The sequence below is a fragment of the Canis aureus genome, chromosome 4 (assembly GCF_053574225.1).
Source record: "Canis aureus isolate CA01 chromosome 4, VMU_Caureus_v.1.0, whole genome shotgun sequence".
Lineage (NCBI taxonomy): Eukaryota > Metazoa > Chordata > Mammalia > Carnivora > Canidae > Canis > Canis aureus.
In genome coordinates, this window is record NC_135614.1 from 39,361,186 (window position 1) to 39,433,274 (window position 72,089).

Consider the following 72,089-nt stretch of genomic DNA (forward strand, 5'->3'; position numbering starts at 1 on the left):
AATGTGTAAATAGTGGCTTCTTTGAAATAATGAAGGCTCAATGGGCCCTCCCTCTCAATGGGCCTTGGAATTTAGATGCAATCCCAAGAAAATGGGAAGGTAGGTAAAATTTTAATGAAGATAAACATTAAATCACCTCACTGGAACGGGAGCTCGAAATAGATATTTAATTCAATTATAGAAATTGCTTACATTCTTACCTAAGTAAAGCTCAAACATATATCGCAATTAGTTCACATTTGTTTTACCATGTCAACCAATATATCAGAACTAAATCTGTTGATCAGTTGCATCACAATTTGGCTAAGAATACAAGAATTTGGCAAAAATCAATGAAGCATCTTAAAAAAATCAGTCACGGGGATCCTTGGGTGGCTCAGCGGTTTGGCGCCTGCCTTTGGCCCAGGGCGCGATCCGGGAGTCCCGGAATCGAGTCCCGCATCGGGCTCCCGGCATGGAGCCTGTTTCTCCCTTTGCATGTGTCTCTGCCTCTCTCTCTCTATGTCTATCATGAATAAGTAAATAAATAAATCTTAAAAAAAAAAATCAGTTACCTCTGTGAAACTTTTTTTTTTTTTAAGATTTTATTTATTCATGAGAGGCGCAGAAAGAGAGACCGAGACCCAGGGAGAAGCAACCTCTGTGAAACTTATACAAATATTATATAATGTATTATCATTTATAAATTTTGTTTTATACATCCTTTGTATCAGTATATTTAAAATAAACCTATTTCATATATATATGTATATATATGAAACTATAAACACTTGAATCTGATCACTTCATCCCACTGTTTGGAAACCTTCAGTGGCTTCCTGTCATACATGGAATGAAATCCAGCCTTCTCACTTGGTTCTCAAGGTCCCTATGCTAAAGCCAAGACATCTCTCCAGCTTCATCTCTCACCATTCTTGTCCATTCCAGACACCAAAGCCTTGTTTCCTCAAATGTGCCAAGTTCTTTCTCACCTTAAGGCATGTGCACTGGCTATTTTGTCCTTTCTGGAAAGTTCTCCTCTCCTGCTCTTTATCTAGCAGGATCCTTCATTTGGGTCTCAGCTCATATGTTACTTCCTCAAAGGACTCTTCACTGACCAACTCTCAATTAAGAAAGTGCATAAGTCAGGATAGGTTCTGTGATGCTGCATTAACAAATGACCCCCAGATCTCAGTGGCTTACAGCAGCAGCATGTCCATCAAGGATCAGCTTGATCCACAATGGTTTCATTCTGGGACCAACTGGTGGACAGCCTCTACCTGGGACATTGTGGGCAGAGAGAAGAGAGATGGTAAACTGTGAACTGGTTTTAAGGTATCTTCCTGACAAAAATACTTATCACTTCCAGCTATATTCTATTGGCCAAAATAAGTCACATGGACACTCCTTAGTGCAACAAGGCATGGTTGCTTAATGCTCCTATATGGAGGGCATGAGTCCTATGGCCTAGCATGAAGTCAATGAGCTGGGGAAGTACAATATTTTCCTAGGGAAGGGAAAATATTTTATATGATAATATAACCTACCAAAAAGCCTGTATTATTTCCTCTTTTTTCTTTCTTTCATAACAAGTTATAGTTGTAAATTTTAAATACATCCACACTTATTTAGAAACTGTGTGTGTGTTTGTCAGAGAGAGAGAGAGAGAGAGAGAGAGAGAGAGAGAGAATGGCCTGACTCAGGGTAGATTTTTGGTAAATTATTATGGAATGAATGAACACATAAATGTGAAGAAGCTGGAAAGATCCCAGTCTGTTTAATCGATAGAATCAGGTGTGAAGCCCAGACCTGTCTCTTATTAGCAGTATACGATGTCAGGCAAATTGACAAATAATCACTGAGCTTCTTTCTATTTAAAACGACAATAAAACTTCCACCAAAACTGGCCTCAAGATGGCGCTAGAGACATCAGTTTCTTTCCTACCTTGTTGCTTTAGTAGCTATCGTTCTGATTTAGCAGAGGGGCATCAACGCAACCTTTATTATATCACAGTAAATATAAAATACTTTTTTTAATATACTGCTTTGATTCAGAAACCCCATTGATTTTGCATTGACTGTGCTTTGCAATAATTTGACCCAAGTGGATCTTAGAGATGTGTGGTTCTGCCCATGTCTCATATTCTGTAGTTAACCTGCTAACTCTGGCTTTTAAAAAAATGACATCTGGCTAAGAAAAATTGCAGTTTATAAACCTTCCAAGAATGATAGATGCAAATTTGACTAGTGTTTTCTGTGATGGCCAATCATTACAAAAAGCCTTGTGTGAATAAAGTTACATTACACCAGAAAGACACTGAGTTCAGGCATCTCCAAAGAGATTTTAGAGATATTTGAGGCCCCTTGTGTGGTTATTAAACAGTAAATTGAGTTAGATTGTTGTAAATATTTCCTGCCTTCAACTATATTTAAACTTGTTTTGCAAAAGTTTGTATTGTTTAGAGTTTTTTCCCTGAGCACAACTGTGCCAGCTGTTTTTGTTCCTTTACCTTTAATCAAGAGAGATTCCTTTGCAAGGCTGCAGATCAAATTCCTTTTCCTAGAATTAAATCCAACAGGGTGATGCCTAAAGAAATATAAGGACTAATACAATAATGCATAAGGAAGTAATAGATTTTTTAAAAAGGGTTAAGTGGTGAATAATACTTTCTACAATTTCTGGTAGCCTCAGTAGCACCATGGAGGGATCAATGAAAGATTCTGCTCATCTCTGCTAATCCCACTTTACAAGGTGTGTCTGAGGATTAAAGCTATAGAACCCATGATCTAGTAACTGGTGTCCTAGGCATAGGTTGGGATGATGACTGAGAGGCTAGCTGTGGTTACCAAGTGGGAGATATTGAGACTGGATTAGAAGAGTAGTTGTAGAAGTAGAGAAAAGGGGGCAGATGTCTCCATGAATCCCAGAAGGATAGGCAGGAGTATATGACTTTGAATGTGGGAGCAGTTTCGAGAAGACATCTGATAATGCATAGATTCTGTGCTGTGGTGCCTGGGAAAGTAGAAGTACCTTCCATCAAGAGAGGAATCACAAGAAGAACAGCAGATTTTGAAGGAGAATGATGAATTTAACAAAGAACAAACTGTATGACCTGGTAGAGATGTTGAGTAGATAGCTGGCGACATAAGAGTTTTGAAGATGTGGGTGGCTGAAGACTGGGGCTGCACAACTCATGGCCATATGGAAAGGAAACCTGCTTTTGAGGCCCCTAGGATTCTGTCTGTAAGGTTGTTGGCCATTCTCTCAATACTTCTCAAAGTTCTCCATCTCTTCCAAACTGGAGCCACTGAGGTGTATGGGGTCTTCTGCTCTAGCTTCTCTACCTCATGAACACAAGACCTGTTGGATATGTTGAGGCCCCCATAGGCCTCTGAGTAAAAACACAGCGGCCTTAAAAATGCTTTGGGTTTTGAATGCCAGGGTGGGCCCTCTTTACACGTCTTCCAATCTTCCAACTTCATCTGTCATTTTCCCCTCCTCTCCCATCCCTCCTCACTTCCTCCAAGTCTTTGCATATATTGTTCCCTCTGCCATATATACTTTCCACTCCTTCTTCAACTGGATAATTCCCACCTTTATTTTACAATGAGATTGGATGTTGTCTTCTCTGGAAAGTCTCCCTTAATCTCAAACAAGCCTCCCAAAGCTGGAATGGCTGCTTCCACTCTTTGTAGAAGCAGTCAATCAGCTAAGTTCCAGTGTCCAAAATGTGGGGCTTCAGTGCATATTAGCTCTAAGGATTCCAGGTGGAGGTGGCTGGAGCAACTCTAAGGATTGCTGCAAGCAAGTAAATACACTACATCATTCACTTAATCTATTGGATATGTTTGTTATAGGGAAGGGTGGCTTTCAATGAAATATGTCATTGGGAAGACCTACTGCTATATGGAATATATAAGCTCTTCTGTTAATTAGGGAAAACTCTGACACTTCCTGAATCTAATGTTCCTCCTTGTTGGCCAGGTATGTAAAAGTGTTGACTCTAGTTGACTTAAATCTGAATAAAACATGAAATATGGGTTTTCGTTTGTTTTTTGCTTTTTGTTTTGCTCATTAGATAGAGCTCTCTGGTCGTAAGCAAGAGAAATTCACTATGGCTAACCCAAATGAAAGGAAATTTGCTGGAAAGGTAACACTTGACATGGGTGAGAATGCAAGACAGGCCTGGAGTAGATGGGGAGCAAAGTGCTATCTCGGAGCAAGAGTTACACAGAGTCTCAGCACAGAAATAGTCCAGTCATGGTGATACCAATGGGATGAATGACTGCCAGATGTTTTCAGCCTCTCCATCCTTCTGCTTAACATTCAGATATTAGGGAGGAAGCATCCTCAGATCATCGTCCATCTGCTTAGTTGCAGAGGGGCAAGTTACCTTATCATGTCAGAAGAATGTAGTCAGTAAAGGACAGGCAAGTCCCTCCTCAAAATCTGGGATGCTCCTTACGAGAGAAGGTGAAACGGATGCAGTGCCGGCAAACCCTGACAAATGACACTTGACAAACAGTTTTTGGGAGGACAGAATGTGAAGTGAGGTAGCATTTCCTGATCCGCCTACATACCAGGATCTTGGTTCATCTCAACAACTTGGTATGGTAAATGGTAGTATTTGCATCTTCAGAGAGGTGAAAATAGGAGGCCAGAAAGATGTAGAAACTTGACTAAGGTCCCACAGCTAGATATTAGCAGAGCCAAGATTCAAAACCAGGCCTGTTTGACTCATCGCTCCCGCTATAACCCGTGCTGTCTTCTCACCCAGGTGGGGCACTTGAATGTGCCACCTCCCAGTAGGCTGGGAGAAGGGTCTCAGCTCATGAATTCTCTTGCGAAGGATTCTCTGAGGCCTTCCAATCATGTATTGTCTCATGGACCCAACAGACAAATCGGCAGCTTCTGTTTCTCCACAGAGCGTTGGTTTAGAGCCTCAAGAGCCTGCTGAGGCATTTTCTTTGCTAAGCGGCTCCCCTGGGCTTCATGTTTTCTGTAAATGGCCTACAGAAGGCTCTTTAAGGTGGCTCAAATAGATTCTATATTTACACACTATAAACAATTTTCTTGAATTAGCCTGTCTTTCATCTTAGCTTTAGTTTATGATTTTGCTAGTAAGAGCATTAATTTTTCTCAACAAAATTGAAATTCATAGCAAGTTTATATTGTGTAAAAAATATCTATAGTTTAGCACAGAAATATAAACTCTGTCAAGTCAGGGATGTTTGTTTTGTTTGCTGCTATATTCCCAGCATCTAGAAACATACTTGGCCAATAATAAGCACTCAGTAAATATTTATGGAATGCATGATGGCATTGGTAAACATTTAACTTTTCTCAGAGAGTTGACTCTGTCCACAGCCCCAGAAGGCCATGCTGGGCCAAAGTGATTCCTTACATCTCTCAAGACTGAGGGATTTAGGGAAGAGGAAAGGAAAATTTTGGAGCCATAATAATAATAAGTGGGCTAGGGCTAGATTTAGTGCTTATGGCAGCCCAGAGCTATGAGCCAGTAGCAGTTACGGGGTGCAGGAAAACCAGAAGAAAATCAGTGTTGTATAACAAGTCTCTACTTCCAATAGCAATTTACCTTGTTGCTTGCATTCCTTTGCTTTTTTTTTAGATTTGAAATCTAAAATGTCAATACTTCAGGGCACCTGGGTGGCTCAATCAGTTAAGCAACTGCCTTCTCCTTAGGTCATGATCCCAGGGGCCTGAGATCAGAGCCCCATGTTGGGCTCTCTGCTCAGCAGGGAGTCTGCCTCTCCCTCTCCCTCTGCCTGCTTATGTTCTCTGTCAAACAAATAAATAAATAAATACTTTTAAAAAATAAAACAGAAATATAAATAAAATAAAAGACTCCTGAGAGAAGAGGGTCAATGAAAAAAACAGTCAGTATTTCTATTTCCAAATAAGATGGAGTAACAGCCTGGATCAATCCACTCATTTGAAAGAACTAATAAAATGTGCAAAATATACAAAACACTGGTTTTCAAGATACCAGACATCAGGCAACAAAGGACAGTGATTATGGAGAGATGGGAAACAAATGAAGTGAGCCTTACAACCACCTTAGTTTACTGACTTGAGAGGATTTCCAAGCCATGGTATAGGGGAGAAGAACACAGGTGGAATCTGGTGGACTCATCAAGTTGAAGAGATAAAATTGCAAGTTCAGGGACACCAAGGCATCTAGAGGTTGCAAAACAGACTACTGGAGAGGAGAGACCTGCAGAGAAAAAGAAAGGGGGGGGGGAGAGAGAGAGAGAGAGAGAGAGAGAGAGAGAGAACTCTAGATACCTTCAGAGACCTTTTGAGTATTCGGCAGAGACCCAAAAGGTACATGATATGAGGAAAGGGAGTGTGCAGATTATAGGGAACAGTATCTGGAACTCCTAAAGGCCAGGAACAGTGCTTGTTGCCACCAGCCAGACTAGAAAAATCTCAAAGTTCACAAAACATTTGGTAGAGTACACAAATGAGTCTTGCCTCAGTCATGGAAAATAATTAGCCCCAGACTAAACTCTGCTCTGGTTCTACCTAACAAACCTTGAAAGCAATACCTGAAAGGATCAAACTGTTTTTAAGTATAAATGTGTTTTACAGCAAAGCTCAAGAATATTAGTGGGAGTATTAAAAGACCTAGCTAGCACCTAACAAGATAAAATTCATAGTATGTGGTGTCCAATCAAGAATTACCAAGCATGAAAAGAATTAGGAAAATACAACCTATAACGAGGAAAAACAGCAGTTGAACTGACATAGAGGTTAGAATGAGCAAAGAGGGACATGAAAACAGTTACAAGTATATTTCATAGATTCTGAAAGTTAAGTAGGAGCATAGGAGATGTAAAAAAAAAGATGCAGAATGAACTAATAGAAATGAAAACTACAAAATGTGAGATGAAAAATATACTGGAGGAGATTAACAACAGATTAGACACTGGAGGAAAAAGAAGTAATGAACTTAAAGATATAGAAACTTTAAACTTAAAGAATAGAAACTACCCAAGATGAAATACTGAGGAAACAGAGAGCATCCGTGAGGTGTATGCCAGCCTCAAGCAGTCTAATATATATGTAACTGAAGAACCCGAAAAAGAGAACAGGGGAAGACGGAAAAAAAATACTTGAGGAGACAATAGCACCCAATTTTCCAAATTAGACAAAACCTACAAGCCCACAGAATTAAGAAATTCAACAAAATCCCCAGCACACCAAAAGTTTGAAGAAAACTATATGAAGGTACATCTTGACTAAATTGATCAAAATCAGCAATAGAGAAAAAATATCTTGAAAGCACCCAGAGTTAAAAAACGATGAGTTAGATAGAGAAGGACACAGGTAAAAGTAACAGCAGATTTTTCACTGGAAACCATGCAGGTGAGAAGACACTGGGCTAACCTCTTAAAGAACTAAAAGGAAAGCTCTGTTGACCTAACCTGAACAAAAATATCTCTGAAAGGGGCACCTGGGTGGCTCAGTCGTTGCGTGTCTGCCTTTGGCTCAGGGTGTGATCCCAGGTCCTAGGATGGAGTCCCACATCAGGCTCCCTGCAGGGAGTCTACTTCTCTCTCTGTCTATGTCTCTGCCTCTCTTTGTGTCTCTCATGAATAAATAAATAAAATCTTTAAAAAATATATCTCTGAAAAGCAAAAGGAATATAAAGACTTTTCAGAGATCTAAAAGCTAGGAGGCTCAATCACCGGCAGACCTGTACCACTAGACAAGTTAAAGTTCCTCCTGTAAGCAGAAAGACGGTACCAGATGAAAGTATGAAGTCACACAAAAGAATGCGGAGCATCAGAAACGGTGCAGGGCTAAGTAATGTATTTTCTTCTTATTATTTAAATCTATGAGATAATTGGCTGTTTAAAGAAAAATTATAACAGTGTATTATGGGTTTTATACCACATGGAGAAGTAAAAAGTATGGCAATAACAGCATAAAGCTGGCGGGGGAGACATGGAAGAAAATTATTACAAGATTCTTGACTGTTCACGAAATGATATACTATAGTTTGAAGATAGGCTTTAGGAAAGACGTATAATGTAAGATGTGGATATATATCCTATACTGATACATAATATAGATCAGCGATATTCATATATAATGTATGCATCTTATATAAATATGTAGTATGTATCATATGAATTATATCGTAAAAATCTTATTATATACAGGATGCACTCTAAAGCAATGATGAAAGTAACAAAGAATTATAGAACATAAGGGGACAGCAGGAGATAAAATAAAAACTATTCAGTTAAGCTTAAAGAAGGTAGAAAAAGAGGAAGAGGAAAAAAGGAACCATGAACATATGCAATAATGAAAGCACTTAATATGTGCCGAGCTACATCGCAACCACTACACAAAGTAATATTTGTTGATTTCAAAATTGTTAATGGCGTTGAGTTTTGAATTGTGTAGTAACTATAGGAAAAGAAAATATGACACGGGATTAGGAATTTCAGAGGTGCTGTATTTATGGTGGAAAACAAGCATTCATTCTAGTTACTTAGTCAAGGTCAGCCAAGCTTCATTATTTTTTTTTTCATTGACATTACAAGCAATCATTTTTGGTATAACATCAGTTTTAGTAATCCCAAAGCCTCTCCAATATATCTTTGTTATACCTGGCAGTTCAGTTGTTTTATGTATTCCTTTATGAGATTAAGATACCTCTGTGATAACACGCCTTTTGTATTGATTTACTTTTACAAACTCTAAATAAAAATTTGTTGAAAAGCATCATTTTAACTTCCACCTTCCTGCAGTGCATAAATCACAGGAGCTTAAAAGACCTGCCAATTTGGGAAATAAAGGTGCTTTTGTGTTTGGGTTTACATTCCCAGCATGATCTAATGCTAATACCTGCTTGCATTTATATTCGTGTTCTTGATGTTTGTGGGGGAGATTTTTTTAGAACAAAACGGAAGCCTTTGTTTCACCTTGCTTCAAGAGAGGAAAAAAAAAAATGGGAAAAAGCCCAAATCTCCAGCCAAATTGTAAGTTCCTCTGAAATTCACACTCTGCAAAGTGAAAAAAGCCATGGGATTTAAGCTACATTTTACTCTTTCCTGTTCTCTCTGCAATCATGTTCAAAAATCAGTGAACTAAGTCTGCTAGAACAAGATCTCAGGTGTTTGTCTTGGAATCATGAGAAATTGTTCCACTCTCCTGGTTTCCTGGTGACAGGAAACAAAATCACTCCCTCGGGTATTCACGGGTTCTTCCCTCCTTCTCTAGCTTTCTTGTGTATTACGGGTGAGGAGGAGCTTTGATGTTCTGACACTGAAAATGGCAGACATTTACTTGTGAATGAGAAATAACTCTCAGCCACCACGGAAGTGATGTGTGTTGATTTGAACACCTAGACCTGTCAGGTGAATGAGTTGAGAGAAAATGACAAAGGTCTGCATAGGTTAGTTTGGAAAAAATTTAGGGGACTTTTCAAGCAAAGAAAGAGTCCCCCCCTCCCCCCCTCCACCCCCCCAGCAGCTGCGTAGCTTGAGAGAAGCGAGGATTCCAACAAGCTTTTGAGTAATAGTTACATTTCATGTCAAGTATTTTTTGGCCGTTGGACTGGTGCTTCATTAAATGTGATGTCACTTGGAACCTGACCAGTCACCACTGGGCTTTATATAGATGAGACTCTGGGGGACCTGGGTGTTGTGGTTGAAGTTGTCTTCCTTGTTTTATTTAAAGAGCAGTGGGCATTGTCAGGGTCATTGACTCTGGGAGGACTTCAGCATTGAGGGCACTTATCAGTTGGCCTTACCATGACCTCCAGCATCTGTTACCTCAATCTCGGTAATGTGTTCTTTTGGGGTTTCATTCCATACGGAAAATGCCAGGGAGGTCTTCCCTCCTCTAATCCAATCTCACCTGCTCTTTATCCCAGAAAAAGGACCACACTCTTTCCTGTTTTCCAGGTTTTTTTTTTTCCTTTTTAAGATTTTGTTTATTTATTCATAGAGACAGAGAGAGAGAGAGAGAGAGAGAGGCAGAAGCAGGCACCATGCAGAGAGCCTGACGTGGGACTCAATCCAGTGTCTCCAGGATCACGCCCGGGGCTGCAGGCGGCGCTAAACCGCTGCGCCACCGGGGGCTGCCCCGTGTTTTCCAGGGTTAATGCTGAAGTTCTCTTACTTGTGTCTTTCCAGGTGGAAGGCATTGGAAACATTTCAGGATGGAGTGGTTGGATGTGGGGAGTTAAATGTTCACGCTCACATGGCCTTCTTGATCAGAAGCATACCCTTAATTTGTACTTCTTAGTAAAAGGAAAAGAAAGATGAAGAAGCTTGGGGGAACGACTGCTTCAAGGCAAATGACTTGGAAGTCTCATGTTAAGCATGACTTACGGCTTTACAAGAATGTGATTCTTCGGGCACGCGTGTGTCTGTGATTTTGACTCATGACTCACGGCGTGTGACATCGAGAAAGAGGGTGGCAGCGCAGAGCCGGGGGCAGAGGCACAGGATGGTCTGTGTCAGGATCCTCCAAAACTAAGGTGCAAGCTGTACTGGTTAAGTGAATCGAATTGTTACTTAACATTCTGGGTTTTTACAGAGAAAACTGTAGCTTCCACTGTGGTGCCGGCTTCTCACGGAGCTAAGGCTATTGGTTTTCTAATGAGCCCCAGGGACATCTGCCCGGCGGGGGGCTGAGTACCGAGGCTCAGGGCCAAGCCTCTGTAAACTCATGTGATGCTTACGACAATCCTGCTTAGACCATCACCATTTTGCAGAGGAAGAAACCAAGCTGGGGAAGAGAGGGAGCCCACGCGGCCCGCAGGGGCAGGGCAAGGGCGGGAAGCCGGGCGGTCGCCGGTGGATGCTCCTCGCGCAGGAAGGCGCCGCTATGGCCATTTATGGACAGTCAGTCCGCAGTCTGACCCGCAACGCATTGTCCAGGCGCTGGGAGGAGGCCAGGGAGGTCTTTTCCAGTAGCTCCTCTTGCGTCCATTTTGCCCCGCGCCCTATTTTAGACCTGTGGGTAATTACTTATTTAGTTTGTTGGCTCCGACGCTGGGCCCGGAGCCCCCCGTGGCCAGGGATGTGTAAGTGAAAAGAGCACGCAGGCGGGAGTCGGCCAGCCAGCACCGTCGTCAGCCCTGTAACTTTGAACATCTTTCTGAACCTCATTCTCCACTTGGGTAGGGTGAAGAGGAGCAGGCCTATGGGGAGGGATTGTGGGAGGGGGCGAACAACAGAAGGTGTGTGCCCGGGACGCAGAGGCCGCTCAGGAAATGCCCGTTCCGTGTGGTCCCTTTGGGAGTAAGCGTGCACCTTGCTCCTGGCCCTCTCGCCCCAATGAGGGCTCAGGAAAATACGCCGATTCAGTGAACGCAGTGCCAGCAAGAGGAACTTTTCGTTCTTGTCGATTTTTAGCAGAATGAGGCCTGAATGAGGAATATTGAGCATCTTCTTCTCCAGGTTCCGGCAGCCAAGGTCGGGGAAGGGCGGGTCCGCGCGCGGGTCCCGCGCAAACCCAGAGATCCCAGAGCCCGGGCGGGGGAGGTCTGCACCCGCGAGGGCGCCGCCGGGCCTCGCGAAGCCGCCGCGGCCGGCAGAGGGCGCCCGGGCCCGCCGAGCTCGCGGTGCTGGTCGGGGCGCTCCCGCGCGCGGGGCGCAGGCGGCAGGTCCGCGGTGGCCGAGGCGCGCGAGGAGCCCGCCGCCCGGGCGGAGCTGGTGAGCGCACCCGCCAGGCGCGCCTGTGCGCGGAGCCCGCTCGGACAGCGAGGGCGGTGAGGACAGGCGCCGCGGCCCGCCTCGCCCTACCTGGGGACACCTGGAGACCGCGCAGGTCGGACGCAGGCCGTTCAGGGCTTGGTGTGCGTGGACGGTGGGCAGGGCGCCAGCTTGCTTCGGTCTTTGGGAAGGGCTCGGGGTCTACCCCGGGGGAAGTCGGCCGAGCTTCGCCTTCAGGCTTACCCGAGGTTTGAACACGGGGATTTGTCTGGCGGGCCGTGTCGCGCGCGGTCCGGGGGTCCGAGGGCCCGGGGACTGGCCGGGCCCCCAGGGCTTGCGAGCGCTCGCCTGGGCTTACCCGCGCCCCCAGCGCCGCCCCCCTCTCCCCGCCGCACCCCCCGGGAACCACGTGCGGCTGCCGCCCGCCACTCTGCCTGTCAAGCGGAGCCCGCCCCCAGGGCAGGGGAGGGGACGCGCGGGCGGGGTGGGCTGTGCCCCGCGGGAACCCGGCTGGCCCGCGCGCCCTCCGGTGCCAGCTCGGCTCGCTCCGCCTGGCGCTCCCACGGGCTCCCGGGAGGTCGCGGACGGCGCGGCGGGAGGCGCAGAGCCTGCCCCAGGGGCCGAGAGAAAGGCAGCGGAGACGGCCACTGTCCAGGCGAGTAGCCCCGGAGGGGGCCTCTCTCAAGGGGGCGCCGAGCGCCTGGGAACCCTTTCCCCGGGCGCCTTAGCCTTTGGACGACCTTTAGCCGTTGGAGGCAGCAGGGCAGCGCCGGCCCTCGGGGACCTGGCCTGGGACCATTTCCCAAACCCGTCCTCCGATTTTTGCGCGTCAGGAGCCAGCCCCCGGCTGCGCCCGCCAGGCAGGAGGCAGGAGGCAGGAGGCAGGAGGCAGGAGGCAGGACTCGGGCGCACCTCCGGGGCGTCGTGGAGCTGCGGCGCCCAGCGAAGCCGCTTTCCGAGCTCTGGGGCTTTGGGAGAGACAAACTCAAGGCAAGGTAGGTGGCTCGGACCGAGCGGAAGTGGGTCTGATACGGGTAAAGCTGCGATCTGCTCAAGTCCTGGCGAACAATCTTTGCGTTCTTTTTGCTTTTATATAGGACGTTTGGAGAGCTGCCGTGGAGCTGGGGCTTGGAGGAGTGAGGCATGTATTTTCAGCTGCACCTTCTAAAGGGGAGACTCTGTCACCACCAGAGAGGCAACAGCTCCCAAATATGACTACAGATGACTAGATCCACAGAGGCCTGGGAGTCTCTGGATTGATAGTTTAGAATATGCTAAAAAGCCAGGGCTTTCCACAGAGAATTGAAGGGGCAGCTGGTCAACACGACAGCGACCTGGAGCAAGGGAGTCAGAAGACAGTTGTAGCAAGCAAGACGGACCTTCCGAGGGGCTGACTTGGGTCGCTGAGGGCAGGCTCCTGCCACGCAAGCTGTTGCAGCCCTGTGATGGTGAGGTCCTCCACCCAGGGGAGCGAGTGGGGCTGTGCAAGGGGGCTGCCTGGTGAGTGAGAACTCCTGCAGGTCTGCCTGCCCCCTAATCCCTGCTTAGGAACTGGAGGGTGTCAGAGCCCCCTGTGTGCTCTCCCTCAGCAATATGAGGACTCTGAACACCTCTACTATGGATGGGGCTGGGCTGGTGGTAGAGAGAGACTTCTCATTCCGCATCCTTACAGCCTGTTTCCTGTCTCTGCTCATCCTGTCCACACTGCTGGGGAACACACTGGTCTGTGCCGCTGTCATCAGGTTCCGACACCTGCGGTCCAAGGTGACCAACTTCTTTGTCATCTCCTTGGCCGTGTCAGATCTCTTGGTGGCCGTCTTGGTCATGCCCTGGAAAGCGGTGGCGGAGATCGCTGGTTTCTGGCCCTTTGGGTCCTTCTGTAACATCTGGGTGGCCTTTGACATCATGTGCTCCACTGCGTCCATCCTCAACCTCTGTGTGATTAGCGTGGACAGGTATTGGGCCATCTCTAGTCCCTTCCGGTATGAGAGGAAGATGACCCCCAAGGCAGCCTTCATTCTGATCAGCGTGGCGTGGACCTTGTCTGTACTTATCTCCTTCATCCCAGTGCAGCTCAGCTGGCACAAGGCAAAACCCACAAGTTCCTCCGATGGGAATGCCACTTCCCTGGGTGAGACCATGGACAACTGTGATTCCAGCTTAAGCAGGACATATGCCATTTCATCCTCCCTAATAAGCTTTTATATCCCCGTGGCCATCATGATTGTCACCTACACCAGGATCTATAGGATCGCCCAGAAACAAATACGGCGCATTTCGGCCTTAGAGAGGGCAGCAGTCCATGCCAAGAATTGCCAGACCACTACAGGTAATGGAAACCCTGTGGAGTGTTCTCAACCAGAAAGCTCCTTTAAGATGTCCTTCAAGAGAGAGACTAAAGTTCTGAAGACTCTGTCTGTGATCATGGGGGTATTTGTGTGCTGCTGGCTTCCTTTCTTCATCTTGAACTGCATGGTGCCCTTCTGTGGGTCTGGGGAGACCAAGCCCTTCTGCATTGATTCCATCACCTTTGATGTGTTTGTGTGGTTTGGGTGGGCTAATTCCTCCTTGAACCCCATCATTTATGCCTTTAATGCTGATTTTCGGAAGGCATTTTCAACCCTCTTAGGATGCTACAGACTTTGCCCTACAACGAATAATGCCATAGAGACGGTTAGCATCAATAACAATGGGGCCGTGGTGTTTTCCAGCCATCACGAGCCTCGAGGCTCCATTTCCAAGGACTGCAATCTGGTTTATCTGATCCCACATGCAGTGGGCTCCTCCGAGGACCTCAAGAAGGAGGAGGCAGGTGGAATGGCCAGACCCTTGGAGAAGCTGTCCCCGGCCTTGTCTGTCATATTGGACTATGATACTGATGTCTCTCTAGAGAAGATCCAGCCCGTCACACAAAATGGACAGCATCCAACCTGAACCCTGAGATGAATCCTGCCAGACAGGCTTATCCCAAAAGCTGGAGGAGATTTTCAGTGGCTTGCTGTTAAGAAACTAAGGTGTGGTGAGACTCAGATGTCAGGCAAGCCCTCCTCTCTCTCTGCTGCTTCCCTTCAGCTACTCCCTTCAACAACTAACTATATTTTAAAATCCATTCCAGTGTGTTTTCTGTGTTGTTCATAGTGAATCAAAGAGACATATGTGAAGTGAACGTTCACAGGGATGTGTCTTAGGCTCCAAAATTATTTTTAGAAACTGATTCTTATCTTAGGACTCAAAAAATAGGGCACAGAATCAACAATAAACAACATCGCTTAAAAAATAAATCCTTTCCAGGAAGGAAATGAGAAGGGTTGAGTTTGCTGTGTACAAACAGGTGCTAACACTGGCCCAAGCAGAGTTTTCAGATTGTAAAGGTAGGTGCATGCCTTCATAAATTATTTCTAAAACATAATTGAGCCTTACAGTAGGAGTGATATTTTTTTTTTCAGACTTGAGAGATGCTTTGTTGTAATTGGTTTTATTTATTTATTTATTTATTGTATTATATGGATATTTTTAATTTATTAAATAAATCTGTATTTATCAGATGTCATAAGATAAGCTAATGAATTATCTGAGACCTTACAATCACGTTTCGTCCACTTAAAACTAGCACTTTATTGGCCAATGAAACAAACACACAAACTCTCTGAGATTCTAAATGCTCATGTATAACTTCCAGAAACACAGCAAGACTGACAGGAAATTCATCGGCATAAATAAATACAAGATGAGAATTGACAAATGCTGTGAATGGTTTTTTTTCTAGAAAATTTTTGAAAAACTTAAAAAGGCATAGCTACTATTGTGTCCAAATTTTTTTAATGACAAAGACTTTCCCAGGAGAGTGATTTGCGGTTCTGTAAATATCTTAAATAAAATCTAGCTTGAGAAGGACCCAACTTGAAATTTATGACCTTAGGTGGTAATAAAAAGTATGTGCCACTTTGTATTTATGTAAAATAATTGGCCCTCTGTGTCTTTTCTCATTTCAGTGTCAGGTAGTTTTTCTGAACCAAACAAATGGCTGTCCTGGTTAGACACATGTAGTGTATTGAAGATAGTATGTTTCCTTAACTCTTGCGTTACAGTCTCACCAGTGGACAAAGGTCAAATCCTGCATCACCATCTTACCAGATCAAATCACACCACTCAGTGGGACGACTTTTTGTAGTGCTTTAATCTGAATTTAGAACAGTTTTTTTTTTTTAAGTCTAAATGTTAATAGTATACTAACTAACGAATAGTGCCTCATTATCATCCTCCAGTTAGATACTTCTCTTGGTGGAAGAACAGGAGACCCCTTCTCTTTGGGTGTGTTAAGTGCCCCAGAGCCATCAGTATCTTTTGACAAATGCTAGCTCCTTCTCTATGCTTTGGAATCAAGTTCCTAGCTCATCATCTCAACTGTATAAAGTATCATGAGTCTCTCCTGCCAGATACTCATTCATGTGGGGCATTTCAAGAGAATTTCTTTGAAATGTTTACAGAATATTCTTGCTGATAAGCAATTTACTTAGCATTTAGATGAAATGGGTAACAAGAAGGAAATCCACTGAAAATTATCTCCTGCATCAGGTCTGTGTTATTTATGCATTGTGAATGTTTCTTCATTTTATTGCCTGTATGCTTTCTTACATATAATAAAACTATTTTGTGAACTCTAATCAACCCTGAATGAGCTGTGTCCTATTTGTTAAGTATGTTTTAGAAACTGGGCTATTTCAGACCTATGGGGGGAAGAAAACATGGGCATTTCCGAGGATACCCTACTCTTGTTTTTCTTTTTAATAGAAATCTCTCCTGTTATGTATGCCACAGGTTGCTTTTGAATATATACCCAGGAAATCTTTTTGATTTGGACTATACACTCTTTGGGGTTTTGTTTTTTTTTTTTTTTTTTTTTTGGTCTTAAAAGCATTTTTTAAAAAAAACTCTCTTCGCTTGAGGGATTATTCTACTTTTCATTTCACAGATTTGAAAGCTTTCTTAAATCTCTGCTTTTTTCTTTCAAAGGGTCCAAAGATAATAAGTAATATAAAAATCACATAAAGACTGTGGCTTGCTGTGGGTTGCATGGACCTTCAGCTTGTGGCAACCACTGTATTTATGGGTAGTGTGTGTTTTAAGAGTAAAATATAACAAGAATTTCTTTCTGGGGAAAATATACAGGTTGTGATGTTGGGCTTATCAAAATATACTGGGCATATGCATCAATCCTACTAAACCTGCTTCATTAATGTGCTAACCTTTTTTTTTTTTTTTTTTTTTTTTTAATTCATCCTGAAGAAGGAGAACTACTGAACAGCAGGGGATGTAGAAATTAAGGGTTAAGTTTATAATTTGGAACATCACACAACAGATGGTGTCTTTTTAAATTCCATATTTGCCTTCCCCAGGCTTTGGCATATAATGAACATATCTAGAATGAACACCCATAAAGCATGATGCCTCTTCTTTCTGCTTCCTGACTTTCTGGATATCTTCATTCTTTGCAGTTTAATTTTATTCTTTAATTGGGAGTCCAGCAGCACCAGCTGGGATACTCAGGGTTATCATTGTCCAACCAATGAAACATGGCACAAAAGCCTTCATTATTTCATTGGCAGAGTGAAAAATAAATGATATGCCTAGAAATGATATTAAAGAATTGTCAAATGCAGTACACTGTGGATGAGACTGTGCTTTCGGTTCCTGGCCTGCGGGATTGATAACAGTATCTTTTGAAGTGTTGATTTTTACTGATAGAATCTTTCAGAGAACTTAATTTGCAGCCACAAAAGCAAAATTACAGTATGATTTTCATTTCATTTTTAGCTATCATGATAATGCTAAATATATATGAAACACTTTAGCAAGACAGAGACAATTTAAAAGAGGTGTTCTGGGGTGCCTGGCAGGCTCTGTCAGTTAAGTGGCTGCCTTGGGCTTGGGTCATGATCCTGGGGTCCTGGGATATGGCCCCACATTGGGCTCCCTGCTCAGCGGGGAGCCTGCTTCTCCCTCTGCCCCTCCCCCAGCTTGTGCTTGCGCTCTCTCTCACTCTCTCAGATAAACAAATAAAATCTTAAAAAAAAAATAAATAAAAGAGGTGTTCTTTTCCCCTTTCTATCTAAGAAGATACCTCTCCTGGTCAAATAGATACAGGGCTTTTACTGGTGATGGAAAAACAGGAAGTCCTATGGAAGGGGGACTGAGCTCTGAGTTTCAGCAGGTAGATTTGGGGTGGGGGTGGAAAAGGCACTGCTTTCTCCTGGGATGTAAGCAGTTCCAGTCTCTGAGTCTTACTTGTCCTAATTTATTAAACGGAAGGAACAAAATGTCTGCATCAACTTCTTTACTGAAGGGATTCCTCCACAAAGCAAATCAATATGTGATCCAACTTCAGGGACTTTCCGATTTCTCCATTCTCTGGGAGCTCCAGCATGACTCCCGCCCCTGCCTGCACCAGCAGCATTTTGCCTTGATCCTTCCCTCCCTAGGAGCCAGTTCACACTGGGGGCCTGGAAGGCAGAAAACACAGGCTTTGTTTCAGAGAGACGTGGGTTCACCTTGCAGCTACCACTTTCAAGCTGTGTAAGAGTAAACAAGTATCTGTACCTCTCTGAGCCTGCTCACCCCTTTGTGACACGGAAATAAATGTGCAGGTTCTCGTTAGGGTTTTGTTTTGCTTTCTCGTTAGGGTTTAAATAAAGCTAATGTTTATAAGGGTACAGAGCAGTGACATATTGGGCTCACTGATTTCTTACAGGATCTCTATTTTGAAGGGGTTTATGACAGTATCGCATTGGTAATAATGGAGCTGCTTTTCATTTGTCGTCTTGCATGTTTACTTGAAACAAACAGAAATGACTTTTAGAAATTGTGGTTTGGTGGGGATCCCTGGGTGGCTCAGTGATTTAGCGTCTGCCTTCAGCTGAGGGCGTGATCCTGGAGTCCTGGGATCGAGTCCTGGGATCGAGTCCCACATCAGGCTTCCTGCGTGGAGCCTGCTTCTCCTTCTGCCTGTGTTTCTGCCTCTCTCTCTCTCTCTCTGTGTCTCATGAATATATATATATATATATATATATATATATATATATTAGAATTTATATATATATATTAGAATTTATATATATATATATATATATTAGAAGTTGTGGTTTGGGATTTTCCCAGACACTGTTCTCTTTTGCTGTATCTGGTATTCCAAAAGCAAGTGGCTTTTAATATCTGTGTGGTTAAGACATTTGCCTTAATTTATCACTAGATACTGACTAAATAAACCTATCCCTGATGTTTGAGCCTATGAGATCTACTTACCTTGCAAAATTTGTTTCAGGAATAATGAGCTGATGGCTGGTTGCCTCTGGGCTGCTAAAACCAGAACCTGGTGCTCTGCATGATCTGGCTACTGTCTGTTTGAAGTAACTAACCCGGTGGATCATGAGATTGTAGTATTATATAGATTAGATACATCTCTGTGGATTTCTTTGAGATTTCCTGGATAGAAACATGACATAATCAACCTGTTTATTTTTATAGAGGATTGAGGGGATGGGGAGTATTATGGCACAGAGAACCCCTCTAAGATGTTGTTACCAGGCCAATCTAGCCATGTTGCCTTCTGTCCTGTATGGTAACTTCCATGTGATGTACAGAATAAAAAAGAAATAAAAAAAAAAAAAAAAAGGAAAGCAGCATTTCGACTTCAGACTGTTACATCACTCAAGATCTGGGAGTTGTAATTTAAATAGTATTAGAAGCTCAAGAATAATCTCTGGTTTAAAAGGGTTTAACTTTTTAATCACCATGCAAGCATGGACAAACCCACTTAAATTCTCTTTCATGTTTCTAGAATAGATAGCCTACTCACTCTCAAAATTGGTAAATGTTTTTAGCCACTAAAGAGGATCTTCCCTGAAATATGTCTGCAGAAGTGAACCCACCTAGCAGAAATGCCAGCATAGTGGCAGATGGTAATGGGATCTAGGAGGACTGAATTGAGGGGCCGAGATTTTTTTATTTCATTCACAATGTTTTAAAAAGATAAATAGTTTGGATAAGCTCCTTTACATCCCTTGAAAATAGTTTTTTTTCATCTCTGCAATAAGGGGGTTAGAAGAGGTGATTTCTGAGATATTATTTTGGCTTGACGATACTAGATGTGAGATCCATGGACAACACATGAGTCTGGTATGTTTTCCCTGACACATTTCCCAAGCCTATAGAGGTTTGCTATTAGTATGCTAACAGAGTGATATTTATAAAATGCAAATATCACTTTGCTATGCCCTTGCTTAATATTCTTCAATGACTCCCCATTTCTTTCAGGCAAAAGAAGTCAAGCTCGTGCAAGGTCCTTTGCACTCAGGCCCCTTGTGGCCTCTGTCACCTTGTCCATTGGCATTACCCCACTAGCACTGTTGCTACAGACACTCTGAACTATGAAGTGTATAAAGTCCTTTCTTGTCTTTAACACCTTTGTGCATGCTGTTCCTTCTGCCTGGAACACCCTTCCCTGCTACTTCTGTTTGCCTGATTCCACCAATGTTTTAAGATTCCATGGGGGCATACTTGCAGAAGGCCTTCCTTGGCATCTCTCTACTTATTTCTTTCTAAGGGCTTACCCTACTGTCATAAATAATATCCTTATTTCCTTATCTTTCTCTCCAGATTATGAGCATTTTGAGCAAAAACTGTTTTATTTTCTTTCCCTTTCTCTAAATATTTCTAAGCACCCAGATCACTGTCTGGCTTACAGGATTTGCCCATGAAATCTTTGTTGATTGAAAGAATGAACATGTCAAAACAGAGGATGTTGGAGTCACACTTTTAGCACTTTAGTGGTCTATTTCTGGGGGGCTTGGTACAGACATGTAGGTCTGCTAGGCTGTCCCTAATGTCTTTGATCTCTCTAATCTCCATGTGGTCACTGAGGCCTGCAGTTCCCTGGGGTCTGATATGTTTGCATACAGTCATTGTGTACACACACGCACACACACACAAAGTGTGTTTTGTATATGATTTGATGCTATTTGCAATCAGCAACCTTTTTTTTTTTGAGCACTTTCTATGATCCAGGTCATATGCTGGATGCTAGAAATGAACCAGACACCCTTCCAATCTTCGAGGAGTTTGAAGTAGAAACAGATAGGCAAATAAGCCATCAAAGAATGTTGTAAAAGTAAAATGTATGGAGAGAGTAAATATTTTCTCCCAGGCAATGCCAATCATTGTGCCAGTGACCACCTGCCCATATCATGCCACTCAGTGTCCATTCACTGTCTCATTTCATCCTCTCAGCCATCCTGGGATGTGGCACCGTTATAATCACCCCCACTTTACAAATCAAAATAACAAATATCAGAGGGGGCATGCAGTGTGTCCAAGTTCACACAGCTAGTAAATGATGGGGCTGGCTTGAATCTAGGTCCCACAGGCTGTCAAATTATTTGCTTTGAGGTGGTCTCCACCCTCTGCAGAGGCCTCCTTCAGCGTATCTGGACAGTTAGCCAGGTGGTCTGGTTATAATTGTTGGGCATGCACACAAGCCCCTCCTCCACACCCTCCCTGCAGCCCTGTGCACCTGTTTGCTGCTCTCAAATAGACTCTGATGGCACCCCTTTGCTCTTCCTCTGATTGGGACACCCTTTCGCCTGGTCTTTACTTTTTTGAGCCTCCTCTCAGGTGTCAGCCTTACTGGGAATCCTTCTCTGGCCCTTCTGTCCCCAGGCTGGTGTCTGCTGGAGGGCGTGCATCCTGTTGTGTGCTGTCGTGTCTCCTGTTTCTCAGGGGAGCTCCTGGAGGCACAGACCATGTCCTTTTCCACCCTCTATTCTCAGTGCCCAGCACAGTCTGGCACATAGGAGATGTGAAAGTTAATATACTTTTTAAATGAATAAATTAATAACTTTATGAAAAAGGTTTAGGTAGCTGCTTATCATATACCTTAATTTTCACTTTAGGGGTTGAGCCTGCTGCAGTTACAAGGGCTGATCTTCTCTACTAAGTTAGATTTCTCCATCAAGGACACAATCTCAGGAAAATAATTGGAATGGTATTTAAATGACCAGCTAGGGCTCTGTCTCATATCGATGTGCTCATGGATAGTGAGTGACCAACTCTTTTTTCACACGGGAGAGGAAATGTCAACCAAATGTCACCAATGTGCTCCGAGATTATCTAGCCACATGCATGCTGTTTTGAGATTGAGTTTTTAGGTCAGATGCATTTAGCATTATAAACATATTGATTGTAATTTAGATAATGTCCAGTCCCATTTGTAAGATGCTGCTTTAACACACATTGCTGTTGACTGTTAAACTGGGGGGAAGGAGGGAGCTTCATGTTAATTCTGCCAAAACAGCTGGATTTTTTCATAGCTTGATGGTGGGGTCACCATAAAATAGTGCTTCTGTTACAGGGGAGGATTAAAGAGGATCTACTCCGAGAGGGGACCAGGGGCAATAAGGTGACAGTTTGTTTGAAAAGCTTGGTCATAATATGTTCATGGCAAAAGCAAATTTTAATGCCATTTTAAGTAAGAATCCATTACACCCATATTGAAATTAAAGCTTATTTGTTTGCTCATGCAATTTAGAATGTCGCACTTGGATGAAGCTCTGTCAAGCAGAGTAACAGAACCTCCGGGCTGGGATGGCAAACAGCCGGTTTCCTGCTCTGCTCATAGGAGTGGAAACTGATATAGGTAATTGGAAGGGAAAGTTGGTAGTAGCAACCAAACTTATACACGCAATCTGATCTAATAATTCGACCTCTAGGAAATTGGCTTACATCCATCCATACCTAGGTGCTCAGGGATGCCTGTGTAAAGGATGCAGTCTTGGGGCACCTGGGTGGTTCAGCGGATTAAGCGTCTGCCTTCAATTTAGGTCATGATCGCAGGGCCCCGGGACTGAGCCTTACCTCAAGCTCCCTGCTCTGAGGGGAGCCTGCTTCTCCCTTGCCCTCTGTTGCTCCCCCTGCTTGTGCTCTCTCTCTCTGTCAAATAAATAAGTGAAATCTTAAAAAATAATAATAATAAATAAAGAATGCAGTCTTGCTTGCAAAAGCCCACTAAAGACAACTTAAGTGTCCAGTAATAGGGGAATACATAACTGAGAGGTAGGAAGTGGTCATTAAAAAGAAAGATCCATATGCACTATTACAGAAAGCTTTTCATGAAGTGAAGAAAACAGTTACAAAATTATATGGACAATATGATTCCTTTTATTTAAAATAATATAGGCATGATATATTTCTTATGTGAATTCATAGCAAAAGATGTGAGAAAATACCCACCTTTTTAAAAATAGTATAGGAAGAAGGGTGAATTTTGGGGAGATCCAAGCAGGGGCGGCTTTCACTTTTTACTTTGTATATTTCTTGGTTTTTATAGGAAGTTTGTGTTTATGTATATCATGCATGTAATTAAACATGTTTTTTTTTAAGATTTTATTTTTAAGATTTTATTTATTTATTCATGAAAGACACAGAGAGAGAGAGGCAGAGACATAGGCAGAGGGAAAAGCAGGCTCCACGCAGGGAGCCTGATGTGGGACTCGATCCCAGGTCTCCGGGATCATGCCCTGGGCTGAAGGCGGCGCTAAACCGCTGAGGCACCCAGGCTGCCCTTAAACATATTTTTTAAAGAAATAGGTTGATCTGATGTGTGTCCAGTAGAATTCTAGTCATGGTTCCTGGGGGAGGAGGGGAGGCTTGAGCATGTCCTTGAAGGAACGAACAGTAATTGAACACCTCATGTGCTCACATGTGAGCATTTCTCGATTGATCATCAGGGCCTGATCTGGCTGAGGCTGGGTGTGTTTATGGACTGGCTCATGGAAGCTTAGGGGCCAGTGCAGAGTGGGAGATCTTGGCCAGCCATCTTTCCCTTTCCCCAGGGCATGACCCTCCTCTACTACATGAGGGTCCAGTTTTTCCAAAATACTGTTTTTGGGACGCCTGGGTGTCTTAGTGGTTGAGCGTCTGCCTTTGGCTCAGGTCATGATCCCGGGGCCCTGGGATTGAGTCCCGCATCAGGTTCCTCCCCGGGAGCCTGCTTCTCCCTCTGCCTGTGTCTCTGCCTCTCTCTCTGTGTCCCTCAGGAATAAATAAATAAAATCTTTAAAAATATATATATCATATTTTGCTGAGCTTCCACAGAGCCAGTATTTGGATTACTTTTGTTGATCAAATGCATCTCATTTAGAAAATAATAGGCTGTATGGTCTTTTGATAGGTTAAAGCATTTTCTCTGTTCAGCTTTTGGGAAATAAAGACTCCTAGTGGGGTCCTTAAGGAACCCTAACTTGGGGGTCATGAGTGAGAGCCCATCTGAATCCTGGGAGCAGACAAAAAGCTACCCTTGTTAGGGCCCTGGATTGTTTTAAATCTCTGTAGACCCTACAATACTCTTAGTTGAGTTGTCCCATTGCACATCACATCAGACATATAAAAATGTTCTCCTACCCCTCCTAATTATAATTTTATTGCTGCAGAAAACACGGATTTTTAAATGTTGTTCTGAAATTATTTGTAATTTCCATCTTTTGAACCAATACATTTTGAATATATTTCCCCCTCTGATTTCAAACATTTCCAGGTGCTTCTGTGAAGCTCAGGGCTCTGGGGACCTCTACTCCCTTGGCCCTGAGCAAACTACAGCAAGAATTGTCTCCAAGTTCTGAGAACAAAAAAACCATGTGCTGTTAGGCATGTCAGGAGAGGCCACTGCCACTTTTCCTGATGGAGTTTCTTACTGTGTAGGTTGGTTGTCAATGCACAAATGTTTAAGGGCCTCCTTCTATGTAAAATGCAGTCTATGAGGATGATCCAAACCACTTCAGATTATTTGGAAATTGAAAAATACCCTAGCATTTGTTCTTAGGCTTAACCTTTTGGGAGACTTTCAAATTCTATTTTTCTCATCATTGACATAGATATTAAATGTTTTAGTGATATTTTTATGTTAAATGCTCCCACAGGCTCATTTTAGATGTTTCTAGAGAATAGATAATGAAGGCTTCAGGTGGTAAATTCAAAGTTTGAGGATAAAAGCATTTAGGGCAGGATTGAAGGAAAAGACAGCCTTCCTTATTTGATCTTTTTTTCTAAGAAGAGAGAGAAATCGAAGTGTGAAGGCTCAGATTTTATAACTTGTAAGAGACAAACAGCAAGTCAAATGCGCTGGAGAAGCCGAGGCCAGGTATTGATCAGGGAGAGGGGCTAATTGTCAAACGTTAAATCGAGACACTGAGTCATTTCAGACACAAGGTTTGTATGGGAGAGGGTCTTTGGGGACCAGGCCAGAGAATCTGTTCACATAAATGGCTGATTGCTTTGGGAAGACCAGGGCTACATATCACAAGACTTCTGCTCCAAATCCCCGTGGCTTCACAGTAAGGAGCAGTGAGGAGTCGGTGGTCAGCTTTATTTCTCTTGTTTTTCTGCCCTGACAGTGATCAAACTACAGGTGTGCATTTGACAGAGATTCCAAATTCAAGAGAAGGAGGTAGGGGGTGGAGGGAGGGAGGGGATGGAAGAGGAGGGGAAAGCTGGCAGGGGAGCAAGTCTGTGATTTGTCAAGAAAGAAGTATTGGTGTCTCATTTTTAAAAAAAATAAAAATTGTATTTTAGAATAGTTTTCAATTTACAGAGAAATTGCAAAGATGCAAAGATAATACAGAGAGTTGCCATATCCATACACCACACGCCTTGTTTCCCTGTTGTTAATGTCTCACATTCACATGGCTATAATTAATGAGCTAATATTCGTATATTTTTATTTCTTAAAGTCGATTGCTTATTCAGATTTCTTTTGTTTTAACCCAATGCCCATTTTCTCTTCCAGAATTCCAGGCAGGATCCCACTTTATAGTTAGTCACCACGTCTTCTTAGGCTCTTCTTGGCTGTGACAGCCTCTCACACTTGCCCTGTGTTTGGTGACCTGGCAGTTTTTAGGAGTTTCAGCTATGTATTTTATAGACTGTCTCTTACTTGGGATCTGCCTGTTTTTCTCTCCTCACTTCCAAAGTTACTAAGGTCAGCCCTTTTTCCCTCCACCTGCTTCCATGTTATTTCATATATTTACATTCCAGTTAGATTCTTTTGCCATATTCTGCATTCCATCCTGGGATCCTCTGACCTCCCATATGATTTTTTATTTTTTTAAAGATTTTATTTATTTATTCATGAGAGACACACAGAGAGAAGCAGAGACACAGGCAGAGGGAGAAGCAGGCTCCCGGTGGGGAGCCCAATACCGGACTCCATCCCAGAACCAGGATCACAACCTGAGCGAAAGTCAGATGCTCAAACTCTGAGCCACCCAGGTGCCCCTCCCATATGATTCTTTAAAAGATCTCCATACATTGGGGGTGCCTGGCTGCCTTAGAGGAGCATGCAACTCTTGATCTTGAGGTCATCATTTCTAGACCATGCTGGGTGAGAAATTACTAAAATAATGGGCAGCCCAGTGGCTCAGCGGTTTAGCGCCGCCTTCAGCCCAAGGCATGATCCTGGAGACCCGGGATTGAGTCCCACGTCGGGCTCCCTGCATGGAGCCTGCTTCTCCCTCTCCCTGTGTCTCTGCCGCTTTCTCTCTGTATCTCTCATGAATTAAAAAAAAAAAAATTCCACACATTAAGATATATTCTTTATGCTGTAAAGTTCAATAGGATTTGAAAAATGCATTATGTCTTGTATCTGGCATTAGAGTATCATACACAACAGTTTTAATGCCCTAAACGGTATCTGCTGTATTTTTCCTATTCAACCCTCCTCCTGCCAAGCTGTTGGTAACCACTAATCTGTTTACTTTCTCTCTAGTTTCGCCTTTTCCAGAATATCATATAAATGGAATTATCCAGAATATAGCCATTTCAGACTGGCTTCTTCCACTTATTGAAAGATTTTTGGTTGCTTCCAGTTTGGGGTGATTATGAAAAAAAAAAGCTGCTATAAATATTTGCATGAAAGTTTAGGTGTAGATAGAAGTTTCCAGATTGGTTGCACAAATACCTAAGGATGCAACTGTCCTAAAATTCATAGAATGAGTTAGAAATTGTTTCCTTTCCTATTTTCTGGAACAGAAGGTAGGGGATTGGCATTATTTCTTCCTTAAATACTTGGTGGAGTGTAGTAGGGAAACCATCTGGGCCTAGTGCTTTCTGTCTTTTTTGGAAAGTTACTAATATTGATTTGATTTCTTTGATGGATAAAGGGATTTTCAGGTTGCGTGAGTTTGTGTCTTTCAAGGAAGTGGTCTATTTCATCTGGGTTATCAAATTTGGGACATTGAGTTGTTCTTATCCTCTTAATGTCTATGGAATCCATTGTGATGACCTTTCTTTCATTTCTGATATTGCAATTTGTGTCTTCTTCCCTTTTTTCTTGGTTTACCCATCTTTTATCAGTTTTATTGATCCTTTCAAAGAATCACCTTTTGGTTTTTATTTATTTCCCTTACAGTTTTTATGTTTTCTTTTTTTTCTTTTTTTCTTTTTTTCAGTTTTTATGTTTTCAATTTCATTGACAAAAAACACTGATTTCTGCTCTTTGTTATCATTTCTTTCCTTTTGTTCACTCTAGGCTCCTGCTGCTTGTGGTTCTCTAGTTTTCTGAGGTGGTGGCTGAGGGTATTGATCTGAGATCTTTCCTTTTCTTTTTTTTTTTTTTTCTATTATATGCATTTAACATTATAGGTTTCCCCTGAAGAACTGTGTTTGCTGCATCCCACACATTTTGGTAATTAAATTTTCATTTTCATCTAGCTCGAAATACTTTTTAACTCTGCTTGAGATGTCTTCCTTGACCAGTGTGTTATTTGTTTGATTTACAGATATCTGGGAGCTATCTTTCTGTTCTTGATTTCTAGTGTAATAGTATCATGGTCTGAGAGCAAACTTTGGATGTTTCTATTGTTTAAAAGATTTAAAGAGGTATTCTGGTCTGTGACTGAGGAAATAGTCTATGTTTGGGAGTGTTCCATGTGAGCTTGAGAAAAATGTTGTATTATGCTCTTGTCTGATGGAGTATTCTGTATGTGTACACATAAAAACATAAACAGATTCAGAACCAGCTCTGTCTGTCCAGGTGCAGTAAGTTTATGTTATGTTGCACCTAGGAGTCAAGTTTTGAGTAGTTGGATAGGTGGGTGGTTGATGGGTAAGTGATGGCTGAGACTCAGTTTGATTGCAGAATTGAACTCTTTTTGGGTTATTTGCAAGTTTCTCAACAACTTTATGGGTGAGGGTCTACAGGTGAGCCAGTGGAGACTCCTGAAAGTAAAATCCCTTGCATGAGCTCTCTCTGCCCTTAAGTGCCACGTCCTAGTACTGACAGCAACATTTGCTGCTCCTTCTGCCAAATGCTGTCGTGCCAGTTGCTCTGGTTCTAGGATGATTGATTAATTGGAGTTTTAGGGAGGAAGAACTCGTCCTCTTTTTCAATCTAGCTGAATTAATCAGTGTAGGAGGCAGCAAGACTTATACAGGTGAAAAGAAAAGTCATCTTTAACATGAACAAAAGGAATGTAGGAGGAACCAAGCAAGAATGGATTAGTAATAGGGTATGGGCTAAAGAATGTGACATATGAAGCCAAGGGCAATTAGAAAAGAAGTTTTAGCTTCAAAGAAAATTAAGTAGTCTGAGGAAGAGGGAAAAGAGCTGAAGTTTATCGGTGCTTCTCTGTGTCAGGCACTGTGCTGGGCACCCTCATGTGCATTTCCTCCTGTAATGATCAGAACAAACCTATAAATGAAATGGCCCCATGGCCTGTAGAGTCTCTCTCTCACCTGTGGCCCACTGCATAATAATAATTTCCAGGGAAGAAGTGGTGGAAAATTTGGAAAAGAATACAGGATGGTAGGTATCCAATACTGGGGGAAAGAGGTCATTAACAGTCTTTAGGAAGACATGGAACAAGAGAATGGACATTCTGACTACCATTTATCGTGAAATAGGACATAGAGGAGCCAAAGGACTAGGAGAGGGAGGGACTTCCTCTAGACCAGACAGAGGTGGGTGTGGGGGCAAGCTAGAATTCTGGTGGTGGGATGAGTCCCTTGGCCTTGTGAGGCACCCCTGGGCCCAATGTTCTGGCCCACTCATTTCTTTGTGTAAACTCCCCTAAGAATTTAGGGGAGGATTAGTTCTAGGCAGGGCACATGGCATGAATTTAGTTGCATTTTTTCTAACACAGACTCCCTAGATCATGGATAGTGCATGGAAGTGTGCACAAATATAGTATGTATTGAGAAAATTGTGTCCCCAAGGAACTTTGCTCTGGACAGTATAGGATTGTTGCTGCAATCATAGCTAAATCATACCAGATATCATCAGATGTCACTGGAGATCATCAGATATCACTGGAGAAGTGATATCTCTCATTCTCTATTGCCCTCCTTATCATGCATGCATCTGGAGAAAGAAGTAGAGGACCAGCAGTGGGGATGCCTGTCCTAGGTAGAGATAGACCGGATGTTAGGAACCATGTATCAGATCCACACAGTAGTATGGCCCCATAAGCTACAAAAGCTAGACAGCCACGGTAACCTAAGCCAACTGTTAAGCTAAGCAGGGATTTTTGTTTTCTTCCCTTTTGACAATGGGTACCAGACCTGCCTCCTGAGACTGAATCCACCTCACTCAGGATCGCCCTGGGAGGGAAGAAAGACATTCCCTGATAGGTAGGATAGAATATTAGGAAAAATACATATCTCCAGCCAGCGAAGTTGGAGCGTCAGCTATAGATATAACTGTCAATTTGCCTTGGACGCTGATTGATAAATGTCTTATGAGTAATCCTTTGCTATTAGGGTGTGGTAGGCATAGAAAGTAAATGGTAAATGTATTCTGGATACTGAAAATAAAAGATGTACATTTGTATTAACACCTGTCAGGATCCCTTTATGTCCTTCTAGCATCTAGTACAGAATTCAGTCTGCAATTCAACCTGGTTCTATTATAGAGATTTTGGCAGCTTCACCAGGAAGAGGCAGAGAGAATGATCTCTGTAAATATTTGCTGACAGGTGGGTGACTGGGTGGATCGATGGATATATGGATGGGGGTGAGTGGATGGATTGGTGGGTGGGTGAATAGATGGATATATGGATGGGGTAGGTGGATGAATTGATGGATATAAGGATGGGGAGTGAGTGGATAGGTAGGTGGGTGGGTGAATAGATGGATATATACATGGGGTGAATGGATGGGTAGGTGGGTGGGTGAATAGATGGATATTATATGGAAGGGGGGTGAGTGGTTGGATAGGTGGGTGGTTGATGGGTAAGTGATGGCTGAGACTCAGTTTGATTGCAGAATTGAACAAGACCAAGCTCTTACATGTCTGGTTGTCAGCAGCTCTTCAGTACTGCCCCCTGTGATGGCATTTCTAAATTTCTACTTGTGGGAAATTATTCAACTGGAGCATGAATCTTGAAGGCAAACATGGCTACAAAGCCCATTAGCTAGAAAATGAATTTAGCTGGGCTAAATCCAACTTTTCCAGGGGCTTCCCGAGCCACAGTCAATTTATCACTCTGAGCCTCAGTTTCCTCATCCCTCTGAAGAAGATAAGAAGCCCTAAATCACAGGATGGATGTGAGGATTTAAGAAGGCAATAATAATAATTATGCTTGGTGCTTACAGGGAGGCTGTTAAATATATGCCAGGAATTGTCTTAAGTGCTTGACATGAGGTAGCTACTATGCCCTCATCATTTCACAGAGGAGACACTGAGACACAGAGAGGTTAACATCCTTGACCAACGTTTCCCGCTAGTAAGGCAGATCTGGGCTTTAAACCCAAAAGGCTGGTTCCAGAGTGTGCACAGTTAGCCCTTTTGCTCTTCGTCTTCTTGAATGTATAAAGGGCTGAGCACAGCCCCTGGCATGCGATGGGTCTCAAGAAAGGGGTGATTCCTTTCCTCTTGGTTCATTACTTGCCCTGAAATGGCCTGTCCCCCATGGTGAGAGCTGACAGGAGACTGGAGAGGCAGCTGGTGAATCCAGTCTTGGCTAGCCATGCAAAGCCCCTCAACTATAACTTTTCTTTTTTATGCTTTTAGCTTCATCCTTCAAAAGTGGAAGTTACCGATTTTGAGATCCTTATGAATAAAATCAATGTTTCTTACCTCAGTCCAGGCCTTATTAAGGAACAAGAAACACATTTACTTCCAAAACCATTTTAAGACTGTTCTGTGATCTACTTCACAATTTCGGTGCACATGCACTTTAGAACAAAATAATAAGAAAATTTCTTTTTAAAGCATATCAAGGATTATGTTCACTATTAGCAGCAGCAATAGTAGTAGCAGTAGGTTTTGTGTGTGTATGGGAGAGATACATGGGGTAGTAGTGTTAACTCTGGACTCTTTTTTTAAGATTTTAGTTTTTTTTAAGATTATTTATTCATGAAAGACACACACACGCACACACAGAGGCAGAGACACAGGCAGAGGGAGAAGCAGGCTCCATGCAATGAGCCCAATGTGGGACTCGATCCCAGGGTCCTGGGATCATGACCTGAGCCAAAGGCAGACACTCAACCGCTGAGCCACCCAGGTGCCCCTGGAATCTTTTCTACTCTAAGTTCAGTGCATATTTTATAACGAGAAGATTACTTAGTTATTCAGAATCAGAAATAGAAAATGCACACTAGTGCAGGCAGGAATGAAGCTCCCAGGAATGAAGCAGGCAGGATATCTCCATGGTTAGGACTATTATCTTGGGAGACTGGATACAAACCCTGCTTCCCCTCCTCATTGTGTGAGCCTCGTCTCTGTCCCTCTCCAAGCCTCAACCTCTTAACATGAAACATGGCCATGGTTGTGTGTTATGTTACTGTGAATCCGAAGTGGTGGATAAACAGGCGGGTAGCACTCATTTCTGGAACGCATGCTCATCTGGCAGACCCAATTTGCGTTTCTGCTCAGGCATTCTCTTGCTGAGCCCTGGTTTTCTTATCTTTAAAACCAGGATAGAATTACTTGCAGTAACAGGATTTTTGTTGTTGTTGTTAGGATTCAATGAGATTAATAATCTGCATAAAACTTTTGGCACTGTTCATGGTACACAAGAAGTGCTCAGTAAGTATTAGCAGTAGGGTCACCTGGCTGGCTCAGTCGGAAGAGCATGTGACTCTTGATCTCTGGGTGGTAAGTTCGAGCCCCAGGTGGGGTGTAGAGATTCCTTAAAATAAGTAAAACTTTAAAAAAAGCTTAAAACTTGGTTCTTTTTCTTTCCTCCTGTATGCACATATGTGGGCATGCACATTCCCACTCTTGGGCTTGGTTAATGACAGTGGTGGAATCCATGTAGTCTTTACACCAACGGAAAACACCAGGAAGCAAGCTCCCCTTCGGGAGGCTGCGCCCACTCCGGGCCCCTTGGTCCTCTCCAGGGGCCGGTTCTGCAGGCCTCCTAGAAAGCGAGGTTCCATCTTGCTCCGAGGGAAGTGCTTGCCTTGTACATGTGCACTCCACCAGCATAGGATGTGCTGCCAAAACCTATGCTTCTCTCTGGGCTGTGTGTCCCTGTAGACTGGTCTTGAGAAGAGTGCTGGAGCAGCGCTTTGTGCCCCTCTTTCTTCTACTCAAGGGACAGTCACTAGAACATTCCTACACATCTCACCTGGGATACTGCACCCCTTTGCTCACAGATCTGCTTGACTCCAGACTCAGAATGGTCTGGAACTGCCACATCACAGTCATACCCAGAGTTTACACACCCCTGTCTGATCATGCCACTCCCCTGCCCACAACATTTCACAGAATCACTCTCAGGGGAGGGTCTCTACAGGCTGCTTTGCACAGTTAACAGACTTCTCCTGAGTTGGCCTCAACTTGCCTCTTCAGCCCTCATCCTGTGGGCCCTGTCATGCTGTAATTATCTGTGCATATATTTCTGTATCTGGCTTCCTAAAAAAGACCAATTTAAGACCTAGATGAGGGGATCCCTGGGTGGCTCAGCCGTTTGGCGCCTGCCTTTGGCCTGGGGCATGATCCTGGAGTCCCAGGATCAAGTCCCGCTTCGGGCTCCCAGCATGGAGCCTGCTTCTCTCTCTGCCTCTCTCTCTCTCTCTCTCTCTCTCTATCATGAATAAATAAATAAAACCTTTTAAAAAAATAAGACCTAGATGAAATAAACAGTTTTCCAAGAAAGTGTAAATTTTCACATCTTATCTTAGAAGAGATAAAAGTCTAAATAGACCAAATATAAGTTTTGAAAGACTTGCCATCTCCTTTACGGAAAAAAAAAAAAAAGCCATAAAGTTTCTAGGAGCATTTTGACAAAACTATTAAAGAACAGATATTCCTTACAAGGCAGCATCTGGCAGACACCACATTCATCAAGTGACAGAAGTTACCATGATTTGTAAGGGACCAACATTTATGTGTCTCCTGGCAGAGAGTACTAAAAAGGACCTCTGTGGTATTTCTGACACGAAATGTGCAACTTAAATCTAGTCATGAGGAAACATCAGGCAAACTCCAGTTGAGTATATTACACAAAATAAATAGCCTGCACACCCTCAAAGTGTCAAGATTACTGAAGGCAAAGACTAAGGAATTGTTCCAGATGAAGAGTCTGAAGGGACTTGCATGTGTGATGCTAGATTCGGTGCTAACGAGGAAACAATATTTCTGTGAAAGGTACCATGAAGGAAACTGATAAACCTTGAATAAAGCCTGTGGATTAGAGGTTAGCACTGAATCAGTGGCAATTTCTTGGTTTGGACAATTGTATTGTGATTATCGTAAGGGTATGTCCTTATGTCTAGAAAATACACATCACCTAGGTGGCTCAGTGGTTGAGTGTCTGCTTTTGACTCAGGGTGTGATCCTGGAGTCCTGGGATCGAGTCCTGCAGGGAGCCTGCTTCTCTCTCTATCTCTCTCTGTGTCTTTCATGAGTAAATAGCTAAATAAATCTTAAAAAAAAAATTAGAAACCATATTGTAGCATCCAGTTTAAAATGAAAGACAAAAACCAAAACCAAAACCAAAAACCCCCTAAAAAAAAAAAAAACCTCTTCCAAATGAAAGAAAACATGAGCAATATGATAGGACCAAGTAGGGTTCATTTCAGGAATTCAAGGCTGATTTCACCTCAGAAACTGATTAAATTAGTGATTTAAAGAGAAAAATCATGTAATCACTAATGTGGAAGTTGTTGGGGTTCAGAGCTGACAGTCAAGAAAGAATTCTTGAGATAACTTTAGGGCAAATGATGGTTTTATTAAAGCACTGGGACAGGACCGGTGGACAGAAAGGGCTGCTCTGGGGTTGTGACAGGTGACTGGTTATATACTTTCAAGTTGGGAGGGGGTTAAGGATAGTGTAAGCCTCTAAGGAATTTGGAGCAAAGTTTCCAGGACCCTGAGGGGGTTAGCTATTGTTAGGAAAAGATCATTTATTACCTTTATTACTAAGGTCTAATAATACCTTAGTCATGATACAGATATGTATCAGTGGGTCATATGCTTGGAGGATGATTGCTAACATGGATCTTGATAGATACATGAGATAAAGGTAGAGATAAAGGAAGTTTCCAAAGGAATGTTTATATGTTAAAGTAGACTTACACGATCTTGGAGACTCAGGATAATGTTAAGCTAAGATTGCCTTTTGCCCTCAGCAAAGTGTCAATGTTGAGGTAGCTGAGCTCCCAGAGGAAGGTCACTCCAGCTGTTTCAAGGACCCCTCAATAGGCTGTAAATAGTGAGGACATTATATTCTTTTCTTTTGCCTTTATTTCCCACATCAGTCACCTCTATGACAGCTGAAAGACATTTGTCGCAATTCAATGCTTAATGATAAACTAGAAATCAATCGATTCTTCCTTCAGATGATAAAATGATTTATGTCAGCCCCAGAGCCAGCAATGCACTGAGTTGGGGAATGCTGGCAGCATTTCAACAGGAGTGGAAGGGAAGGCTACTCTCATTCACTGAGAATTGATGGCATACATTAGATGCCCTCCATGCGAGATCACTGATCTCCATTTTATTGAATTCAATTCTCTTCTTTATCATTTCCTTTCTTCTACTTCATTTGGGTTTGATTTGCTCTTCTTTTTTTTTTTTTACCTTCTTGTGATGCATTCTTAATGATTGTTTTTCAAATGTTCTTCTTTTTAAAGATCTTATCCATTAATTGACAGAGAGAGAGAGAGAGAGAGCGCGCGCGCGCGAGAGAAGGAGGGAGCACACAAGCAGGGGGAGGTGCAAGGGGAGCTGAAGAGGGAGAGGGAAAAGCACACTCCCCGCTGAGCAGGTAGCTCAAGATGGGGCTCCATCCTAGGACCCCAGGATCATGACCTGAGCCAAAGGAGACAACCAACTGGGCCACCCGAGTGCCCCTTTTCAAATTTTCTTCTATTTAAATATATGCATTTAAAGGTATATATTCCCTTGTGAGCACAGTCTTAGCTGTGGCCCACATCCAAGTAGTATTTTCATTAGTGTTTAGCTCAAGAAGATATCTTGTTTCAATATGCTATAAAGTAAAATAAAATGCCTAAGATATATTTGTATAAGTTTAGGTTTCTTGTCTTAAGGGAACAATTTCCACTGCCTCTTGCTTTGAATGAAGAAGGAAACTTGAACGTTTCTCTGTCAGTAACTGAGAATAAACAAAGCACACGCTAGGGCTGCTTGTAAAGTATTATTGGAACTCGGCCCCACGGTTTGTTTACTTGTTGCCCCTGGCTACTTCTGCACAAAGGCTGGGATGAGTAGTTGTGACAGAAACCACGTGGCCTGCAAAGTCTAAAATATTTACTGTCTGGCCCTTTAGTCAAAGGGTTCAGGACTCCTGCTCTATAGATTCTGAGCTACTTAGGGCAAAGGTCAGGTCTCCTGGAGCTCAGCCCCAGCCTAATGACTAGTAGTGAATGTTGGGGGATGAATAACTGAGTGGGTAAATAAATAAATGTAATGCAAGCTCATTTGGTAGAGAGTGGGCCCAGGCTGTGGGAAAACCAGCAGGTCACTGACTTTCCTACAAAAAGGGCAGGTCACAACTTAAGTTCAAATCCAGCCAAGCCACCTTCTGCTGTTCCTGCTCTCATTTCTGCCATGCTGTATTTTGGTAAGCTGTAACCTTTTCTTGTGTGGCTCAGATAATTAAAAGTGAATGATCTAAGTACTGCTACCCTCTGGGAATCCTGAGTGGCACTGGAAAAAAAGAAAGAAAAGAAAAGAAGAGAAAGAAAAGAAAAGAAAAGAAGAGAAAGAAAAGAAAAGAAAGAAAAGAAAAGAAAAGAAAAGAAAAGAAAAGAAAAGAAAAGAAAAGAAAAGAAAAGAAAAGAAAAGAAAAGAAAAGAAAAGAGAAAGAAATCCCTGGCTTAATGCTGATTTTCAGAAAGTGGAAGCATTTGCTCCATAATGTAAAATCTCAATGCTGTAGACACACATGGGCCCTGTCCTGCTGGTTTTAGTTACAATCTTGTGAGGAAGAACTCGTTACCGGACCTTTTTAGACCTATACAACATGGATCACAGTAGTAGCGGCTGATAGGAGTTGAGCACTTGCTATATTTTGGGTCTTGGCTAGTGGCTGATATTCATTGTCAAGACTCCTGTGAGGAAGTTCTGGTTCACCCTCGTTTTACAGCTTGGAAAACTGAGGCACCAAAGGGAAGGAGCTTGGTCAAGTTCACACCACTGCTGTGTGGGAGAACAGGATTTGACAAGATTCCCTAGCCTACAAACCCAGAGCTCTTTCTATTCAATCAGGAAATTAATAGTGATAATGATAACAGAATTGGCTTTTGTTGGAAGCTGGATTCCAAAGACCAGGTTCCTCTGGAATGAACAAAGAGAATAAGAAGTTTCCTTAAACTAGAAAATGAGATTGCCTGGTTTTAATTAGGCTCAATGGAAACAGGTTGGCTTCTTCGGTAGAACCCATGCACGAGAGGCACGCTGGGAGCACTGGTCTTCCTGCTGTGTGTCCAATCTACATGGCACTTGGCTACCTTGCTCGGCTCTGTCCTCTTACCTAGCATAGCCTGAGCATCACTCCATCTTTCCCAGGCTCCCTCCTCATTAGCTCTCTACCCCAAGCCCACTTTCGGAATGGCAAAGAGACTGGTGGATTTGCTTTAGCAGTTCACTGTTATCAAAACAAAGCTCTGCTTGCAATATCAGATTCTGAAAGTGTCCACCTTCAAAGCCATAAATTCACCACAACGCAGCCTACGAACCATGCCTGACACATAGAGGCTTTACAAATATTTGTGGACGATGAAGCTTCTAAGAATACGTTCTGAAAATTGTTCTAAAATTAAACTTCATTAAAATCCCTACCTTCCAGCTAATAACTCGTTTATAGTCATCCTGCCTTTCTTTTTTTACCTGAAATGTACACATCTGTGAGATTTTATGAGCCAGGCAGATGCCCCTAGGTAATGTTAATTAATTAATTTATTTATTTATTTATTTATTTATTTATTAAGATTTTATTTATTTATTCATGAGAGAGAGAGGCAGAGACACAGGCAGAGGGAGAAGAAGGCTTCCAGTGGGAAGCCCGATGCAGAACTCAACCCCAGGACCAGGGATCATGACCTGAGCCCAAGGCAGACACTCAACCACTCAGCCACCCAGGTGCTCCCCATGCCAACTTCTTTAGGTCACAAAACAAGCTTCTAGATTTTTCTAGCTTCTGGGACTATAGTTCTGAGATATAAAATAAGCAAGTGTGCTGGAAGGTGGATCACTTAAGGATTTTAAGGATCTCATTCCATTATTATTTACATTTTTATTGATTAATGTTCATTCACCTAAGTCTTTTCCACCTTGACAGAAGCCAACATTACTGAGGGGTGGAAGCGTGGGGGCCAGCCACCAGGGCAGAAGTAGAGGCTCGAGGTGGACTGAAGCAGGGCTCAGAGAAGGGGGAGATTGGGCTGATTCTGAGCGAGTGCAGAAGGCAGATGCCCCCACGTGTTCCCGACATGGACTCTGAGGACAGAACCAAGGGCTGGAGTTTGGAAGCTACTGCAGGTTGGTCAATGCAAGGCTTTTCGTGTCACCCCCAATACTCAGCGTGGACTAGAACAGTGGATTCCATCAAAGGAGATTGGGGACTGGAGATGGGGAAGGGACTCAACCAGCAAACCTTGGGAAATGGGGCCTTGGCTGGAACCAAGGAAGGAATTCCAACGTGTTGTGCCCAAGATCACGAAGCCGAGAAACCACCGAGGAGCCGATACCCATGCAAACGCACGAGGGTTTATTCACAAGCTCAAGCTTGGGTCCAAGCATACCCCACACAGTGGAGCAGGGACTTGGACCCCGAAGTGGGTTCCACCTTAGTTTTAAGGACTGGTCTAGGGGATCTCCAGAAGGGGTGGAGCAATTCTTCAAGTTCTGTTTACATTTTGATATGGGGCCTTCAAGGGCATTGAGCTCTGTTCTTATTCTAATAGGGGTTTCCTGCCCTTGGCTTGGGCTCTGTTTTTATTCTAATATGGGGTTTTCTAGGACGTTAAGCTGTAAGCTGTTTTCTTCCTGTAACTGAAGTAAAGTTCAGCTCTTATTCACAGGGGCCTGGGATGGCTGTACTTGTGCTAACGCTGAACTTAAAGTGGAATGGCCTTAATTTTCTCAGCCTCCACAGACGTGGAATTGTGGACTGAACCAAGGGCTAAGGACTAAGGATTGGTGCTCTGACAGAGCCTCCTGTTGGCCTGATGGGCCCATTCACCCTGGACTGGAAAGCCAATTAGATCCAGAGCTTGAATGTAATGCAAGTGGACCTCCGACCAGGAGGGACTCACCAACAGCCCTCGAAAATTCTAAGACAGTGGACTCAGAAGGACTTGCAGGGCGCCATACCCGTGTTTCTCAATGTCCCCAATGCCATCAGAACTTTGCTTTGGATCTTGATGCCGTCACCCACCCTTGTAAAAACAAAATTCCACCAAGTAAATTTGAAGATTGAAGAGCTGGTTCTTTCTCTATGGCTCTTGCATGTGCTTCTCAGATGTGTCTGCTGGGCCCTTCTGCCCTGTAGATCCTTTGACCCTTCTTTATTTGGGGTGATGACTTGCAAGTCCTCCCCACCCTCTAGGAGTTCAGTCCAGCTGCTGGAGTGCTCTGGTCCCTCCAAGCTGCCTTATTGATAGGAACTAACACAAATCAGCTGTGCCCTCTTCCCTCTGTGACCTCATTTAGTGTGAGGAAGCCCTGAGTCATCCCTGGCCCTGACCACCCTGCTGTGCGATGATCAGCTCGTTTCTCCCTCTCTAGTTTCTTCCTCGGTCAATTTCCCAGGCAGGAGTCAGACCCCAGGTCCCCGGGGGCTCCCTGATGCTTCAGTAGTTCCTTCCATAGGGCTACTGTGGTGGGAGAGGAAATGGGACTTCTTTTGCTGTTCTCTCCATAATGAGCCTGTTCACAAAATTCTCCATCCTCTATTTTTTTTTAACTCTTTTATATCATCTGAGTGAGTGAGGGGTCCACAAAATGGTTCTCAAGGATTTCCTTTGACGTCTGCTGCTTCCCCCCAGGTGGAAATGTCATGCTGTGTTGTATCATTGGTGCTCAGTTGAAAAGTCCATTGTAATACATTGTTACAAGTATAAATAAAATCGTGCTAGAGAACAGAAGTAATGTATTAGACTGATTGAGTCTTGTCTCTGTCACTTATTGTGGGGTGTTCAGCTGCTACAAACTCTGGGCTTCGATTTACTTCTCTGAAAATTGGGAGTAATATTTTTGTTTTGTTTTTTTTGGGGGGGGAATAATATTTCTAAGTTACAATGTTGTTGTAAGGACTAGAGATGATGCAGAGTTCAGCAGGTGCCCACCACATCCTAGGCACGTAAGAATTTTAGCTCAATTATCCATCCCAAGACAACAGACAGTTAAGAAGTGAGCCACTGGAGGATCCATGCCCCATCATACGGATGAGCAGTGACATCAGGAAGGACCAAAGTATTTAAGCCTGGTTTCTTTTTCCTACTTGAACAATCCACAACAAACAAAACAAACAAAAACAAACAAAACAAAACAATCCACAAACATAAAAATTAGCTTTTCTCTTTGAAGACAATTTAATTAGTAAAAATTTTAAAATATGCAAAAAGAACAAAAACCATAATCCCAATGTAAGAAATGTTATTGTTATTATTTTAAGTTTTTCTACGTATATTTTTACATAGTTGTAATCATTACTGCATATGAAATTTTATACCATGGCCCTTTTCACAGTTATTGTATTATAGATCTCTTTATTTTATTATGTAACTATATGGTAAATATACTAATAACTATAATTTTTAAGGACAGCATAATATTTTTTTGAGTGGATAAACTATGCTTTACTGTTTTCTAATTCTTTGCTATTTTGATGGTTTCTGTGTTTCTCTACCTTCATAAATCAAGTCAGTTAGGGTTCTTTGTCAGCAAGTAATAGAAACCAACTCTGAAATGCTTAGACAGGAGAGGGATTTACTTGAAGGATATAGATGAGCTCATGGACTTCTCAAGGGAATTGAAGAACCAGGTGAATTAAAAGTCCAGGGGTTGAGGAAGTTCCAGGGTTCTGGATGGCAGGAGCTACTTGACAGTCTGGTTACAGCTCGACTGTCAGAGTGACTGCTTGTCAGTTGTGGTTTCCTTAATGTCATTCTGCACAGAGAGAGAATGTGATTGGCCTGGCCTGGGTCATATGCCCAGACCTCAGAGAGGCGGAGGCTGAGTGCCTAGATGCTCAGTGGGACCAATACTGTACACAGTGGGGGTGGGGGAATGGGGGATAGGGGTGGGGGGTATAAGCCCCTCAAAGAAAGTAAAGGTGTTGATATTAGATGACCGATAAACCAAGTTACTGCTACATAAATACTCCGTCTTTGCACATAGAGCTTTTTCTAGACTTTTGAATAATTTTTTTAGATGAAATTTCTCCAAATGGAATGGCTGCATGAGAGGGTAGAACTTTTGAGGTGACTCTTCATGTACATTGTCAAATATGTATATGGGAGTACAGGGGGGAACTTCAGAAATAATGGGAGTAGTAGTTCATTGAAATGGGGATTCAGGGATTATACAAGCACATCTAAAACATTTAATTTCACCTTTGTGTCTAAATCCATTGCACTGGGGCAGCCCTGGTGGCACAGCGGTTTAGTGCCGCGTGCAGCCCAGGGCATGATCCTGGAGACCCTGGATCGAATCCCACGTCGGGCTCCCTGCGTGGAGCCTGCTTCTCCCTCTGCCTGTGTCTCTGCCTCTCTCTCTCTCTCTCTCTCTGTCTCTATGAATAAATAAATAAAATCTTTAAAAAAATAAATCTATTGCACTGCTAACTTTTTGATGCAGAGCCAAGACCTTTGTGTGTGTCCTCGGATTGGACTTTGTGTTGTCTTCCCTGAATGAGCATCATCCACCATGCACTATTTGAAATTTCTGGTTTAGGATTCTGTAAAAAGGAGCAGGAACTTAGAGATCTTTGTGAAACAATCTGAACGCAGCATCCTTTAGGATTTTTAAGATTCCTACCCTCTCTGATTCTTTTCGCCCACACCTAATTCCACATCCATAATTTTGTATGTGTGATTTGCTTTTTTTTGAGCCTTACCAAAGCCTTCAATTTAGTTTTCATTGAAACAGCAACTCTCTTACTTATCCCACTCATATTTAATTGGCTTTTATTATGTTTATTTTAATTAAGTAATTAGAAAAACTGTTCAAGTGGTCCCAACAGGCTTGAGAACAAATACAACTTACTTCTTGTAAACCGACAGCTCAACCGGTGGGAGCATTAGCACATAGAGTGCTGGTGAGTGGCCTGCGGTGGTGAGCGATGACATCCCAGTGGGCATCAGTCCCCGTGCTTTGTGGGGGGTGCTGAACTGGCTAAGTGGTGTTGTTTAGGACAAATTCTATCGTGCCAGTTTAAATGAACCCTCTCCACATCTTACATAATAACACAATATCAACACTATGAATTTGACATTGGTACAAAGCCTGTGTTTCATTCTCTGTCATTTGTGGATTTGTGTGGCCACGACTGCCTATAGACCCAGAGCCAGTCTGTCCCCGCAGGTGTCGACTTAGTGCTTCCCTTTCTTAGTCAGGCCCACTTCCTCCCCTCCTGTCTCCCCTCCCATGTCAACAGCCCATCCCTTCCACATCTTTATTTTCTCATGGGGGCAACATTATTTGAATGGAATCATACAGCATTTGGTCTTTTGAGATGGACTTTCTTCACTTGGCATAATGCCCTTGAGGTCCATCCAGGTTGTATGTGCCAAAGATCTACTTCTTTTTGTTACTGAGTGGTATTCCCCCGGGTGGACGGACCAGTTTGTTTAACTATTCACCTGCCGAAGGATGTTTTCATTGTTTGCAGTTTCGAGCGATCACAAATACAGCTGTTACGAACAATTGTGTGTAGGCTTGTATATGGGCAGATACCTTCATTTTTCTTGGATAAAGGTCCAAGATGCCTTGAAATTTCTTGAGGTGGTTGGTAAGTGTGTGCCAAACTCCTTTTCTGAGTCACTGTACATTTTACATTCTTACCAGTAGTAAGCAAGAGATCCAGTTTCTCCACATTCTAGCCAGCATTTGATATTGTCCATATCTTTGCTTTTAGCTTTTCTAGTAGGTATATAGTGATATCTCATTATGGTCTTAATTTCCATTTCCCTAGTGGCTAGTGATATGGAACATCTTTCCTCACGTTTATCTATGTCAGAGGTTTGAGGGATTTGGGACTGTTCAAGGAAAAAGATGTGACCATGAGAGGTAGTAACTCAAAACACTCGGTTGGGCTGTGTTTGGTCAGGGATTTGAGAGAAGTCCCTCACATCCAGAGTCTGTCTGGAGGCTGTGCTTGAGGGGTTGCTACTCAGGAGGGGAGTAAAGAAAGAAGCAAGAAAAAAGGAGGATCGGAGAAGAGACTCAAGTGTCCAGGTGATGTCGTTCAGCAGCCTGGCGGCCACTGTCTATATTATAGACCTCCAAAGGGCCAGAGTAGCTTCATGGCTTAGTGCCACCAGCTCCATGGGGTGAAGTTCTTCAGGGAATGCAAAGCAAGAAGGCTCTAAGTGGATAAAAAATCTTCATGTTTGGGCTTCTAGATGTATAAAAATTTGAGTCTGGCACCAGCAGGCTTTTAAGCTAATGGGTCTTGGCCTGCAGTGAAGAAAGAAGCAACCCAGGGGCAAATACATAGAGGCCACCTTGGGTTTATTTATGTAACAGTTTGTCATCTGTCTATTCTCTTCTGTGTAATGCCTCTTCATGTCTTTGGCCATTTTTTTACAAGATTGATTTTTTTTTAAAATCTTGAGTTTGGGGAATTCTTTATTTGTTCTAGATAGGAGTTCATTGTCACATAAATGGTTTGCAAATACTTTCTTCCAGTTTGCAATTTATGATCTCCTTGACTTACAGGGTTTATCACAAAACAAAAGATTTCATTTGGGTGAGGTTTAATTTGTTGATTTTATTGTTTTCAAGTAATCTCTACAACGTGGGGCTAGAACCCCAAGATCAAGAGTTGCACACTATCAACTGAGCCAGCCAGGTGCCCCATATTGATTTTTTTTTTTTCTTTTATGGGTCATGGTTTGGGACCAGGTCTCAAAGATTTTCTCCCTTGTCTTTGCTTTTCTAAAAGTGTTAGAGTTTTGGGGCACCCGGGTGGCTCAGTGGGTTGAATGTCCAACTCCTGATTTCAGCTCAGATCATGATCTCAGGGTTGTGGAATTGAGTCCCAAGTTGGGCTCTGAGTTTAGTGGGGAGTCTGCTGGAGATTCTTTCCCTCCCTCTGCCCCTGCCCTTCCTTCACGCCCACACCTTGCTTGCATGTTCTCTTTCACTTAAAGAAATGAATTAAAAAAAAATCTTTTTAAAAAGTGCTAAGAGTTTTATGTTTAACATTTCAGTCAACAGCCAATTTTGAGTTGGTTTTTGTGTAAGGGGTGAAATTTAGATTGAGATTTATTTATTTTTGTTATGGATATCCAATTGCCTTGGTACCATTTTTTAAAATGCTTTGTCTTCTCTACTCAATTGCTTCTCAAGACTCTGTCAAGGAAAAAAAAAAAAAAAGACTCTGTCAAGGGCAGCCCAGGTGGCTCAGCAGTTTAGTGCTGCTTTCAACCCAGGGCATGATCCTAGAGACCGGGGATTGAGGAGTCCCGGATAGGGTTCCAAGCATGGAGCCTGCTTTTCCCTCTGCCTGTGTCTCTGCCTCTCTGTGTGTCTTTTATGAATAAATAAACAAAATTAAAAAAAAAAAAAAAGAATCTGTCAAAATTAGTTGTATGTACTTGCACAGGGCTATATCAGGCTCTGTATTCTGTTCCATTGATGCTTCGCTTTTTCTCTTTGTTTTGTTAAATACTTTCTTTCTTTCTTTTTCTTTCTTTCTTTCTTTCTTTCTTTCTTTCTTTCTTTCTTTCTTTCTTTCTTCTTTCTTTCTTTCTCTTTCTTTCTTTCTTTCTTTCTTTCTTTCTTTCTTTCTTTCTTTCTTTCTTTCTTTCTTTTAAAGATCTTATTTATTTGAGAGAGAGAGAGGGCACAAGATGGGGGTGAGGTTGGGGAGATGGGGCTAGGGAAAGGGAGATGCAGACTTCCCACTGAGCAGGGATTCCTACTAAGGGCTCAAACCCAGGACCCTGGGACAATGACCTGAGCAGAAGGCATAGACGAATGAGCCACCCAGGTGCCCCATTAAATATTTTTAAATTTCACTTGTGATTTCTTCTTTGACCCATGGATTATTTACATGTACGTTGATTAATTTCTAAATATTTAGGGTTTTCTCAGATATCTTTTTGTTATTGATTAATCACTCAATTCCATTGTGGTCAGAGGCTATATCCATGTGACTGCAATCCTTTTAAGTATATTAACACTCATCATGCCCCAGCATTTCATCTGACAGTATTTTCCATATGCACGTGACCAGGATGTATGGTCTGCAATTGTTGGGTATTGTTTGGGGTCTCTACTGAATGCCCTCAGTTTTTAGTGATTCTCTCCACTCTGGCTGGTAGGAACTCCCATGTCTCACAGCAACGTGTGAGCAGTGGGAAATGCTCAGTTTATAGCCAGAAGCTGTTCTTTGCACAGCCTTGTAGAGTCTCACTCCATGTACACATACGTTAGTATTTCCCCAATAACTGGAAGGGGAACCCTGCACAGATTTTTGGAGGTTTTTCTCTGCTTAGCTCCCTCCTCTGTAGTTTTCTTCCTTACACATTCCAGTCACCTCTGTCTTCTAGTGTTCAACAAGACTTTCCCCTCCACTTGGGATTCTCCCCCATTCTGAGTTCCAGAAACTAACTCCAGACACAAAGCTAATGCATTTGTAAAGCTTGTCTGATTTGCTGCCCTATTCTTAGCAACTTTTCCAGTGAACCTACAGTATTTTTCTCCTTCTTGTCCAATGTCTGAAAAGAGTTTCTTATGTTTTGTCCAGCTCTTTAGGTGATTAATTATGGTACAGATACTGAACATTTTTTCAAGTGAACTTTAGACAAACATTTTATTTTATTATTTATTTATTTGGATTAATTTTAAAGTAGGGTCCACACCCAGCATGGGGCTTGAACTCATGACCCTGAGATTAAGAGCCCCGTACTCTACCTACTGAGTCAGCCAGGTGCCCCTGGACAGTTTAATGAAATGAACAAGCAAGCTCTGTAGATAAGGTATGGGAAAGAGCATTCTAGACAGAAGGAACAGTGGGTCAAAGTCTCTGAGGTTGAACCATGTGTGGCTTGGGGACCATTATCCCCACTGTGTAGTGAAGAGACTGAGGATCACAGGAGTTAGCCATTTACCTAAGACCTTGCAGGATAAGGGCAGATTCAACACTCATTTGAAAACAGCATCCTTTCAAAAAAAAAAAAAAAAAAGAAAAGAAAAAGAAAAAGAAAACAGCATCTTCACTCCTTCCCCTGGGTCTCTCCACCTGCCTTGAAGGCTGTTGCTTTTGTGAAGAGGAGATTTATGGGCTATGACTAACCAGTGGTACTTGTTATCTTAGGAGGTGTTATTAGCTGAAAATACAAATTGCTCAACACCTGTTTAGACAAATGCAAGGTTGGAAGATTTGTAATGGCTTATGGGCACCAAGGGGATTTCCAGTGAATGTTTGTTAGTTCAGGTAATGGTGTTCCGTAGGACAGTTTCCTTCGCAGTGCTTCCAGTATGGTTTCTGTGGCTCAGGGAAGTGTGCTGTCTTGTCTGCTACAGCCAAGTCACTTCTCTAACTCAATGCAGTTGGGAGCCATGAAGGAAGTATGTGTGCTGACAACAGTTACTATCACTTGAGTGCCTAGTATTCTCTAGGTGCTTTACTTATGTTATCTTGAGCCCACACAACCCTAGGCGATGGATAATACTACATTCATTATTTTATTGAGCAAAAAAGGGGAGGTCTCTGCAAGTGGTAAACCCATAGTTTTATTGTTGTCTACCCTTTGTTTTTGCTACACTTTTCTTTAGTGTTGATTTAACTTTAGGAGGAAAAGGACCTACTGTGATTTTTTTGTCACTTTATGAGATATGAGACTTTTTCTTTCCTTTTTTTTTTTTTTTTTTGGTGGTTTCTATGAGAATGTTAAAGAAGAGAAAAATAGATGGCAAAGTCAAGAAAAGACTGGAAAAAGTATACCAAATGCTGTCATGGAAAACAAGATGAGCTAAGCCCTAGTTTTGGCATCAGTGGCCAGGCTAGGCAAGACCCAGCTTGATACCTGGGAGTCAACATGTTTCTGGAACCTAAAGCAGAAAGCCAAGGCAGTATGGATTTCCACTTCTATGGGTATCAAGGATCATTTGTTCAGGAACTCAGAAATAATCCAACTTTTTTGCTTTTGACTTATGTGGGTTGAGTCTGAAGGTGGAACTTATCTCATAATATATTTCTGTCCCTGACTCTCTTTGTTCTAAGAATTTCCTAGACAAATGAAATCATTTTAACAAAAACATGTTCGGTTAGTTTCTGATTATTTAACATGACTAGGTAGGCAGTTTCACATCCTTGACTCCTACTCAAAGAAGTGCCACATACCCTTGGCCCCAGAGGTGCTCCACAGATTTGTTATGTCATTGCAGCTCTGGTCAAGACTTTTTCTTCTCTAATGTTGATCACTAGAAAAATGCAATCCTATACATTGCTAAGGATTTAAAATAAGTTCTTGGCTTTCTGGATCATACATTTTATTCCTCTCTCTTTGCAGAAGTTCCTCAATGATGCTTGGTACCTATCAATGCTTGTCAGAATTGACTATTTCTGTGGTGACCATAAGCCTCAACTAAGCTCATACATATCACCAGCTCAGTTATTCAACTTAGCTTGTCCAAAACAGGTTTCCTGACTGTTGCTGCCGATGGAGGTCTCCCCAAATCTTCCCTATCCCCATTCATCCAATGGCTCAAGCCCAACCCTAAAAGTCATTCTTGACCTTGACTTTTGTCTTTCATTTTTCCTCCACATCCCATCCATCAGCAAACCCTGCTGGCTGCACTTCCAATATAGATTCTAAATTTTATCACTTCTCTTTGAGACATCATCCTCTCTCAAAATGACCATGGTAACAGTCTCTGAACTGTTGTGTTAGCTTCTGAGGCTGCCATCACAAAGTACCACAGACAGGGTGGCTTAAACTACAGAAATTTATTTTCTCATAATTCTGGAGGCAAGAAGCCTGAAATCAAAGTGTTGGCAGGGTTCTCCTGCAATCTCTCCCTCTGGCTTGTAGATGACTATCTTCTGCCTTCGTCTTCAAATGGTCTTCCCATGGTCTTCCCCCTACTTGTGTCTGTGTCATAATCTCCTCTTCTTTTAAGGACATCAGTCTATTGGATTAGAGCCCACCCTAATGATCTCATTTTATCTTAATTACTTCTGTAAAGACTCAATACCCAAATATATTCTGAGGTATTGTGGGTTATGATTTCAATTTACAAATTTTGCAAGAACTCACTTCAGCCCATCACACTGGACTTCCTGTTTTCATTGTCTCCTAAAGTCTGGTTTCCATATTTAATCAGAGTAATCTTTAAATATGGTGAATCAGATTTTGCCATACCCCCTTTCTTAACACTTTCTAAAGGTTTATTATTGCACCTATATTTACACTCAAGATTTCTACCTTGGCCTATGAAGCCACCCTTATACCTTTCCAACCTCATCTGTTAGGACTCTTGTTTGCTCAGTCCCATCAGCCTTCTCTCTACTGCCCAGGCACGTCAAAGTCATTTCCACCACAGTGATGTTGCACCTGCTAGTCCTTTTGAGTGAAACATGGTTTCCAGCTCTTCCCCAGGCTGGTTTCTTCTCATAACTCAGGTTCACCCCCAGAATTACTTTTTCCTTCCTCGGTGCTACCTTCTCCTTCCCACCCAGCCAATGTCACCTCCAGCACCCAGGCCCTCCCTGGACCCTCATCCTGTTTGATTTCTTTCATAGCATCATCACTATCTGGATTTTTCCAACTTTCAGACTTGCTATTTGATATCTTCTGTCTCTCCACACAATAATGCAAACTCTAAAATAAATCCATAGCCTAATAAATAGTATTTGTTTAGTTGCTGAAGGAAACCTTTTTCAAAATATGAACATAACACACTTCAATGTAGCTTTTTATTTGCCAATAAACTGACATCTTGTTACCTGCATTGTTCACAACTGACATCTCTCATTCCTTCATTCAATATTATCAGATGCAGGCTAGTAGAGTGGAGAGACCATGAATTCTGCAGTAAGCAGATGGGAAATTAAATCCTTTCTCTACCACTTATTTGCTGTATGGTCTTTTGCAACATGTTTATGCTCTCTGCAACTTTGGACTCTGTAAAATAGGGATTAAAAATATATGTGCACTGGGGCACCTGTGTGGCTCAGTGGTTGAGAGCATCTGCCTTTGGCTCAGGTCGCGATCCTGGGGTCCTGGGATCAAGTAAAACCTTTGTTCTTTTTTTGTTTGTTTGTTTAAAGATTTTTATTTATTTATTCATGAGAGACACACACACACAGAGAGAGACAGAGACACAGGCAGAGGGAGAAACAGGCACCATGCAGGGAGCTCGATCATGCCCTGGGCTGAAGGTGGCACTAAACCACTGAGCCACCCGGGCTGCCCAATAAATAAAATCTTAAAAAAAATATGTGTACTTCCTTTTGAAATGCATCTTAAAATAAGATGCATTGATAGATGTACAAAGGGATGGACAGATGGAAAGATATGTGATAATACAAGTATCATAAGATTTCATTGTACAATTGAAACTGTAGTGGGCAAATGAGTGCTTATTGGAAAGTTCTGTCAATTTTTCTGCATGCATAACATTTTTAATAATAAAACATCGGGGGTGGGGAGCAAAAAACCCCTCACAATAAACCTTTGCAGGTTTGTTCTCAGAATGAAATGATGGTGTTTGTAACAAGCTGAGCAAAGGTGCTTGGGCACAGCAGGGTTCAGTGAATGCAAACTGCTGTTGTCATTATTACGTAAAAATATGCTAAGTAGTAGGAGGATCCCAGAGGAGTAAGACCCCATTTCCTAGTGGGAGAAGCAGATGCAAACACTCCCAACACAATGAAGAATTGCTCTAATATAGCCACTGCCTGAGCAGGAGGTGCAGGATTGGAAAGGGGGACAGGTAAGGTCTCCTGGTGCACTTATAAGGCAAGTTGTGAGGGGTCCTTGAGAGATGGGGGTGCTGGTCAAAGGGGATGAAAAGAGGCATTGGGCTTTGTTTAGTGGTCAGATTAAATGACACCCCTTTCCAGTGTGCAGTGATTACGGCTGTCCTTTCCACAATTTCCTTGAGTTTTTAGCTACGTCTTTCCAACTTAGATGTCACATGTACCATTTCATTTCCTCTTGTAGCTGAACTTAGAGCCCCATCTGGGGAGGCAATGAACTTCTCAAACTTGGGCTCAGAGTGAAAACTTGGGGATTAGAGAATGTATCTTCATTCCAAAATTCCATCTTGGAACAAAATTTATTTTTTGTGGGGATTACCTGGTGCCTTAGCATATAATCTCCTAGGAAGCTATGATGGTCAGACCTTCCAGAACTAGGCTGGCAATCAGTGGAGTAGACTTTCTATGCCTTTCGTCCTCTAAATGGGAAGATACGATCTGATCGAGTCACCAGAATTTTGCTTATTGTGGATGAGTGTTTTTCTCCAAAAACACTTGGGACTCGCAAATAAATTAAATATATTCATTTCTTGCAACTGATGTTATTTCTTCCCAGGAAACCTAGGCAAAAGAAACATCTAAATACAACTTAAAATTTGAGGCAACCCAACACAGAAAAGACATGAATCGAAATCTTTCCGAGTCATGTAGTTGTAGCCACGTTCAACAAACTTGTATGAATTTCTGTTTTGTGCCAGGCCTTGTGCCCGAAATTGGGGAGGTAAAGATGATGTAGACATGTAAAGATGATGTTCCCTGGGAGCTCCCCAGCTAGTGGGAGGCACTGAAGTTTGCTCCTATGATCAGGGCCAACAGAGATGGAGGGGCAGGCTTCTGGGGGCCTGGAAGAAGGAGGGATCGGATGAAACTGTCTTGGACACATTAGAAAAGCTGTAAACTTCCTTCACATGAGTTGAAAACAGAATGCCTTTGCTCTGTTCTTTTCCTTAGAAAATTGTGAACAGAGAAGGCTTTGTGCTTACTTTTAAGCAAATAATGTCAAAATGCCAAACACAGCCATAAATCCTAAGGAACTTTAAAAGGGATTTCACTGAGGTTGTGTTGATAAAAGATGGGAAGGGAGAACCAATGAATTTGGAGCAATTTTCTCAGGCCAGAACTTACAGGAAGCATTTCATTTAATCTTCAAACAGCTCTGGGGCATGTCACTGGGGAGGAAAATGAGGCTCAGGGAGCGTAGGTGCTTTCCTCAAGCCACAGGGAACAGAGTGGGGATGTGAGCCTTAATCTTACAGCCCTCAAAGCCTAGGCTCCTTCTGAAGACTCTTGCTTCCCATTTCAAACAGGACCCGTTTTATTCAGGGAGAGATGCTGGGGGCTTCTGCAAAGAAGGGCGAGACCATCTTTCCAGGGGACAATTCGATGTCTTATGTGGCTGCTTGGTTGGTCAGGACTAAGGCTTTTGACCTTGACCATAAGCCATGGTAGCCTCTGGAGCCTGAGGGGAGGAGGTGAAGGGACAGTTGATGGCTACATCTTTAGGTAGCTGTGTCTCCTAGCTGGACTGGGATTTTGGGCTCCAGTGCACCTATTTATTTCTCTGTGGTATTTTTCTGAAGTGTTCCAGGTAAGTAGACAATTAAGGAACCACTGGTTCAGTTGGAAACGTAATCTTAGTCACCTTTTGGGGTGAGTAGACATTGAAGGTAGGGGAATGTTGATACAGGATAATATTGTGAACAATGATGCAAGGGTGTTGAAATCCTGCTCTGCCTCCCTCCCCTGAGAGGGTCCCAAAGTACCTAGTACTCTTGTATCTAGTACAAGAGCAGAATCAGAATGAAGGTGTTGATCTGTGGGCAAGTCTCTTTGTAGCTTTCTGGTTTTATCAAACCAACACCCTTCCTCAGATGTGAATGAGGGCCCAGAATGCCCCTGTGGGCCTGCAGGAGAAGAGAGTGAGCCCCAGGCCCTACCGGAGTTCTGCATCTCCACCTAGCCCCACTGAAAGGAAGAGGGAGGAGGCCAACTGACTTCCCTGAAGAACTAGCCATGTCGGGAGACATGAGAGAATGAAGAGAAAACCTTCAAGGTACAGTATCCCTACCCAGACCTCACCCTACACTCTGGCGGTTGGTTGGCTGGCCTTCTCTGTGGGGAAGCTACGAAGGAGCTGGCAAGACCTCCCTGGCACAGTTAGAGTGATAAAGAGCAGTCTTCCACTACACGAGTATCTCTTTTCTGGGCAGTGCACCCCATCCATAAGGACATGAAGGGGGTCACTGGAAGTTAAGTTGGTTGCATATGAACCCATCTTTCTGGTCATACTGATTGGGATGTGCTGGCCCAGGTTCTTGTACTACAAATATGGAGTTTGCTTTGATGGAAAGTTGATCTTGCTGCACAATTAGGCTTATAATATGTGAACTTTGAGATTCTAGGTGGCATCTTCTAAATAAACACAAGGACCAAGTTGCAGAGGGAATAGGTTTTTTCCAGAAGAAGCAAGTGCAAGAGATGCAGGGAGCATTCTGATGGCTTCCTCTGGCTCTGTTCTGGATCTTTCTGAGGCTCTTACTGCATCTTTAGGTCCTGGGTTTCTATGAGATACATCTGCTTCCTGTTGCTATATTTCTTCTTACTTAAGCTAAGGACTTCTGTTCCTTGCAATGGAAAAAAATATGTCTATTGGAGTTAGTAAGCAGGCTTAAAAAAAAAAAAAAAGACAGTTCATTTCATGTCATGCAACTGTTTAGTGTTCCTTCTCTAACGTTTTTATTTTCTTGAAAAACCTTGTAGTCTGGGCCCTAAACTATAACAGGACTGCCTTCACCAGCAAGGCCACTTCTAGCTATTTACCCTAGAGAAATGAAAACTTACCTTGACACAAAAATCTGTAAGCAGATATATGTAGAAGCTGCCTTCATAACTGCCAAACAGTGGAAACAAAATACGTCTTTCAACAAGTGAATGGGTAAACTGTAGCACCTTCATACGATGAAATACTATTCAGCGATAAAAAAGGAACAGGCTATGATACACCCACTACCCTGAATGTGTCTCAAGGCACTGAGCTGCAGGAAGGAATTCATCCCTGACATGGACATATGATCTCATTTAGGTGATGTTCTCAAAAAGACAAAACTGTAGGGAAGAGAAGAGATCTGTGGTTGCCAGGATGTAAGGACAGAGAGAAGGGGAGACTGTGAGGGGTAGCAGGCAGGGCTTTTCCCAGACTGTTGTGTATCCTGATTGTGGTGGTGATTACAAAAATGTATGCAGGTGTGAAGACTCGTCGAAATGTACACTAAAAGAAAAAGGTCTGATCATTTAAAAATAAAATTAAAAACCATAACAGGCCGCACTCAGCCGTGTTGGCATGTTTTCTATTGGTGGCAGAAGTCATGGACGTGCTGGGAAAAACCAAGTACAAATAATGAGTCTTTGGCCTTATGTTGATGTCCTTCCTCTCTATCAGCTGCATAGGCACCGAGTGGAATCCGCATCTCATGAAAGAACAGATATAGTTGGTGGGAGGGGGTGAGAGTTGGTGCAGAGAGGGGGCACCTACCCCTCTCCAGCATTCCCCTGCTGAGTTAACCCCTCCCTCCTCCACCCCTCCCTCTGCTCACTTGGCTTCCCTCCATCTCTGCCTCTGAGCACTGTCCTCCCTCCCTTTCTCCCAAGAAAGAGCTGGTTTGGTCTCCCTTTAAACCAGCGCTTTTCAGTCTTGATCGTAATCAGTGATTACATTCACCTGGGAAGCTCTTTAAACTCCTGGTGCCCAGGCCAGGCCCCAGACCAAAGATCTCAGCCTCTCCAGGGAGGGCTCGGGTAGGAGTATTTCCAAATCCCTTGGGTCCTGCGAATGTGCAGCCGAGGCTGAGAGGCACAGCATCGGGTCTCCCGACATGCAGTCCCCAGGTCAGGAGTGGATGCTGGCCCCGCCACTGTTGTTTCTAACTTCTCCTGGATGATTCTCCTGCTCCGGGGGCTTCTCGCTCTTTTTGGTTTTTTGGTCTCTGTCGTGGGAACTTTATGTTACCACCATCCTTCCCTGCTGCTCAGCCCCTCGGGCCGGATGGAAAAGTTAAAGTGACAGTCTGTCCAGGTTTTGGATTCGGTGCTTCCTGAGGACTCTGCCTCTTAGAAGCCAGCCTAGAGCTCGGGACAGGAGGGGTCCCGTCTCAGTGCCCTGTGGGTTTGGAGCCTCTACAGACCCGGGACAAGGGTGAGGCTGGGTGGGGGTGTGCTCTGCCTCTGAACTCCAGCAGCGCCCCGTCCACTCCTCTGTCACTACACTGACCGCACCCCATAGTAGACGCTGCCTTTGTCCCCTGCCCGATCGGTTTAGGGGCGGATTGCTCTAAAGTTTGAGGAGGACTGTGTGATTTATCCTGTCTCTTTCAGTCCAGCAGAAGACCAGGGATGGTCACTAAAGTTTTTATTTATTTATTTATTTATTTATTTATTTATTTATTTATTTATTTATTTATTTATTTTTAAGTTTTTACTTATTTATTAATGAGAGACACACACACACACACACACAGAGGCAGAGACACAGGCAGAGGAGAAGCAGGCTCTATGCAGGGAGCCTGATGTGGGACTCGATTCCAGGTCTCCAGGATCATACCCTGGGATGAAGGTGGTGCTAAACTGCTGCGCCACCCACCCTTTAGTGGGCTGCCCCACTAAAGTTTTTAGAGACAGAATCACCACACTAGGGCTAATTCTCACCAGCCCATGTCCTGGGCCCTGGACCCCCTTCTCGTGCCCCTGGCTACCAGCTCATGTGTGACAACAGTCGCCACATGTTGGTCCTGGGAGTTCTGGCTGCTTTGTTTCCTCTTGGTTTTGGATGCCGGCTATCAGGTTATGGTCACTAGTTCCTTCCTTGATGACCTTGTTCACCATCTCCTTCCCACTTTCTTCTTCCACCTCCTCCTCCTCTTTCCCTTCCCCATATTCCAGGCCCTTGGGGACCCAGCAAGACTGACAGGAATTCATTTCTTGAGTGTAACTTAACTTTAAGAACTGTGTCCTTTCCTTCCCCACATCTGTGTCCTTTCCTTCCCCCGCATCTCCTAATCTCTAGGAGCTCAGTGTCTGCTGAAGATAAATGAAAAAATTGCACTGTAGTCTGTAGAGGGCCATAAGAGAGGTCTGTGTAAGCATCAGAAGGGACACCTGCCTTCCTGGTGGGGGGCGGCGCAGGAGAGGGGAGGAGCTCACACTGGATGGCATTTAGGCAGGGTTTGGAAGGATGAAGAGATCATCAGGAGATGAGAGGGGAAGGGAACTCCAGAAACAAGACATGGCATACTCACTTAGAAGGGTACCTGGCGGTTTCATCCCTGCCTGATTTCTTTCTGCATACTCTTTCATTCAAAATCATTTCTGCCCTTGGGTTTTGTAGGGGAAAAACTATTGAGAAAGATGGTTTAAAACGAACATCTTTTTTACCTCCCGCCTGAAGAGTCAGTGGTCAGACAATTGCAATTTAGGCAGAAAGCTTCACTTAAACCAACATTAGATGAATTTTGGCAGAGAACACCTAAGCAGAGTATAATTCACAAGGTTATCCACGTTAACTTCTGCTTAGTCTTTGTACTAACCCCACTATCTGAGAAGATGTTCTTGGCCCTAAAAGGAAACAATTGCTGGCCTGGGAGTTGGCTTTCCAGGTGTGCAGCCTTCCAGGTGTGCACTAAGGCAGCAGCTCCTGGACTTCTGTAACATAGCAGCCATGACCGCAATGGCAAAGGCCAAGCAATGACCCCACAGCTTTCCCGGGGACAAAGGATGAGGCTGAGATATGCATATGGTGTTGAATGGACAGAACTGGTAGATGAACAGCTGTGAGGGCTAATGACAAAGAAGGGCCCAGGTTAAGCCCTAGGCTGCCTGTTGTGGTTGAAGAGGATATGGGGCCAGTCACTGGACTGAGGAATCCCTGCTGCAGAGCACATTGTTGGGAGGCTGGAGAGGGAGACTTAGAAACACGCAGATCCTAGGGATCTCTGAATATTAAGAAGCAGGTGCGCTGATTGTTCCTTGTAGCGGGAATGTTCTGGGCTGGAATTTGTTTCTGGAAGTTAAGAATGGCAGACTAGCATTCTTTTTTTGCAAACAGTAGCAGCAATTTTCTGCCTGCATTGGAAAGATAACAAATTTTCATGTGACATCCCAAGGATCAGCTCATTAAATTCGAACTATAGGACTAAGGGAATATATTAGGAGGCTCTCAAGGGGAGGTCTCCTGCGGCAGCAGGGTTGCAGGCAGAGTTGGCTCCCAGCCTGAGCTCTGCTCTTTTCTCTTTCACACCTGGCTCCATCAAGTGCCTCAAGGGGTCTTGTACACTCTCCTGGGGGTACACCAGTCTGCATGTCTAAGCTGTGTTTACACTTCCCACAAACGGCCACATTTGGATACCCTGTGGGCCGGAGGTGTGAATGCCACTGGTACAGATGACCCTTGGAAGCATGGCACCAAGGAGGAGGCCCGGGCAGCCTTACAAGTGGACTTGGGCCGTCTGGGCAGTAATTCCAGATCATGATTACACATCTCCAAGGTGATATGTAGTCTCATTATGGGGGTGTGGGCCCAGGGAAGGGGAAGGTTGTGGATTTCTCACCCTGGGGGGAAGGCTGTGGCCAGAGGAGAGCTGTATAGGGCCCCTAAAGTGCAGGGCTCAGGGTAGGGGCCCTTCTTGCTTGAGTCTAAGAGAATACTACTTGGAACTGCACTGATCAATATAGTATCCATTAGCCACATGTGGCCATGTATATTATATTTAAGTTCATTGAAATTAAATACAATTTAAATTCACTACCTCAGTTGCATTAGCCACATCTTAAGAGCTCCATAGCCACATGTGGCTCATAGCTTCCATACTGGACATCACAGATATGGGACATTTCCATTATCACAGAAAGTTTTCCTAGACAGCACTAGTCCTGGAGGCCCAGAGAAGTTGAGTTATTTGTCCAGGGCCATCTAGCTAGATAGGTCTGGGGCTCAAATGTGGACTTCAGTTTGTCTGATTCTAAATCCTCTGTTCATTGTCTTTCTCTGACCTTGAAAAAACTAACTTTACCTCTCCCAGCCTGTTCCTTAATCTGTAAAACAAAATATAAAACCCTCAAACAGCTATGATGAGGATGAAAAGAGATCAGACTTATCCAATGGCCATACAGAGTAGATTGGTGCTGGTTCTTAGTAAACCTGCTTTCCTTCTCCAGCTGGAAACAGAAGCCATGGAAGGATTAAGAAGCTCTTTCTACTTCAAATACTCAAAACAAGAGAAAAATGGCTTGAAAATGGCTGAAAGAAGATCCTTTGTAAACACTTCAATGATTAGACACCTCCATTGGAAGGACAGCTGATTTTGATGAGAGATACCAGGGATTAGCTAATGAAACTCCAAAGCCAGCATTTTTGTTTGAAAGATAAAACTAATTTCACATGCAATTGGTTTAAAAAAAAAAAAAAAAGGTGCGGGGAGTATATTCATTCTCTGATTATTTATAACCAAGAGACAGGGATGAATCCATTAGACATTTAAGTTCCACACTTAATAGCTGGATCTGTTTTCTTATAAGTGCTACTTTCAAGATTAAAAAAGGTTTGCTTCTGAAAATGTGTTTTCTTACAGCATAAAGTTAAGTATCCTTGATTGTGAGGATCTCAGCCTTCATCCTCCTGTCCTGTGACCTTGAGAGTTCTCTCCCCTCCGGGCTCCCTGCCCCCTCTGAGAAGAAAGGGTTGAAGGAGCGGTTTTAGGGGCTTTTCACCTCTGACGATACAGGATTCTATATCAATTCTAAACAATTATTTTAAACATTGTTTTAAAAATCAGAAGAAGCTTACTTTATCTGTCACACGTCTCTACTGCTCAAACATGTTTGAGAAATGTGTTGTTAGAGGAAGATTTTTGTGCCATTTATTTGTGCAAGGGGAGATGGATTTCCTGCCCCCCTCCTTTTTATTACATCAGTGATGAAGAGAAATTAGACTGGCTACGCAATAGAATTTGCCCTTCTAGATTAAAAGAGAATGTATGGATTCATTCATTCATTCATTCACTGATTCAAAAACTATTTATTTAGCTCTGATGATGTGTACCAGGCAGTGATAGGCATTGAGGATGCAATGATGAGCAACAAAGACAGAGCCCTTGCTCACAGAGCTTACATTCTAGGCTGGGAAGACAGATCATCAATAAGCAAAGAAAGATATGATGGGTCAGGTGATGATTAAATGCATTCACAAGGCATGAGCCAAGGTGAGTAGATAAAGCATGATGTGAGGGGGAGACACTGATATCTCAGATCAGGGGATCCAGGAAGCTTCTTTGAGATGACATTTGAGCAGATTCCCATAGGAAATGAGAAAGCGAGTCTAGTGTGAGACTGTTCCAGGAGGGGGCACAGCAGAAGCAAAACCCTGAGATGGAGAAAGGCTTCACAGGTTTGAAGAACAGAAGGGCTGTCCATGGCCAGAGCTGGGGTGGACAGCTGAGCAGGCCAGCATGTGAGAGGAGGTAGGGGTGAAGCCAGAGAGCTGACCAGGGACTAGATTGGAGAGCCTCAAATTATGGCCTGTGAGCCAAATCTAGTCCAATGGCTGAGTATCTAAATAAAGTTTTTTTTTGTCACACAGACACACCCATTGGTTTGCCCTTGTCTGTGGCTGATTTCACAGTGCAGTGGGACAGAAGTAGTGACGGAGATGGTATGGCTTGCAAAGCCTAAAATATTTATTATCAGGCCCTTCACAGAGAAAAATTAAAGTCTCCAGCTTTAGATTATTATTTGACTAGTCCATCTTTTACTATGTCACCTTATTTTCAAGCTTGCTGTGTCATCATAACATCTCACAAAACAGAACATAGCTGGATTTTTTTTCCGATTCAGTATAAGTATCTCTGCTTTAAGTGACATTTGAATATATTTCTACCATGTTATGCTTCCCATTTGATTTGTCCTCCTTTCTTTCTCCTTATCTCTTTCTTTTTTTTTCTTATCTCTTTCTTGATTACTCGATCCTTTTGTATTGATGCTTTTTTATTTTATTATTTTATTTTTTTAAAGATTTTTAATTTATTTATTCATGACCTGAGCCAAAATCAAGGGTTGGATGTTCAACTGACTGAGCCACTCAGGTACTCTGAAAACCTCCACCTAAAAAAAAAAAATTTAAAAAAATTAAAAATAAAATAAAAAATAAAACTTTTATTGTGGTAATTTATGCAAACATAAGACTTAGTAGCATCTTAACCATTTCTAGGCGTCCAGTTCAGTGGCATTAAATGCATTCGTAATGTGAAACCTTCCCTACCATCCATCCCAGAACTCTTTTCATCCTGTAAAGCTACAACTCTGACCCCATTAAACAGTGACTCTCCATCCCCCTCTCCCAGTCTCTGGCAACCACAATCCTCCCTTCTGAGTATTAACACTTTTAAGATTCCTTTTTTCCTTTCAAATCAAATGTACGTGAGATCTATATGTTGTAATGGGTTGACTATGCAAACATTTTTCCTGGCTGAGTCATGTAATAAATCCAGAAAAAAGATTTCCCCTTGGAGGGAATTTCTTGTTACTTGATTGTTTTTTTTCAAATAGTTATCACCACATCAAGCCTGAACTCCCGCTTCCTGCACCCAGTCTTCCTCTCTTGGCTTGCCATCTCCTTTGAAACAGCACACTCTCCAGCTGCTTCTTGACAAAGGGTGCACAGGAGTGCTAGACCATGAATCTCTGAAAATATCCTTAATCTATATTCAAACCTGATTAGCAATTTGGCAATTTCTAGAATTCTCCTCCGGAATTTATTTATTTATTTTTGGAACTTTGAAGATATTCACCATTGGTTTTCTAGATTGCAGTTGAAAAGTCCAAAGCAATTCAGATACCTTGATCTTTTGCCTGTGACAATTTTCTTGCCGGCAGCTCAAGAGAGAGAGAGAGATCTTTTCTCGTGATGGTCTGAAATTCCACAATCACTTGCCTTGGCGCTAGTCTATTTTTGTCCACTGCATTGGGCCCTGGGTGGGTTCTCTCAGTCTGGACTCTCTTATTTACCTGGGAGATTGTCTTGAATTATTTTGGAGAAGACTTTCTCCCTTCTATTTTCTCTCTCTCTCTTTTTTTTCTGAAGTTATTATTTGAACACTGGGCTTCCTGGACCTCTTTTTTAATTTTTCTTTTTGAAAAATTCTCTACTTCTTTGTTCTATTTTGGGAAAGGAGGGGGCAGATTTCCTTAACTCTGTCTTCCAACCCTTTTATTGAGTTTTTAATTTCTACTTTTTTCCAAGATTTTTTGTTCTCTGTTTCTTTTTATAGTATCCGATTTCCATATCTTTTCATGTGTTTCTGAGGATATTAATGATAGCAAATGGCGTAGGGATCTTCAGCAGCAAGGGCATTCAGCCTACTTGGAAAACAAAATAGCTGCGGTAGGGGTGGGGTGGGGTACAAAGGTAGGGGAGGGAGGGAACCTTTTTTGAGCGAGGGTCGAGAAAGAAAGAAGGGAGAAAATGCAGTTGCTAGGAATGGTGTGGATTTTGGAAACAGTGGTGGGTAAAAAGATTTTTAAAGATCTTGCTTGGTTTTGCACCCTGTAATTCGCCCTTTGCATGTTCCTTAATAGATCTTGGAATACAGATCTGCCTTACTTTTCATAGCTTTTGTAGCTGTACTTGTATTTCTTTTGGTCTCAACCCAGTGCCTGGGGCTGCCTTTAGGGCAACCCATTTTTATTTGGATTACACCAGATTCCCTGGGGCAATCTGATTTCACTTGGGACCTCATTTCGGAAGTTACTCTTCTCTGAAAAGAGGGTAGAGTATGACTATCCTTGTCAGGCAGAGCAGTTTTCCAAATTGGGTAGAAAACTACAGGTCCAGGCAGGCAGAGCAGCCATTTCAAGACCATCATTAAATAGCACAGGTTTGGGGCAGCCCGGGTGGCTCAGCGGTTTAGTGCCGCCTTCGGCCCAGGGCCTGATCCTGGAGACCTGGGATCGAGTCCCACATCAGGCTCCCCACATGGAGCCTGCTTCTCCCTCTGCCTGTGTCTCTGCCTCTCTCTGTGTGTGTCTCTCATAAATAAATAAATAAAATCTTAAAAAAAAAAAAATAGCACAGGTTTGTTTCAGAGACCCTCAGAGAAAGCAGGACTTTGTAAGAAGAGACTTAGGGAGGTTGTGATGAGAGGAAACCAGGAAATCCAGGAAGAAAACAAGACACACATTGGACCTGAACAGACCTGAACAGAAACAATCTTTTAGTTCCATAAGATTAAACCTATAAGGTAATGCCTATAATATTTTATCAAATGCTTAGTAAGAAGAAAATGGAAATTAATATCCGAACTCTCTTATTCTTGAGCACGCTCTCCTAGAAACCTTACACAGATGGCTGGCTGCTGGTCAAGAAAGGAGTCAAAAATTCTGGATCCGAGGTCACTCATCTGCTTATTTTGGGCATAGGCTTACACTATTTACACTCAATGCAGAGTATGGACATGATGCTCTCACTAATTTGTTATCCTTGTAAATAAAGTCTCCCACTAAATAGCTCACTGACAAAATAGTATATACAGTATAGTCCCACTTTTGAAACTTTTTTCTATATACACCCAGATGTATTTGCACAAGAAAAAGACAGAAAGGTACAATGTAAAAGATGCACAGTATTATTTGGAACCATGGGGCTGTACATGGTGTGAAATTTTTCTTTTGCCATGTCTGAGTTTTCCAAATGGTTTATTATGATGGGAGGACATTTGTCATCATCTAAAAAAATAACAAGTTAATATTTCTATAATTAGAATAATTGTGATCACACAGCAGGCATTTGGCAGACACTCACCCTGTGCTGGGCACCACTTGAGGGACCTCACAGGTATTATTCCATTTTTTTCTCAGGGCATCCAGGCTTCCAGCAAAGCAGGGCCTTTTTTATGTGCTCTCTGCAGGAGAAAACCCAGATGCAGACACACATCGTTCAGCTCATGGTGCTAGTCAGAGGCAGGATTAGAGTCTCTGCGGCTTCAAAGCTTGGTTTTTAAATTTTTTTGTTTGAAAATAAAAAAATAAAAAATAAAAAATAAAATAAATTTATTTTTGTTTGGTTCTGCCCTCCTGAAATATTTCCTAAGGAAATCCTATGCAAGGAAAGCTGTTCAATACACACGTTCCCCCCACCCCAGACGTTGTGTCTTCTAAAATGATAACTTTATAAGAAATATGTCTGCATGTAGCACAGTGTGGAAGGAATTTGCATGTGTAAATAATCGTTTTAGGTTGAGCAGGTTATCAAGTGCATATATATTTTTTTGCTTTTCATTTTCCTTATGCCCTTTGAAGATGTTATCGTCCTAGAATAAGAAATGCAATTTAAACATTAGGAGATCTGTCTGAAAAGCCAGTGTTTCCTTGGCATGTCAGTAGGATGCAAAATCCCTATCATTTTAAAACAAAAATACAACAGGCTATCCTAGCAGCCTTTGAAGCCCAGAGCCATAATCACAGGTTTTGAAAAGTGAGCAAGGAAAATGCTATCCAGACCTTTGGATCTCTGATGGGATTAGATTTCCTGTATCCCTGGGACTCTGATGGGCATGTGTTGTTATCATGGCTCTCCAGAGCCCTGAAGGTCTCGCCTTCCCCGTATCTGCAGCAGGCTAAGCCCGGCTTTGCTGTGAGATTGCTACAGTGGCTCCATTTTTGTCTGGACCATGATCACTTCTGAGCCTCAAATATTGGCTTTAGAAAAATGAAGCTTCCTTTTTTAGGAATAATTTTTTAAAAGATTTTATTTATTTATTCATGAGAGAGAGAGAGAGAGAGAGAGGCAGAGACACAGGCAGAGGGAAAGGCAGGCTCCATGCAGGGAGCCCGACGTGGGACTCGATCCAGGGTCTCCAGGATCACACCCTGGGCCGCAGGCGGTGCTAAACCGCTGAGCCACTGGGGCTGCCCTAGGAATAATTTTCTTAGACCATCAAAATTATTTCTCTGGGGGGTGGGAGGGGAGGTTACTTGGGGCTTTCTGACCAGGTTATGTTTCAACCAAGAAAGAGATGCACATGAACTTAAAAAGAATACTTCAGTACAACTGTTAGGAGTCAGAAGTTTTGCCTTATTGACTGCAGAGCTTATCATCTGTTTGTTTTATGAGTTCATTCTCTACACCCCCTAGAGTGAAACAAACCCTCATCAGATCAACCCTCTGTTTGACATCATTCAAAGCCTCCCCAGTCCTCCTAAGATCAAGTCCAGCCCTGACAGCGCAGCATTCAAGCCCGTTCAGCTCCAGCCTTCTCTGCCAGCCTGGCCTGGAGCTAAGGCCCCTCCCCTTTCACCTGCATTCCATTCATTGAAAACTGCTTGCTTTTCTCCAATATGCCACCCACCCTGAAGCTCTATCTTTACTCATCTTCTTCCTGGTGTCTAGAATGCTAGCCTGACTCCTTGTCCACCTGGAAAACTCACCAGCATTCTATGAAATTGAGCTCAAATGCAACTACCTCTACGAAGCTCTTCCTGAAGATCCCTCCTTCCTTCTGCTTCTGTTTCTTATCTCCTGCTGACTTACTTCCTCTTTTCCCCTGGGCCTCACTACACCCTGTACACCCCTCTGGTACAACACTTGGCACACGGCTCTGTGATTATGAATAAGTAGTGCTTGCCAACAGGGATTTTGAAGTCAGATGCACTTGGAGTAGGATTCCATATTTTCCACTTGTTGACTGTGTGACTTTGGGCGGGTTATCACACCTCTCTGTTTCCTTTTTTTTTTTTAAGATTTTATTTATTTATTCATGAGAGAGAGAGAGAGAGAGAGAGAGGCAGAGACACAGGCAGAGGGAGAAGCAGGCTCCATGCAGGGAGCCCGACGTGGGACCCAATCCCGGGTCTCCAGGATCACGCCCTGGGCCAAAGGCAGGCAAACTGCTGAGTCGCACAGGGATCCCCGATCTCTCAGTTTCCTATCCATGAACTGGAACGTAATAGAACCTTCTTGCAAGGTTGTGAAAGTCAGATGAGATCATGTGTGTAAAATTGAGGCATGGTACCTGGAATATTGAAACCTCAGTGAGCCCCACCTGCTGTTCTTGTTTCTATGGCTGATGGGCTCTGTGTCTCTGATTACGAGATCTGAAGAACTGTGGCTGGTTCGGTTCTCTAAGGCAAACGCTCACTACAGGCCTGGCCCAGACAGGCGTTTCAGAAAACTTTCTGGATTGCTGAATGCAAAGCCACTGTGGAGGGCTGCTATCCTGGAATAATGGAAAAATCAATATTCCAGTCTCAATGTGAATGGATACAGGTACCTAGCACCATCCCAAAGCAGAGCTTCGGCTTAGATCCCACCAGGAGCACACATTTGCAATGTTAACTCCACTTTTCCAGGCTCTGCAGGCTCCTTTGCAAATTTTGTGCCTCAAAGACTAGAGAAGAGCTTGGGCATTTCCCACTTTACTTTCAAAATTCCCCAATTCATCTAGGTCCTAAAACTTGTCATTATTCTCCCAGAATTCCCTCAGATTCAAGAAGTAGGGAAGAAGCAAAACACGGGAAAAGCAAAAATGATTTTCTGGTTTAGCTGCAGCCTTCTATAAGCAGCATGGCTTGGGGATTTCAGGGAGAAGCTCTTCTGGGTGTCACGGAGCCTGGGCAGCAAGGCCAGTTCGGGGCAGCCCGGCTCTGCCTCCCCGGGCTGCAAGGTTCTGCTTCAACCACCTATTGCTTCTTTTAAATTTTTTTAATTAATTAATTTATTTATGATAGTCACACACAGAGAGAGGCAGAGACATAGGCAGAGGGAGAAGCAGGCTCCATGCACCAGGAGCCCGACGTGGGATTCGATCCCGGGTCTCCAGGATTGGAGCTAAACCGCTGCGCCACCCAGGGATCCCGCTTCTTGAGCCTTGTTCTGTGAAACGTGTGTGGAGCTGTGACTCCCAGGGCCGAGCTGCCCGGCATAGAGCAGGTGCTCGATTAGTGAAACATTATTAATGGTGATGTTTGATAGGATTATCCTGATGGGAACTCAGAGGGAGTCCTGTTCATCCTGTGGCTGCTCAGGTGAAATGGTGGGACCTGCCTGATTGCAATACATTTGCCGAGAGAATGACGCCAAGGGAGGGAGATACCAGGGGTGGCCAAAGTTGTTGCCCAGTAACTGACTCTTAGCCGGCAGAGGGAAGTGAGGCTGCTAAGCAGACTGTATTACTCCCCGTGCTCCTGGACCAGCCACCTGGAAGCACATCCGGATTCCAGCAAGAGAACACCTGCACTGTCGTGGGGAAAGGCTTCCACCCTACTTTGCTATGCGTTTCTGTGGCCCTTGACCCAGGGTAAGTTCCAGGTATCTCTTCTGAGCAGCACACTGCTCTGGCCAGTGAGGAGGGCCTCTGCCCCCTGGAGCAATGGAATGCCCCAGAGAGTGATAATGACACAGCCAGAAGCTGGCTTGGACCCAAGGCAGTGTCTGGAAGACCAAAGGTGACACGCACTCTTTCTGCTGCAGTTGCTCCAGGTAGCTGCTTTCCCAGAGAGGCAGGCAGAGGGAGGAACATGACACCCAGAGGGGCAGACAGAGAGATGTAGCAGCCCTACTGCGAACTGCCGGGTTCAACCGAGAGCCTCCATGGCTGGTACGTGCCAGTGAGCCAGGGAGCACCTCACGGCAGGCAACGGTGGGATGTCTGTGTCCAGGAGAGCGGCACGGAGACTGGCCGTGGAGACCTGAACTTAAGACTCAGCGCGATAATCCATCGTGTGGATCTGGGGAGCCGGGTTGAAGAGCAGGGACTGCAGAGCGGCAGGAACAGAGCTGCACTGTGAACACACAGGAGAGGATCCTCTGGGGCCTTCTGGAGTGACTTGGGGTGTGCCAGTTGTGTTGGCCATGAGCCAGGGCAAGTGGAGTCCTTACGGGTTCTTACTGACTCATTGACGCTCACAAGCTGGTACAGCTTAGGGAAATGGGGGTTACAACTGTGGGTACTTGCAAGCACTGTTGGCAATAATAAAAACAAGGAGGGGATTTACCCTACACAATGTCTGGAGTGCCCTCTTGCATTTAAATTGAGGAATCTCAGAAGAGTTTCCCTCAGAATATCAGAACTTCATATTCAAAGACGTCTTCAATTTCCCTCCTAATTAATTCTAATTATAATTGTTCTCTCCTTCTTGTCATACTCTACAAACCTCGAGATGAGATCAGATTACAATCTGCATATATTAGACTTGAAATAAAACTTGGTTCCATTGTGCCAGTCTTCCTTGTAGGTTCCGCAGTGGGAGATCCCCTCCTCCCTTCACCCTGACCTCCTGACCCAGCTGGGTGGGCAGCTGGGGAGGAATAGAGAGTCACAGACAAGGTGATTTGAGCTGAGCTTTGGAAGTTTGATGTTCAGGAGGGATGGTAAACAGGTGGAAGAGAGGGAAGTGGTTCTGGAGAGAAGAACTACTGCACATGGATGGCCCTGGCTTGCAGGGTGGCATGTAGGGGTCCCCCAGCAGAGGCAGCAGCACTGCTGGGAATAAAGAGGAAGGGATGTGAGCAGCAGGAGATAAAAAATGTCAAGGTGGACTTTGACCCCGCAGTAAAAGCTCTGATGAGCTGTACCAGCTTGAGAGCACCTCTGCCCCTTTCCTGCCGCAGGGCCCTGGTTAACCTTTGTCCTTGGATCCCTTCTTTCTGTGGCTGTAGGCTTAGGGCACCCATGCCCCTGCCTCTGACATCAGCTCTGCTACTTTTCTTATCTGCACTCTCAGGTGACTTGCCAGCTTTGTAGCTGGCTGGGGGTTAGGAAAGCGTTTTGATTACCTGATGGAGTTGGTAGTAGGGGCTGGGGCCACAGGAAAGGCAGGGCTGTCCACGGATCAGTGACAAGGCAGGAGTCACAGAGGCCAGTTCTGGGGTCAGGTGGGTTGGTCAGCCTCTCAGAACCTCATTGCCTCCTCTGCAAGGTGGGGCTAGCTATGTCCACGTACAGAACTCTCTGGAGATGATGCATTCATTGCATTCAGCCAAGACCTCCTGACAGCAAACTGGGGCGATGGGAGCAACAGCCCTGTATTATGTGCTGAAAGCAGCTTGTCTGACAGAAATCCACCATTCAGTGGGGACAAATCCACCAAATTCTTCTACCAGCTGCTGTATCTGTAGCATCTGCTTGAGGGGTGGGGGCATAATTCATAATTCACCTGGAGCAGAGCTGACCTTTGGTTGGTGGTGGTGGTGGTGGGGCTTCGTTATGGGCTTTGGGGTTTGCCGGTGAGACGAAGCTGCCCTGGGGATGAAGAAGCAGTCGTGGATGTTAACTGGCTTTGGGAGCCGAGGGGAGCTGAGGGCCGGCAGTCAGGAGCTTTGTGACCGAGGAGCGGGGGAGAGGGCCTGGGTCTGAGCAGAAGACCGCGGGCAGTGGCAGCAGGCGGGACCACAGGCAGACGTGGTGGCTGTGCTCTTGTACGCCTGGGCTTCAGGGCCCTAGTTTATAATATCGAAACTTCAGTGTTCACTTTCTGGAGAAAAATACATGTAAATCCATAGAGCATCTCTGGAAAGCTACATCAGGAACTAAAAGAAATGGTTCCTTTTTGGGAACTGGAACATGAGGAAGCCTCGCTTTTTAACCATATACTGTTTTGTGTCTGTATGCGAATAAAGGAATCTCAAACATCAGTTCCCTTGTTTTGCTCTGGAATGTGTCTGTAATAGCCTCAAGTCTTGAGTAAACTCCAAAGGACTCAGCACTCAGCTGGGTGCTGCCCCAGCAAGTGGGAGGAGGGGCTGGTTTCCCCACCCCTGGGAGGAGGAAGACCGCATGGGGGGGCGGGGAGGGAGTGGGAAGGGAAAGTTTTGGGTGAGAACAACTCCAATTGTGCCCAGGGAGCTCTCAGAAATGTTTGGGAGGAGCCTGGCTTTCCTGCGATCCAAGAGGATGGGGACTCGGGATTCTTTGCTTGGTGGTTACTACTATGTTACAGGAAGGGTGACCTCAGAAGACTTTGAGGACATGGAAGCTCCCAGAGTAAAACAGATGGCTCTGTGAGAGAAAGAAAAAGAAGCAAAGATCAGGCACACCAGCTCAGAGCTAGGTGTCATCCCGTACTTAGTCTTGCAAAATCCTCACTCCCATTTATGGGGTGAGTAGACTTATCCCCATTTTATTGATTAGGATATTGAGGCTTAGAAGTGAAGTAACTTGCTCAAGGTTTAGCGATCTGCTGGCTCCAAGCTCAGACCTTTCCAGCACCTGAAAGCAGCCCCTTGGTGGGAGAGGGTGGGAGAGCAGGGCAAGAAAAGGGAGGCTGAGGCAGGGATCTGGAGCGACAAACAGGTGGGACTGGAAGATCACCAAGAACTAGCTCATTATCCCAGTGGGTCTGAATAATTCAGGGACACCCCCAAAGGCTCTGATCTAACCTCGAAATTAGAGTAGAGCACTTTTGAATAAAAAATGCTTTGAACGTTGGCAGGAAGTCTCTTTAGAAGCGCACACTGGCAGGGGATGCTGGCAGGTGGAGCAGGTCGGGGAGGACTGCAGACAGGGACATTTAGGGACTGCTCATGTATCTCCTGAATATGAGCATGGTGGCCACAGCTGCTTTCTGGAACGGCACCAACCGAATCACACCCTGCCGTCCGGATCTGAACTGTTCATGCAGCAAAGAGCAGAAGATCCGAGGGAAACCGGCTCAGGTTACTTGTTGAGTCATTTCACTAAACGGTCCAGGGGCAAGTAGTCTTTTATGTGATGAAACCCGGGAGACAATGGGCACTTGGGGTGCTTCCTCTCTGTACCCCATTCCTTGGGGACAATCTAGTCTCAGGCAGGCTTTCTCCTACGGCGGTTCCCATGACGGTGGCCACAAGCTCCTGGGGTTGCATCTTCGTTAATGTCCAGCAGGAAAAAGACAGGGGTTCTCTGAAGCTCCTCTGGATGAAGAGAAAACTTTTTCTCACTGGCTCCTTGGATCAAGTTGAGAAATTGCCAGCAGGATCCACTTGGGAAGCTTGATGTAGATTCAATATATCATCCACGCCAAATGACTGAGGAAGAGAATTCCACTGTAGCTTGTTGGAATTTGTCATGACCGCCACGACAGAAAGCAGAGGAGGGTAGAAGAAGGGACAGGTATGTTTTTCCAGTGGACAGTCCACCCACAGAGGACCCATGACTCTTGGCAGTGTGGCATGGGAACAAAAAAGAAGTTCTGAACGGGAGGCTAGGCCTGTTCCAGTAGCCTAGCCAGGGGCAGGGGTGGACTGAAAAGGGCTCTGGTGGATATTTTTAAATCTCTCGGTGTTCTCAGATGAAGCATGATGGATAGCTGAACTGTGTGATTCACCTTTCCCTCCAATTTTTTGTTACGGAAAATTTCGAACATGGGACACTTGGGTGGCTCAGCGGTTGAGTGTCTGCCTTTGGCCCAGGGTGTGATCCTGGAGTCCAGGGATCGAGTCCCACATGGGGATCCCCGCAGGGAGCCTGCTTCTCCTTCTGCCTGTGTCTCTGCCTCTCTCTCATAAATAAATAAATAAATAAATAAATAAATAAATAAATAAATAAAATCTTTAAAAAAAAAAAAAGAGAAACATTTTGAACATACAGAAAAGTTAAGTATTGTAATGATCACCTGAATATCTAATACTTAAATAGGAAGGAAGTCCAAGCCTTTTACATGCGTTCTGGAGAGAGAAAACATTGGGTGATTCTCTCCTGTCCCAGCTCCCTTATTTGGGCACGGTTTGTGGGGGTGGAGTTGGTCGTGTTGGTGGCGGACCCTGCCTGCCGGACATAGCTTTGCACTGTTTGACACAGCTCTCAGGATACTTTGACATATGTCATCTTGTGTCATTCCGCAGACAGCAATGAAGCAGTGTTACATCCTTTCCCCAGATTAAGTCATAGAAGTTCAGGAGGGCAATGATGTGCCCTGCTCCAGTTTCTAGGAGTGACATGTAGGGCCCCTCCTCATGAATGTTTCCCTGAACTGGGGGATTTTTTATATAACATCTTGACAATTTAGGCTATTTCTGTGAGCCATGTGTACCGCATTACACAAGATAATTTTCTTTTTTAAAAATTATTTTTTATTTTAAATTTTTTAGAGAGAGCAAGAGAGCTTGGGTGGGGGGAGGGCATAGGGAGAGGGAGATTCTCAAGCAGACTCTGTGCCCAGAGTGGAGCTTGACATGGGGCTTGATCTCATGGCTCTGAAATCATGACCTGAGCTGAAATCAAGAGTCAGATGTTTAACTGAATGAGGCACCCTGCGTCCCCAAAATAATTTTCTTTTTTTTTTTTTTAATTTTTATTTATGATAGTCACACAGAGAGAGAGAGAGAGAGGCAGAGACACAGGCAGAGGGAGAAGCAGGCTCCATGCACCGGGAGCCCGACGTGGGATTCGATCCCGGGTCTCCAGGATCGTGCCCTGGGCCAAAGGCAGGTGCCAAACCGCTGTGCCACCCAGGGATCCCAATAATTTTCTTTACATAGACTTTGAACAACTCCTATTTTTGTTTAGCCCAGCCTTATGCAATCATATATGCCAAATCATACTTTAGAACCTTTTCTAACTTATATTCAGATAAATGAGATAAGAGCTCCTTTATCAAGTATCACTGAATCTTATAGTTGCATGGAAAAATTCAGGTTAAAACAAGGAATTCTAAAATGAGACATATCATAAGTAAATTATTTTGATTTCAAAGATAAATTTTTCAAAGGAAACAATGGACTTCTCTTTGAGGGTGGTGAGTTCCCTACAGCTGCCCCAACGAAACATCACAGACTGGTGGCTTAAACAACAGAAATGGACTATCTCACAGTCTGGAGGCTAGAAGTCCAAGATCAGGTGTCGGCGCCCTGGTGCCCTCTGAGGCTGTGAGGGAGGGTCTGCTCCACGCATCTTTCCTGGCTTGTGGTGGTTTATTGGCAATCTTTGCTGTGCCTTGGCTTGTGGAGGGAGCACTTCAATCCGTGCTTTCCCCCTACAAGACAGTTCTCCCTGTGTGGCTGTCTGTGTCCGAATTTCCCCTTTTCTGTAAGGACACGAGTTGTACTGTATTAGGGGTCCGCTTACTCTGGGAGGACTTCATCTTAGTTGAACTAATTATGTCAGCAAGGACCCTATTTACAAATGAGCTCACATTCTGAGGCACTGGGAGTTAGGGCTTTAACATGTCTGTTTTGGGGGACACAGTTCAACCCCTAATGGGTATATTAATTAGGATCCTGTGACATCTAGCATTTACTACACCATCATGTATTGCCCACAATTTCCAAATTCAGATTCTTTAAAGTAGGGTGGGGATTCCAGACCTTTGGATATAAATATGAGTATAAAAGCTCCCAGGATTATATTACTTTTCCCTATTTTTTTTTAATTTAAATTCAATTTGCCAACATATAGTATAACACCAGTGCTCATCCTATTCCCTATTCTTTTTTTCCAGCTGTCTTTCCGCCTACCTAACTCAACAGCAGAATTCTTCCCCTGGCTCCCAGCACATAGAAGTGGCTCAGTAAATAATAATGATGAAATGATGGTTGTGGGAAGCTGGTGTTCCTCGTTATATGTGTGGGGAACTGGGGGCGGGGATTGAAAGAAGGGGAACAATTCTTCCACATGTTCCTGTGTTCCAACCAAGGAGAGCAGCAGAATCAAAGAAAGCTTCCTTGATGGAAAGGTGTCCAGTAGAATCTTCTTGAATAGGTAAGAAAAAGCTCTCGGGATAAGACACCCTAAGGGAAAGTGAGGAGAATTTTCGGGAGTGCTTGAGATTTGTCATAAAGTTTCCTTGATGGTAGCCCTTCCCAGGCCATGTTTTGGGGAATGATCAGGCTTGAACTCTGCCTCCGGCAAATAAAGTTCCTTTATTATGAACTCCAGGAAATCAGCTGAAGGCCTCTCTATCTGCTGAGATGATTTCAACAGGCCCCAAGCAAGAGTGACAGTGGCAGAACTAGAAGCAAAAGTGAGTTTAGTGCTCGAAGATCATTTTCTTAGAGAATACTTTCAATCAGAGGCACCCAACACTTCTGGGAGAGAGATTGTTGTGTCTCTTACATCATTCCCAATGGAAGGAGTCAGACAAAACACATGTCTCTCTCTTGAAAGAGAAGGCCATTGTTTGAATACCACCAAGCAATTCTTGGACACCAGCTGGGTGTCCTACAAATTCTACTCAATTCTGACACGGTCTACCAGGAAAATGATGCAGCACTTTTAGAGAGAGATGAGGATGCCAGTGTGGTTGGGTTCTGCTGAGAGCCCTTGGCCTGGTCTGCATAAGGATGCCCTCTTGCTGTGTCCTCGCATGGCAGGAGGGGAGAGAGGGAGAGAGGAAGGAACAGCTAATCCCATTGTGGAGGACTGCATTCTCACCACCTGATCACCTCCCAAAGGCTGCACTTTTTAATATCATCACACTGGCGGGGGGGGGGGGGGGGGGATACAAACATGTGGTCCATAAGCAGCTGGGATGGCCAAGGGGAGCCCTCTTGAGCTGACACTGGACCCTAACTGGTAGGATAAGTGTTTGCCAGGTGGAGGGGGAAGAAACAGTGGGCAGGTGAGGGATGGAAAGAGGAGGTGGCCCTGGAGTGAGTGTTAGAGGATAGGTTGGTACTTATGTATGTGGAGGAAAAAGGAGGACAGTGGAAGCAGAGGATGAAAATGGGCCTCCAGATGAGGAGAGGAGTGCCCCATTCCGCTGGGGAAGGCAACACAGGAAGTGATA

General features: G+C 43.7%; 1 protein-coding gene across 2 annotated transcripts; it reads left to right on the top strand.

Annotated features, from left to right (window-relative positions):
• The first annotated feature begins 11,646 nt into the window (after positions 1–11,646).
• Positions 11,647–16,343, top strand: DRD1 (dopamine receptor D1). 2 transcript variants are annotated; one of them, XM_077895497.1, is made up of 3 exons: positions 11,653–11,794; positions 12,513–12,674; positions 12,777–16,343. In XM_077895497.1, the coding sequence occupies exon 3, from the start codon at positions 13,273–13,275 to the stop codon at positions 14,611–14,613; it is 1,341 nt and encodes a 446-aa protein (XP_077751623.1). In that variant the 5' UTR covers positions 11,653–11,794; positions 12,513–12,674; positions 12,777–13,272; the 3' UTR covers positions 14,614–16,343. The 2 variants fall into 2 exon arrangements, with proteins under 2 accessions (XP_077751624.1, XP_077751623.1); XM_077895498.1 differs by lacking the exon at positions 12,513–12,674 and having other exon boundaries at positions 11,647–11,794.
• Positions 16,344–72,089: the final 55,746 nt, after the last annotated feature.

Bases quoted from the DNA above. Each gene is read 5' to 3' on its own strand.
- DRD1 (XM_077895498.1), top strand. From the start codon at position 13,273: ATGAGGACTCTGAACACCTCTACTATGGATGGGGCTGGGCTGGTGGTA.